At 36.8% G+C, this 72,089-nt stretch overlaps 2 protein-coding genes and 1 long non-coding RNA gene across 14 annotated transcripts; 2 read left to right on the plus strand and 1 right to left on the minus strand.

Moving 5' to 3' along the window:
* The first annotated feature begins 13,607 nt into the window (after positions 1–13,607).
* LOC107817416 (uncharacterized) lies at positions 13,608–14,516 on the plus strand. Its single transcript, XR_001655187.2, has 4 exons — positions 13,608–13,751; positions 13,936–14,021; positions 14,169–14,211; positions 14,296–14,516. It is a non-coding gene; the product is annotated as an uncharacterized LOC107817416 (long non-coding RNA).
* A 14,143-nt stretch (positions 14,517–28,659) lies between these two features.
* On the plus strand, positions 28,660–33,343 carry LOC107817417 (zinc finger BED domain-containing protein RICESLEEPER 2). Of its 9 annotated transcripts, none has more exons than XM_075244235.1 (4): positions 28,660–28,816; positions 31,422–31,623; positions 32,253–33,023; positions 33,097–33,343. In XM_075244235.1, exons 2-4 carry the CDS (start codon positions 31,428–31,430, stop codon positions 33,174–33,176), a joined length of 1,047 nt encoding a protein of 348 aa, XP_075100336.1. In that variant the 5' UTR covers positions 28,660–28,816; positions 31,422–31,427; the 3' UTR covers positions 33,177–33,343. The 9 variants fall into 9 exon arrangements, with proteins under 9 accessions (XP_075100336.1, XP_075100338.1, XP_075100335.1 ...); XM_075244237.1 differs by having other exon boundaries at positions 31,422–31,548; XM_075244234.1 differs by having other exon boundaries at positions 28,665–28,821.
* An 11,451-nt stretch (positions 33,344–44,794) lies between these two features.
* Positions 44,795–50,288, minus strand: LOC107780735 (phosphoserine phosphatase, chloroplastic-like). 4 transcript variants are annotated; one of them, XM_016601314.2, is made up of 9 exons: positions 50,016–50,282; positions 49,859–49,910; positions 49,202–49,331; positions 49,004–49,108; positions 47,323–47,416; positions 46,595–46,744; positions 46,454–46,507; positions 45,808–45,929; positions 44,795–45,193 (listed from the first exon to the last, which is right to left on the minus strand). In XM_016601314.2, exons 1-9 carry the CDS (start codon positions 50,076–50,078, stop codon positions 44,947–44,949), a joined length of 1,017 nt encoding a protein of 338 aa, XP_016456800.1. In that variant the 5' UTR covers positions 50,079–50,282; the 3' UTR covers positions 44,795–44,946. The 4 variants fall into 4 exon arrangements, with proteins under 4 accessions (XP_016456800.1, XP_016456799.1, XP_016456797.1 ...); XM_016601313.2 differs by having other exon boundaries at positions 49,202–49,334; XM_016601311.2 differs by having other exon boundaries at positions 49,202–49,334; positions 49,859–50,288.
* Between the last annotated feature and the right edge of the window lie 21,801 nt (positions 50,289–72,089).

A 72,089-nucleotide genomic window follows, 5' to 3' on the forward strand; every position in this document is an offset into this window, starting at 1 on the left:
ATTAAATTTCAAGTCTTGAAGTATGCGAAAATTAAATGTTGGGAGATGAAGAGCCTTGTGTATTATATTTATATTTCCATTGTATTTATGTGTATTTTATGTTTATACAAATTATACGATTTAGCGTGTATACAAATTATTGTATTTTCTTCCTTTCTTAAAAGCAAATACGGTATACGATTTATTATACTTCCTTCATATCAAACCAAGTCAAGTGGACACTTTACCATATCTAAAAAATGGATTCAAACCAAGAAAATTCGGTGGTGCAAGAAAATATGAATCCATATCTACTTATTATTTATATTTCATAATTAAATTGCTAATTATATCCCAAAATATAACGATTGATGTCAATTGACTAGTGGAACCATAGTAAACGTAATTATATGGTCGTTATCAATATACGCATGACCTTAATGAATGAAATTATATGTTGGCTACTATACACACACACACACACACACCATAGTAAATGTAATTATATGATCGTTATCAATATACGCATGACCTTAATGAATGAAATTATATGTTGGCTACTATACACATATATATAAACGTTCAATGTAACTATATATAAAGCGCAACAATGTAATTAACTAGTGTCAATATCTACTTATTATTTATATTTCATAATTAAATTGCTAATTAAATCCTAAAATATAACGATTGGTGTCAATTGACTAGTGGAACCATAGTAAACGTAATTTATGGTCGCTATCAATATCTACTTATTATATATATAGACGTTAAATGTAACTATATAAAAAGCACAACAATGTAATTAACTAGCAACAATATCTACTTATTATTTATATTTCATAATTAAATTGCTAATTATATCCCAAAATATAACTATTGGTGTCAATTGACTAGTGGAACCATAGTAAACGTAATTACATGGTCGCTATCAATATATGCCTGACCTTAATGAATAAAATTATATGTTGGCTACTATACACATATATATATAAACATTCAATGTAACTATATATAAAGCGCAACAATGTAATTAACTAGTGTCAATATCTACTTATTATTTATATTTCATAATTAAATTGCTAATTAAATCCTAAAATATAACGATTGGTGTCAATTGACTAGTGGAACCATAGTAAACGTAATTTATGGTCGCTATCAATATCTACTTATTATATATATAGACGTTCAAATGTAACTATATAAAAAGCACAACAATGTAATTAACTAGCAACAATATCTACTTATTATTTATATTTCATAATTAAATTGCTAATTATATCCCAAAATATAACTATTGGTGTCAATTGACTAGTGGAACCATAGTAAACGTAATTACATGGTCGCTATCAATATATGCCTGACCTTAATGAATAAAATTATACGTTGGCTACTATACACATATATATAAACATTCAATGTAACTATATATAAAGCGCAACAATGTAATTAACTAGCATCAATATCTACTTATTATTTATATTTCATAATTAAATTGCTAATTATATCCCAAAATATAACCATTGGTGTCAATTGACTAGTGGAACCACTGTAAACGTAATTTATGGTTGCTATCAATATCTACTTATTATATATATAGACGTTCAATGTAAGTATATATAAAGTGCAACAATGTAATTAACTAGTATCAATATCTACTTATTATTTATATTTCATAATTAAATTGCTAATTATATCCCAAAATATAACGATTGGTATCAATTGACTAGTGGAACCATAGTAAACGTAATTTATGATCGCTATCAATATCTATTTATCATAATTAAATTTCTAATTATATCCCAAAATATAACGATTGGTGTCAATTGACTAGTGGAACCATAGTAAATGTGGTCGCTATCAATATCTACTTATTATATATATAAACGTTCAATGTAACTTATATAAAGCGCAATAATATAATTAACTAGCATCAATATCTACTTATTATTTATATTTCATTTTAGGATGTGTTTTGTGTTTTTCTATCTCTTTATTATCTTTAACCTTCTATTGTTGATTTAGTTAAGCTACTTGTGCTTTTGATTTGCTATAACAATTTTCATTTCTTTCGTATGAAATCAATTTCAAAGACTATTTTTTTTAATTTTTTTTTTAAAATTAATTCTTCAAGAATGCTTGGTTTCAGAAATTCATGTACAGTCATTTGAAGGTTGCACCTTAAGTTCTTCTTCTGTATTTTTTATGGACTTGTTCATTCGGCTTATTTATAAGGATGTTGTTATAGAGAGGTCTGACTGTACTACTTGTATAATTTAATTCTCTAATGAAGGATATTCAATTGACCCCTTCAACAAAGTTAGTTCCGACATTGCTTATTGTTAACTTATAAGAGTCAAATATTGTCACGACTCGGAATTCCCACCATCGGGAGTCGTGATGGCGCCTACTCGTAGAAGCTAGGCAAGCCACGAACTTAGAAATCTTTAATCCTTCTGTTTTAATCCTTTTTACAACTTATATTAACAAGTGATAAACATCTAAATGATAGCGGAATATGAAATTTAAGCGGAAGTCTTAAATGAATATAAAACCAAAATGTTTCGAAAGTCAACACATGCCTCTACCCAGAAACTGGTGTCATAATATCCATGGACTACTAGTACTACATACAACAGTTTGAAATAAAAATAATACTGTTTGTCTCGGATACATGAGATAACATAACATAATAAAAGATAGAGGAGACGACGGGCCTGCGGACGCCTACAAGACTACCTCAAAATCTCTATGAACTGAAGGCTGGCTCCCAAGCTACTGACCCAATGCTGCTCCGATATCTGCACAGAGTGCAGAGTGTAGTATCAACACAACCGACCCCATGTGCTGGTAAGTGTCTGGCCTAACCCCGGCGAGGTAGTGACGAGGCTAGGACCAAACTCCAGATAAACCTGTTCAGTTATATAATGTATGGCGGAAAATAAATAGGACTAAGCAGTTTAAAATAGGAGGGGGTACATGCCTCGGGGAAGCATATCAAGACCAACAGAAACTTAATAAAATATGAAAGGACAACTCAATATCTACAACAATACAATAACAATATTGTTGTAGTGCGCAACCCGATCCCTTATCATTTAACATTGTTGCGGCGTGCAACCCGATCCACATATATATAGCTGTTGCGGCGTGCAACCCGATCCAATTTAATATCTGTTGCGGCGTGTAACATGATCCAATATAATATTTGTTGCGGCATGCAACCCGATCCAATATAATATTTGTTGCGGCGTGCAACCCGTTCCAACTATACAGTCAACAATAACCATAATTAATCATCCCGGCAAGGGATCAACAATAGACTACACTATCCCGGCAAGGGAACTCAGCAGTACAAGTATATATGTCCCGGAAAGGGAGAATCAGCTATAACCAATCTTACCTCAACTCCTAATCGTCTCAATTACCACCATTTCTCAATCATAAGTAGATTCCACGATAAACAAAATAAGTCTTTGCTCAATATCAAGGATTTACTCACTATTTCAACCATAGTAACATTCAAGAATACAACAAGTATCAATTTAAGATTCACGGTCATGTTTGACACCAATGTATAGATACTCCTCACCATGCCTATACATCGTACTCAACAAGAAGCAAATAGCAAATAGGACTAAACTCCTAATCCTACAAGCTAGGGTTAGACCGAACACTTACCTCGATGCCTCGAACACAACTCAAGTTTCAATTACAGCTGTACCCCTTGATTACATCGCCAATTCGCTCGTATCTAGTCACAAATTACTTAATTACATCAATAAACGCTAAATGAATCAATTTGGATGCATGAAAATGAGCTTTCTAAAGTTTTACCCAAAAAGTCAAAAATCGCCCCGGGCCCACATGGTCAAAACCCGAGGTTTGAACTAAAACCCGATTACCCATTCCCCCATAAACCCAAATATATGATTTGTTTTGAAATCGGACCCCAAATCGAGGTCCAAATCCCCATTTTTTGAAAAACCTAGGTTCTACCCAAAACACCTAATTTCCCCCATTAAAATCATTGATATGAAGTTAAAATCATGTTAAAAGATGTTAATGATTGAAGAAAACTAGTTAAAAACGACTAACAATTGATTTGAAGAAGAAAGGTTGTTTGAAAAATCGCCTCTTATGTTTTTGGAGTTTTGAAAAATAAAAAATGACTGAAAATCCCATCTATTTATACCCCTCTCAGACCCTTGTGCGGACCGCACAAAATGGACTGCGGCTGCACAGGCTTCCTGAGGTTACTGCGGTCCAGTGCCCTGTGCGGACCGCACAAAGTCGACTGCGGCCGCACAGCCTTCACCGCACACCGCACAAGGTTGACCGCGAACCGCACTGGTGGGTTCAGAGACCAGCAACTTCTGGTTTTAAGCCTAAAACATCCCGAAACTCACTCGTGCCCTCGGAACTCCAAACCAAGTGTGCATACTGCTCAAAAACATCATATGGACCTATTCGTGTGATCACATCATCAAAATAACATGTAAAATCATTAATTAAACCTCAAAACTAAACATTTTCATCAAGAACTCTCAAAGTCCATAACTCCTCAACCGGAAGTCCAATTCACGTCAAATAAACTCCGTTTTTCACCAAATTTCACGAAAACGTCTTAAATCATATATAAGACCTGTACCAAGCATCGGAACCAAAATACGGGCCCGATACCATCATGTTCTAAGCAAATTTCATTTTAATTTACCTTAAATAGTTTCAGAAAATAATTTCTTTTAAAAATTCATTTCTCGGGCTTGGGACCTCGGAATTCGATTCCGGGCATACGCCCAAGTCCTATATTTTCCTACGGACCCTCCGGGACCGTCAAATCACGGGTCCGGGTTCGTTTACCCAAAACATTGACCGAAGTCAAATTAACTCATTTTATAACCAAGTTTTATCATTTTTCACAGAATTTCATATTTAAGCTTTCCGGCTACGCGCCCGGACTGCGCATGCAAATCGAGGTGACTCTAAATGAAGTTTTCAAGGCCTCAGAACACAAAATTTAATTTAAGGGTCATCACATTCTCCACCTTTAAAACAATCGTTCGTTCTCGAACGGATAAAAGAAGGAAGTACTTGAGTCGGGGAAAAGATCGGGATAACGACTTCGCATATCAGACTCGTACTCCCAAGTCGATGCCTCAGGAGGCTGACCTCTCCATTGAACACGAACAGTAGGAAAATTCTTCGAGCTCAACTGACGAACCTGCCGGTCTAGAATGGTTACCGGCTCTTCCTCATAAGACAAGTCCTTGTCCAACTGGATGGTGCTGAAATATAACACGTGGGATGGATCATCGTGATACTTCCAAAGCATGGACACATGAAACACTGGATGCATGGCTGATAAGCTCAGCGGCAATGCAAGTCTATAAGCCACCTCTCCCACTCGATCAAGAATCTCAAACAGACCAATGAACCTAGGGCTAAGATTGCCCTTCTTCCCAAATCTCATCACGCCCTTCATAGGCGACACTTGGAGCAATACCCACTCACCGACCATAAAAGCCACATCTCAAACATTGCGGTCTGCATAACTCTTTTGCCTGGACTGAGCTGTACGAAGCTTATCCTGAATAATCCTGACCTTATCCAAGGCCTCCTGAACCAGATTCGTACCCAACAACCGAGCCTCCCCCGGCTCAAACCATCCAACCGGAGATCGACACTGCCTACCATATAAAGCCTCATAAGGAGCCATCTGGATACTCGACTGGTAGCTGTTGTTGTAGGCAAACTCTGCTAAAGGCAAGAACTGATCCCACGAACCTCCAAAATCGATGACACAGGCTCGAAGCATATCCTCCAAAATTTGAATAGTCCGCTCGGACTGTCCGTCCGTTTGAGGATGAAATGTTGTACTCAACTCAACCTGAGTGCCCAACTCTCGTTGAACTGCTCTCCATAAATGTGAGGTAAACTGCGTACCTCAATCTGAAATGATAGACACAGGCATATCATGAAGACGAACAATCTCCCGGATGTAGATCTCAGCTAACCTCTCGGGTGAATAGGAGACTACCACAGGAATGAAATGCGCTGACTTGGTAAGCCTATCAACAATGACCCATATTGCGTCGAACTTCTTCCGAGTCTGCGGGAGTCCAACAACAAAATCCATAGTAACCCGCTCCCATTTCCACTCGGGAAGCTCAATCCTCTGAAATAAACCACCAGGCTTCTGATGCTCATACTTAACCTGTTGACAATTCAAACACCGAGCCACATATGCAACGATGTCTTTCTTCATTCTACTCCACCAATAATGCTGCCGCAAATCCTGATATAACTTCGCGGCGCCTGGATAAATAGAGTACCGGGAGCTATGGGCCTCCTCTAAAATCAACTCTCGGAGCCCATCTACATGAGGCACACAAACTCGACCCTGCAATCTCAAAACTCCATCATCACCTAAGGTAACCTGCTTGGCACCTCCATGTTGCACCGTGTCTCTAAGGACACACAAATGGGGATCATCATACTGCCAATCACGGATACGCTCCAATAAAGAAGAACGAGCAACCGTGCAAGCTAAACCCGACTAGGCTTAGAAACATCCAACCTCACGAACTGATTGGCCAAAGACTGAACATCCAATGCAAGCGGTCTTTCACCGACCGGAATATAAGAAAGACTTCCCATACTGGTTGATTTCCTACTCAAGGCATCAGCCACCATATTGGCCTTTCCCGGGTGATATAATATAGTGATATCATAATCCTTCAACAACTTCAACCACCTCCTCTGCCTCAAATTCAACTCCTTTTGCTTACAAATACTGAAAACTCTTGTGATCCGTGAACACCTCACATGCCACGCCATACAGATAATGCCTCCAAATCTTCAATGCGTGAACAATGGTTGCCAACTCTAAATCATGAACCGAATAGTTCTTCTCATGAATCTTCAACTGCCGCGAAGCATAGGCAATGACCTTGCCATCTTACATCAACACTTTACCAAGCCCAATACGAGAAGCATCACAATAAACTGTATAAGGCCCTCAACCTGTGGGCAAAACCAACACCGGTGCCGTAGTCAGAGCTGTCTTGTGCTTCTGAAAGCTCGCCTCACACTCGTTCGAACATCTGAACTAGGCACCCTTCTGGGTCAACTTGGTCATCGAGGCTGCGATAGATGAAAACATCTCCACGAACCGGCGATAGTAGCCTGCCAATCCCAAGAAACTCCGAATCTCTGTAGCTGATGCTGGTCTAGGCTAGTTCTTGACTGCCTCAATCTTCTTCGGATACACTTGAATACCCTCTGCTGATACAACATGACCCAGGAATGCAACTGAACTCAGCCAGAACTCACACTTCGAGAACTTAGCATATAGCTGACTATCCCTCAAAGTCTGAAGAACCACTCTGAGATGTTGCTCGTGCTCCTCCCGGTTGCAGGAATATATCAAAATATCATCAATGAAGACTATCACGAACAAATTCAAATAAGGTCTGAACACCCAGTTCATCAAATCCATATAATCTGCTGGGGCATTTGTCAACGCGAACGACATAACCAAGAACTCATAATGCCCGTACCGAGTGCGGAAAGTTGTCTTAGGAACATCGAATGCCCTAATCCTCAACTGATGGTAGCCAGATCTCAAGTCAATCTTTGAAAATACCTTGGCACCCTAAAGCTGATCAAAGAAATCATCAATCTTTGGCAATGGATACTTATTCTTGATCGTAACCTTGTTCAACTGTCGGTAATCAATACATATCTTCATCGATCCGTCCTTTTTCATGACAAACAACACCGGCGCACCCCACGGCGAAACGCTGGGTCTAATTAAACCCTTCTTAAGCAAGTCTTGCAGTTGTTCCTTCAACTCTTTCAACTCAGGCGGGGCCATACGATACGGCGAGATAGAAATGGGCTGAGTGCCCGGAGCCAAATCAATGCAAAAATCAATATCCCTGTCGAGTGGCATACCCGGCAAGTCTGAAGGGAATACCTCAGGAAACTAACGAACAACGGGCACAGAATCAATAGAGGGAACCTCAGCACTAGAATCACGAACATATGCCAAATAGGCCAAACACCCCTTTTTGACCATGCGCCGAGCCTTCACATAAGAGATAACACTACGAGTAGAATGACTAAGAGTCCCTCTCCACTCTAAACGAGGGATGCCCGATAAAGCTAAGGTCACAATCTTGGCATGACAATCCAAGATAGCGTGGTAAGGTGATAACCAGTCCATCCCCAATATAACATCGAAATTGACCATGTCTAAAAGCAACAAATCTACACGAGTCTCAAGACCCCCAATCACCACAATACAAGAACGATGGACTTAATCAACTACAATAGAGTCACCCACCAGTGTAGTCACATAAATGGAAACACTCAATGAATAACTAGGCAAAACCAGATACGGTGCAAAATAAAATGACACATACGAGTAGGTGGACCCTGGATCAAATCACACTGAAGCATATCTATCACAAACCAGAATAGTACCTGTGATAACCGCATCTGAATCCTCAGCCTCGGGCCTGGCTGGAAGAGCATAACATCAGGGCTGGGCCCCACCACCCTAGGCTCCATCTCTGGGACGGCCTGCAGCTGGCTGGCCTCCATTTCTAGCGGCCTGAGCTCCACCTCTAAATCCTCTACCCCCACCTCTAGCACCTCTACCCCCACCTCTAGCTAGCTGGGTAGTCTGTGTAATACCTGGTTCCTGGACCATAGCACGGGGACCCTGCTGTTGCGACTGAGTATCCACCAACCTCAGACAAGTCCTCCTAATATGACCATACTCACCACACTTAAAACATCCACCTGAGTGCTATAGCTGAGGAAACTGTTATTGACCCTGGCTACCCGAATGACCACCCCGAAAACTCTGGAGCGGCGGTGCACTGATAGGAGCTGGTGGTGCACTGTAGGACTGCTAATCGAATACTGCATCTATGGACCACGGCTACCTGAAGCGTCGTGAGAGACCTGAAGAGCTGACTGAAACGGCCTGGGAGGATGGCCTTTATCATATGAATCTCTGCCTCCAGACGAGACACCACTGAATCTACCTGAATGATTGGGCCTTTTATCCGACCCATGACCACCTCCTTGCGACAAGACCATCCCCACTCTACGGGCCACATTGGCCGCCTCTTGAAAAGTGATCTCACTCCCAGCCTCCCTTGCCATCTAAAGGCAAATCGGCTGAATAAGACCATCAATAAACCTCCTCACCCTCTCTCTCTCTCTTGGTAGGAAGTATGACAAGAGCATGGCGACCTAAGTCGATGAACCTGGTCTCATACTGGGTAACCGTCATGGGGCCCTGCTGGAGACGCTCAAACTGTCTCTGGTAGGACTCTCTTTGAGTAATAGGGAGAAACTTCTCCAGAAACAACACTGTAAACTGCTCCCAAGTCAAAGATGGCGATCCGGCTGGCCTAGCCAAGCAATAATCTCTCCACCAAGTCTTGGCGGATCCAGACAAGCGAAATGTAGCAAAATCGACCCCATTGGTCTCAACAATACCCATGTTCCTGAGAACCTCGTAGCAGCTGTCTAGATAATCCTGGGGATCCTCAGTAGATGCACCACTGAAAGTGGAAGTGAAGAGCTTGGTAAACCTATCCAGCCTCCACAAAGCATCGGTAGACATAGCCGCTTCATCACCGGTATGAGCTACCATACCCGGCTGAACTGCTCGAACTAGCTGAACCGCTGGAGTCTGAATCTGAGGAGCTACCTGCTCCAGAGTGCGAGTAGCAGGAGTCTGGGCCCCTCCTCTAGCCTAAGAGATGGCTGGTGCTACAGGAAGCAATCCACTCGGGTGACACTCTCTATGAGGCCCACTAATCGGACAAGAGCATCCTGAAGGACTTGGGTTGCAATAAACCCCTATGGGACCTCATCTGAGCCCACCGGAGCTGCTGGGGCCGGAACCTCATCATCAAAGTCAACTTGAGGCTCCGCTACTGGGGCTGCTGCTCGGGGCTGAGCTCTACCCCTACCTCGGCCTTTGGCACGGCCTCGGCCTCGCCCTCTGCCCCTCGTGGGAGTTGTTGCTGGGGGCTCGGACTGCTGAGCGGTAGATGAGGAAGCATGTGTTCTTGCCATCCGCGAAAGAACATAGTAGAAATTCAATTAGCATTGAGAAACAGAACCGCACAACATGAAAGAACAAATGTGAAGTTTTTCCTAACTCTGTAGCTTCTGGGGGATAAATACAGACGTCTCCGTACTGATCTCTCAGACTCTATTGAGCTTGCTCGTGAATTGTGAGACCTATGTAACCTAGAGCTCTGATACTAACTTGTCACGACCCGGAATTCCCACCCTCGGGAGTCATGATGGCGCCTATTCGTAGAAGCTAGGCAAGCCACGAACTTAGAAATCTTTAGTCCTTCTATTTTAATTCTTTTTACAACTTATATTAACAAGTGATAAACATCTAAATGACAACGGAATATGAGATTTAAGTGGAAGTCTTAAATGAATATAAAACCAAAATGATTCGAAAGTCAACACATGCCTCTACCCAGAAACTGGTGTCACAATATCCACGGACTACTAAGAGTACTACATACAACAGTTTGAAGGAAAAATAACACTGTTTGTCTTAGATACATGAGATAACAGAATATAATAAAAGATAGAAGAGACGTCAGGCCTGCGGACGCCTGCAGGACTACCTCGGAATCTTTATGGACTGAAGGTTGGCTCCCAAGCTACTGACTCAATGCTGTTCCGATATCTGCACAGAGTGCAGAGTGTAGTATCAGTACAACCAACCTCATGTGCTGGTAAGTACCTGGTCTAACCCTGGCGAGGTAGTGACGAGGCTAGGACCAGACTCCAGATAAACCTGTGCAGTTATATAATGTATGGCGGAAAATAAACAGGAAGAAACAGTTTAAAATGGGAGGGGGTACATGCCTCGGGGAAGCATATCAGGACCAACAGAAACTTAATAAAATATGAAAGGACAACTCAATATCTACAACACTACAATCAAAATATTGTTGCGACGCGCAACCCGATCCCTTATCATTTAACATTGATGCGGCGTGCAACCCGATCCATATATATATAGCTGTTGCGGCATGCAACTCAATCCAATATAATATCTGAGCGGCGTGCAACCAAATCCAATATAATATCTGTTGCGGCGTGCAGCCCGATTCAATATAATATCTGTTGCGGCGTGCAACCCGATCCAATATAATATCTGTTGCGGCGTGCAACCCGTTCCAACTATACAGTCAACAATAACCATAATTAACCGTCCCGGCAAGGGATAAACAATATACTACACTATCTCGGCAAGGGAACTCAGCAGTACACGTATATACGTCCCGGAAAGGGAGAATCAGCTATAACCATTCTTAACTCAACTCCTACTCGTCTCAATTACCACCATTTCTCAATCATAAGTAGATTCCACGATAAACAAACTAAGTATTTGCTCAATATCAAGGATTTACTCACTATTTCAACCATAGTAACATGCAAGAATACATCAAGTATCAATTTAAGACTCACAGTCATGCTTGACACCAACGTATAGATACTCGTCACCATGCCTGTACGTCGTACTCAATAAGAAGCAAATAGCAAATTGGACTAAACTCCTAATCCCTAAAGCTAGGATTAGACCGAACACTTACCTCGATGCCTCGAACACAACTCAAGTTTCAATTATAGCTTTACCTCTTGATTCCACCGCCAATTCGTTCGTATCTAGTCACAAATTACTTAATTACATCAATGAACGCTAAATGAATCAATTTGAATGCATGAAAATGAGTTTTCTAAAGTTTTACCTAAAAAGTCAAAAATTGTCCCAGGGCCCACATGGTCAAAACCCGAGGTTCGAACCAAAACCGATTACCCATTCCCCTACGAACCCAAATATATGATTTGTTTTGAAACCGGACCCCAAATCGAGGTCCAAATCCCCATTTTTTGAAAAACCTAGGTTCTACCCAAAACACCCAATTTTCCCCATTAAAATCATTGATTTAAAGTTGAAATCATGTTAAAAGATGTTAATGATTGAAGAAAACTAGTTAAAAACAACTAACAATTGATTTGGAGAAGAAAGGTTGTTTGAAAAATCGCCTCTTATGATTTTGGGGTTTTGAAAAATGAAAAATGATTGAAAATCCCGTCTATTTATACACCTCTCAGACCCCCTGCGCGGACCGCACAAAATGGACTGCTGCCACACAGGCCTTCCTGAGGTTACTGCGGTCTAGTACCCAGTGCGGACCGCACAAAGTCGACTGCGGCCGCACAGCAGCGCCCTATGCGGACCGCACAAAGTCAACCGCAGCCGTATAGCCTTCACCGCGCACAAGGTCGACCGCGGACCGCACTGGTTGGTTCAGAGATTTGCAACTTCTGGTTTTAAGCCTAAAACATCCTGAAGCCTACCCAAAACTCACCCGAGCCCTCGGAACTCCAAACCAAGTGTTCATACTACTCAAAAATATCATATGGACCTATTCGTGCGATCACATCATCGAAATAACATGTAAAATCATGAATTAAACCTCAAAACTTAACATTTTCATCAAGAACTCTCAAAGTCCATAACTCCTCAACTGAAAGTCCAATTCACGTCAAATAAACTCCGTTTTTTCACCAAATTTCACGGAAACGTCTTAAATCATATATAAGACATGTACCGGATGCCGGAACCAAAATACGGGCCCGATACCATCATGTTCCAAGCAACTTTCATTTCAATTTTCCTTAAATAGTCTCAGAAAATAATTTCTTTTAAAAATTCATTTCTCGGGCTTGGGACCTCGAAATTCGATTTCGGGCATACGCCCAAGTCCTATATTTTCCTACGGACCCTCCGGGACCGTCAAATCACGGGTCCGGGTTCGTTTACCCAAAACGTTGACCGAAGTCAAATTAACTCATTTTATAACCAAGTTTTATCATTTTTCACAGAATTTTATATTTACGCTTTCCGGCTACATGCCCGGGCTGCGCACGCAAATCGAGATGACTCTAAATGAGGTTTTCAAGGTCTCAGAATACAGAATTTAATTTAAAGCAAGTGATGACCTTTTGGGTCATCACAAATATTTAAAACTATTTTAAGCACTAAATATAATTTTATTATTAAATTTATGTGTTTGGATAAAATGACGTAACTGATGATGAATAATTGGTGTGCTTTGTTAAAAAATACTGATAAATATTTTTTTGTTAAAATGTTTGAAACGTCGTTAAATTAAATCAGTTTAAATAATTCATATTTACCACTACAAATAACTCTAGAGTTGACGGCAGTATTTTTAACCAACAACCTAGCATAAGCTCATTTAAAAAAATTGAAAAAACAAAACAACAACCTAGTATTGTTTGTCATTTGTAATAAATAACAAAAATTTAATTTAATTATTTATGTATATAATTAACTTTTCATCATGACTTGTTGCTTATTAGCAAATATTTTAATCTTGTGATATTTGGTGGTAATATAATAAATTTTAAGTGTAAACAGATTGAATATATTTTCATGGTTTTTTTATTATTGATAAAATACTAGATTTTCTCAATAACTTTGCTTAGGTTATATTCTTTTTTCAAAGTTGTGCGAAAAGTGTAAGCGGCAAAGTTCCCTCCTTATTATTTTCAATTCCCCAAATCCCTCTTTTAATTTACTTCTGTCGCATCTGTAATCCTAACTCCTATCCCCTTCTTCTAGGTCATTTCTTCTCCTATCTCTCTATGTGATCTTCAACCCCCATCTAGCCCTTGCTCCAGTAAGATCTGCCACATTATCACCATAATATATCATTTCAATTTCTCTCTTTCTCACAAGCACATACACACTATTTACAATGTTTGATTTTCTTCAAAAAAAAAAGTTTTTTATTTAACAATTTTAGAAGACTAAATCTGCAACGCTGTGCATTTACTTCTCATGCTTCTGTTGTTTCATTACAGATCCAGGGCATGTCATATTATTTCTCATGCGGAATTTCCTTTCCTTGCATTTGTTGGGAATTTGCAAATTTGGTTTTCTCCTAAAGGTATGTTGCATTTATGTATTAGGGTTCTTATTTATTGTAATTTTATTGTTAAGGTATGAAGAAATTTTGTTTGGTTTTCTTACTTTTGGAGTGGTTAAATACTTAAAATTTTATATCTTTACTCTTAATTCTTGTGGTTATTTGTAGCCAAAGAAGAATTGATAATAAATACTCCATTGCTTAAACTCGAGTAAGTATCTTTACTTATATCTCATTTGCTTCACTATTAATGTTTGAAAGTTTAATTTATTATTACTTGGTTTTCTTTTCACAGGTATATGAAGGTGGAAATTTCTTCAGGATTGAATTATTAGACAAGTAGTTACATTAGCAATTTGAGGAAGCAACAAATTTTTATTTATTTTTTAATTTATCAATATTCTTGTATTTCTATTAGACTTTCATGTTGGATATATTTTACTTTATTTGTGTTTTAACTTATGAAGTTTGTAACGAAATATTATCTCAATATAATTTTAGTTCTTTTTAATTTTATGTTCATGGATGGAGATTTTTGTTGCAACCTTGCATGTTATATTCTGTTACTTCCAATTTATATAATAATAATTTCTCGAATTAAAGGAAAATCAGGTAACTAGTGACAAAAATAAAGTTTTCCAAGAATTATCTTATTAACGATGGATTTACTTTGTACTTTGTGACTATTGTAATTATGACATTTTATGACAATTTATTTTTGTCGGTAAAAGCAATATATTTAGCGATCAGATGATAGTTTTAACTACAAAATTGTAAACCATTTTTATAAAAGTAAAATTGTCACTAATTTATATATTTAGGGATGAAATATTATTTGTATCTAAAAGGCGATCTTTAGTGACAAAATTACATTTATTCAACTACGAAATATACGTAACTTTAGAGATAATTGATATCGTTACTAATTAAACTAAATAATTAGTGACAAAGGTCGTTTGTCGGCATTAATAACCTTTTTAGTGACGAAAACAAACAACCAGCTACAAATTTTTTATATTTTTTTGACGAACAAGAGGATGAAATAAAAACTTCGTTGTTAATATAACTATATTTAGTGACAAAACACGAAGTTGTCTTTGTATACTTTTAGTGACCCTCTTTTAAGGATGAGCAATTGACGAATTAATTTTTATCACAATTTTTTTTTTGTGACGAAATATAAGCTTTAAGTGACAAAATAATTCGTCACAGATAATCAAATTTGTTGTAGTGTTAAGTAGGGTATCATGTGTTTATTTAGTAGGGCTTTGAAGACCTACTAAAAAATATACGAAATACACACTCAAATACTAAACATATACGAAATGCACAATTAAATACATGTATATAGATGAATTATTTCGAATTATATGGGTGTATACTACAAAAAAAGGATGGAAATATGTAAAAAAAAAAAAAAAAAAAAAACACTTTATGGAAATAGGGTTTGAACCCTTGAGAAGTTGAGATCGTCCATGTATTGGGAAGACAAATATTTAATGGTGGGAGAGAAATATTCAAAAGGTTATTGAAAGGGAATTTTGGGTATAAAAATACGCCTGAAACCCTAATTAGGACGTAAAATTACCTAAATGACCCCATTTGGGTCAATATGGTCAAAAACGGTGTGGCCAAAAGGATTTTTCCTAAAACTTTTTAGAACAGGAAATAAAGCTTTGTAATATTCAGAGACATCACTTGTGGGATTACATTGAGTATGTTGTTGTTATAAATAATAGACGACACGAAGGACTTAAACTACTGCTGTTTTCAACAAGCCTGTCCTTAATGCAAAGTCTCGACATTCGCTTGGAAATTAGCAATTTCCGCTTTCATCTCTTCTCTATCCAAGGTCGTTTCCCTCAACATCTATACGTTATGCCAAGCGAAATAGATCCAGAAGACCAGAATTGAGAGTTTCTAAACTTGCAAAGGCTATATGTTACTCTTTTTGTTTACTTGTCCAATATACTAAAGATAGGTTTTCTTTTTTACTTGTTCACCTTAGCAATTTCAATTTTGCCTTTACCATTAAGTATTCATTTTTCAAAGTAATTGAAGTCCTAGTGGTTAATTTTAGAATTTCAAAGTACCATTAATAAGAATAATTTAGTAAAAGAAATACTTAATTAATATTTTCTTAAGATAAGTGAGAAATGCAAACTAGTTACGGAACGGACGGAGTATTTAATTGTTCTCATATAGGAGCATATGGTTTGAACTATAAATGATCTTTGTATTTTGTAGCTTTATACGTTTGATTGAAGCCTAAATAGTCTAGACTATAAAAAACAACTTACATCGCAAGAGTACAACTAATGTGCTAAAGCTAACGACTACGATTTTAACCACTAGTCATATTGTTGATTTGTCTTCTTGTAATTTCCCTCTTTATCATGGTATTTAGTTGTCACTGACAACTGACAAGGTAAACGGAGCTTTAGGTGGGCAAGTATTTTTTTTTTCCCTCAACATTTTTTGGTCTTCTCTACTTCCTTTCCGTCTTTACACTTAAAAGTGTACAAATGACCACCAATTAGGCCAGGAAAATAACACCTACGAAAAACAAATGTCAAAGATTGGAGACCAAATATGTAACAAGTAGAATAGGGATACAACTGAACCATATCCATCCCAACGGGGATCAACTTGACAATCTATTTATATCCGAAACAATGTGGATTAGTTAACTTATAAGTGTATTGGTCAAAATCTGACAGTTGTGGTCGACCCAGTTGGGACCACGTCCAAACTCCAAATAATGGGATAAAGAAAGACGACACTATTTACACTAAACCATGTATTCACTGAACGACGAAAGCGGACGCGAAGTAAAGGGGGCTATGGCCCAAATACATGTCAATGACTCCATGACTATATATAGGAGTGAGTCCTTCCTAGAAATGGGGGCTTTTTCTTCTCCTTCTCCTTAATAAAAAGGAAGGAAAACAATCTTCCAAATTTTTTTTCACAACAGTTATCTTCACCGATTGGTGAGAGAAGAAATGAAAGGCTTTGATAGTTTATCGCTTCTACTCCATTTTGTGTATTGTTTTCTGGTTTGTTTATAGATCTGGAATTTGCTATATTTGACTAAGATTTACCTCTTCAACTTCTTTTCTAATTGATTTAATAAAAAATATTTCAATATTCTTTGGTCAAACAATTTGGCGCCGTCTGTGGAGATTTCTTAGTGAAAACTTCCTAATCTTCTCCAGATCAAAAATCGGAAACATGGCCACCCACCAAAGAGAACGGTAAGGATACGTTTGCAACTGTTTTAAAAAAAATATAGAGGAGACGGAAAAAGGAGAATTAAGCACCCCATGACCAAATGAGGGGAAAGAGAGCTGAATTTGGTTACCAAATTCAGAAAACATCACCCCCATCAACCATTAAAACGTCAAGCAAAAACGAGCAACGTTATAGATCTACCTTCATTCTCCAACTCATTGAATCGAAATAAGGAGAAGGCGTCCTTGCCCACCTTCTATCGATTGCTCGAACACTAATGCGGGCGCCACGCGGGCGAGCGAGCAAGGAAACAACTTAACTAAAGAAAGAGAAATTACTATAAAACAACCGAAACATCACCCACCAAACAAACTCAACTCCTAGGAAATGATACCCCTTGAGTGCTACTCCCTCACCCTCGCCAAGAAGGCGTCCCAAAAGAGCCCTCCCGGGGACCTAAAAGCTTGGACGACGAGGGGGAGATCCCCTAAGTCGAAGTGTAATTCATCGCCCCGCCCAACAACGACATTTCCAAACCGGAAAATAAAAGGTCAGCCAGGGAAATTCTAATATCCGCGCGAAACGAGTGCAAGCACAACAACGCTCCCTGCTCCCCGACATCGCACGCCCGATGCAAATAAAATCAAGCAAACTGGGACTCCCCCAAAAGATACCCAACTCTCCAAAAAACCGGGACTCACGACGGGTTAATATTTTGACAAAAGTTCGAAATAACACCCTTAAGGCCAAGGGCCTTCGCCAAAGAAAAGAGTTCGACCTCGATCGAATAACGACGGGTTAATATTTCGACGAAAGTTCGAAATAACACCCTTAAGGCCAAGGGCCTTCGCCAAAGAAAAGAGTTCGACCTCGATCGAACAACGACAGGTAAATATTTCGACAAAAGTTTGAAATAACACCCTTAAGGCCAAGGGCCTTCGCCAAAGAAAAGAGTTCGACCTCTATCGAACAACGACGGGTTAATATTTCGACGAAAGTTCGAAATAACGGCCTTCGCCAAAGAAAAGAGTTCAACCTCGATCGAATAATGACGGGTTAATATTTCGACGAAAGTTTGAAATAACACCCTTAAGGCCAAGGGCCTTCACCAAAGAAAAGAGTTCAACCTCGATCGAACAACGATAGGTTAATATTTTGACGAAAGTTTGAAATAACACCCTTAAGGCCAAGGGCCTCCGCCAAAGAAAAGAGTTCGACCTCGATCGAACAACGACGGGTTAATATTTCGGCGAAAGTTCGAGATAATACCCTTAAGGCCAAGGGCCACCGCCAAAGAAAAGAGTTCGACCTCGATCGAACAAAGCAAACTGGGACTCCCCCAAAAGATACCCAACTCTCCAAAAAACCGGGACTCACGACGGGTTAATATTTTGACAAAAGTTCGAAATAACACCCTTAAGGCCAAGGGCCTTCGCCAAAGAAAAGAGTTCGACCTCGATCGAATAACGACGGGTTAATATTTCGACGAAAGTTCGAAATAACACCCTTAAGGCCAAGGGCCTTCGCCAAAGAAAAGAGTTCGACCTCGATCGAACAACGACAGGTTAATATTTTGACGAAAGTTCGAAATAACACCCTTAAGGCCAAGGGCCTTCGCCAAAGAAAACAGTTCGACCTCGATCGAACAGCGACGGATTAATATTTCGACGAAAGTTCGATATAACACCCTTAAGTCCAAAGGCCTTCGCCAAAGAAAAGAGTTCGATCTCGATCGAATAACGACGGGTTAATATTTCGACGAAAGTTCGAAATAACACCCTAGGCCAAGGGCCTTCGCCAAAAAAGAAAAGTTCGACCTCGATCGAATGACGACAGGGCAATACTTTATCAAAAAAAAAAGACTGGGACTCATGACGGTATAATACTTTGATATAAGCCCGAAAGTAATATCCTTACGGCTAAGGTCGCTATTAGAAAAATAGTTCGATACCGTTCGGAGTATGATAAGACAGCATCTCGACACAATTTCAAAAACACCGTCTCGCTAGCCAAAGCCGCCATCAAGGTCCCATTCTACCCGCGTGACACTAAATTCCCAAAGAGTAGGGAACTCGTCATGCGGGAATCTATTTCGCACCAAAGTATGAAGAGCAAAACAAAAAATACAGAGGGCACATAACAATAAAAAATTCCTCTTTATACAACGTCACTGCACAAACAGTCGCAGATTACATACGGCTCGAACCAACAATCTAAAAAAGGGAGGGGGGAAGAAACAACGACAACCTACAATGAATAAAAAAACAACAGAAAACACAGCATTCTTTCACTCGGCATCATTACCGCCACCATCATCACCACCATCTCCAGGAAGTCCTCCCTCATCATCCGCGCCCTTATCGGTCTCCGGCGTCACAGAGTCATATCCACAGTTAACACGAGCCTCTCGTGCCTTTGCCAGTGATCCTTCATATGTGACCTCGATAACATTGTCTGCCTCCCACAAACTCTTGTATATATCACGCTGGGCTTCAGCATGAACCCAAAGCTCGTGTAAGCGGCGGGGAACAACGGCGGAGGAAGACTCAATTTGAGCCAACAGTTTCTCCTTTTCGGCTTCCAGAGCGGCGACCCGATCTCCTAAGGTCGATGTTTCCCGGTCGATCTCACCAATGCATTCCTCAAGACTCGCCTCCATTAGTGTGGCCATCGCCCTCTCCGACTCCTGCTCGGATTGGAGTATGCGGATAGTGTTCTCCAGGGCCTCCGCCCTTGCCGAAGCCAAAGACCAGGCACTCTCGATGCTCTCCAACCCGACGACCTGTCTCTCCAACTCAGCCAATTTTCCCATCCACTTTGCGCTTATCGCCTCGACCCGGATAAGGTTTTGGCCCATCTCAGACTGTATTGACCTCAGTTTCACTTGAAGATAGTCACACTCTGCGGCCACCCCCTTGCCTAACTCAAGCTCTTCATCCTTCACACGAAGTTGCTCCTCGAGTACACTACTTCTATGAATGGACTCTATTAATTGCTGGTCCCTTTTCTCCAATTCCTCGCCAAGGGATTGAGCATCGGGATTCTCCCTCAGCCGCTCATGCATCTCACGGCACCTATCGCGATAGCGCCGATATTTCTCCAATGCCTTCAGGAAAATCTTAGTCCGAGTGTCAGCCCTACGAGCGCTCAACCTCCAACATGTATGTCTGAAAAACGAAAAGAAGGGTCAAGACCGTATCATCCAGAAAAATAAAAGAAACATGAAAGAAAGGCGAAACATACCCTCAGGCCCATAGCGGCCACTTCATGCATCAAGTCGATATTAGGAACGTTTCAAAGAGCCTCGTTCTCGGCAGCGGAACACAAAAGGTCGAACTGCGGCACCAAATCCTCCATGTCCCCTAGGAGATTAATATCCGATGGGATCTTAAGAATACGGGACGGGCCTCCCGCATGAACCACCGAGTGGGTAAGACCCTCTTCAAATATCCTAACATCATCGGGATCGAGGTTCGACTCGAACTTGTAGTCATCGACCACTATGCTATTTCCCCTTTCAGCAGCCGAAGAAGAAGCACGACCAGGTAGTGAGGACGAAGGCCCGTCGGAAACAACAACAGTGGCCTCAGAAATCTGACCCCCCATCGCGGCCGGTTGTTGATCAACGGCAGTGGCAGGAATCTCCATTGACGGGGCAGATATAACGGCTGGCTCCGTCTCCACAGGAAAAACAGTATCAACCCCCGCCCCAGATCCCGTCAAGGGAGAGTCTTCGTCCAGATGTATCATAGCCGGAGATATTGTCCCAGACTCCACTCGCCACCTCTTGAACGTCCCCTCTCCTTCCTCAGCACAGGAAGATTCACCCAACGGAAGAGCGGGATGGGTCGGAGCCTCAATCTGAGGGATGGCCTCCACAGGTATGACCACAGCCTTAGACTCGACCGAAGCATCCCTCGGTGAAGGTCGAGTAGTAGATATTGCAGCAGGGCGAGCAGACATTGCAGGTTGACGAAAAGCCAATGGAGAAGCCCTCGCCCTCCTCACTCTCCCTGACATCGACGAATAACACATAAGAAACCAAGTAAAAAAGAGAAAAGGGAGAAATAGCGAACGAAAACGACATCTCACCTGTAAAGGGCTTACGTCTATATTTTTCATAGAAGGTCGACCAGGTGCGGACCCCTGCCGTATGAGGAAGGATGACACTTACCCACTCGCGGATGACTTCAACAGATGGAGGGGTAGTTTCCTAGCTGCAGAAACATAACAGGGTTTTAGTACAACAGAAAGCGGTCGGACATCTCTCCGACTAAAAGTACAGAAACTTACGCGCAAAGTTTCACTTCTCAGGGAACCCCGTAGGATCCTCCACAAGGTGCTCAGTCCGTACATAGAAATAATTCTCGTAGAATCGACGGTTGTCCCTATCATCCATCTTCACTACCAGACTCTTCGACCCTCGATGGAGCATATGAATCATCGTGCCACGAATGAGCTGAGGGGCAAAGATATTGAGCATATGCCGCAAAGTGATCTCACGACCGGCGAGCTCCGCAAACTTGAGCAACATAAGGTGTTGCTCAAGTACGGTGAAAGTTGAGGGAGGCATACATCGTAAAAAAGGCAGAAATCCACCACCAGGAGAGGGAGCGTGTATCCAACAAGAAAGGGGTAGCGTAAAACACGTAGTACCCTGGGCGGTCAAAATGGACTATGTCGTCCCCTACTGCCGGCAGTATTTCAATGTAGCGAGGAATTCCCCACCTAGCCTTCAATTCTATGATCTCCTCCTCTCTTATAACAGAGTGAACAGGTTCCGGCTCCTCCCCAACGGGACTGTAGAAGTCGGTGCATGCTTTCCCGGGGTGAGGCAAGATCTCGGCTACCGACGAGACCTCCTCATCTTCCACCACTTCTGCTCCTCCGGTGGCCAGAACATCACTTTCCGGTGCCGAAATTGTGACAGGGAGGTCAGCGCGAGAAGAATTACCAGCCATTGTGCCAATTTGGTGAAGCAAAAAGACAAAGAAAATGGAGGATGAAAAGTTTTCGGTTAACTGGGGACAAATAAAAATTCAAAGTATCAGGAAAAAAGTATATTCGCGAAGTTCTTTCAAGTAAAGGACAAGGAAGTGTGTCAATCGAATGATGCGTTCCTTCTATTTATAGGAGACATAAATCCCCCCAGGCACGAAACCCAAGAGTTGCCAATCAAATCTAATAGGGCACAAAACATTTCAATTTCCCAGGAACGTGTGTCATAATGGTGGTAACCACGAACAACGTTTCAATCCAAACGACGGTTCCGAAACAACCGCAACAGTTCAAAGGTATCGAAAGGGTGCCAATATGCTGCTTGATTCCGAAAATCATACCCAAGGGGCAGACAGTCAGATTTCTCCTAGACAAACGAAAATCATCATCCGTCTACTGGACCCGACAAGGGACGACCCTGGCAGACGGAGGGACTAACTGTATTGGTCAAAATTTGACCGTTGTGGTTGACCCAATTGAAACCACGTCCAAACAATGGGATATAGAAAAACGACATTATTTACACCAAACCATGTATTCACCGAACGACGAAAGCGGGCGCGAAGTAAGGGGTTATGGCCCAAATACATGTCAATAACTCCATGACTATATATAGGAGTGAGTCCTTCCTAGAAAGGGGGGCTTTTTCTTCTCCTTCTCCTCTGTAATCTCCTTAATAAAAAGGAAGGAAAACAATCTTCCAATATTTTTTTCACAACATTAATCTTCACCGATTGGTGAGAGAAGAAATGAAAGACTTCGATAATTTACCGTTTCTACTCCATTTTGTGTATCATTTTCTCGTTTGTTTAGATTTGGAATTTGCTATGTTTGACTAAGATTTACCTCTTTAACTTCTTTTCTAATTGATTTAATTAAAAAGGTTTCAATATCTTTTGGTCAAACAATAAGTATTCCCCGGTAAAATTCAGTATGCATTCCTCTAGTGGTAGTCATTTCCACCTAAATAAAGGTAGCAGTTAAAATTAAATTGATAGAGTAAAACAAATTTACCTACTTACCTCAACTCATAAAGCAAAGGCAATATGCAATTGCCAAATATTGTACTAAATTCAACAGAAAAAGGAGTTATTTGGCCTTATCAAGAAAAACAAAAGAAAACAGAGCAAAGGTTATTTGATTTGAAATAGATGATCAAATCTACCAGTTAGACCCAAGCAATGTTTTAAAAGGTAGGGGCGTGAGGCAAGACATTTTACCGAGGCGTAAGTCTTGAGATATGGTGCAGTCCCACGGATCTTTAAATTTTATTAATTTTAAGAATTTTAAGATAATATAAAATAAAAATAATTACAAAAATGACATTAAAATCACAAAATTATAACAAATAATCTATTTAAAATATTCATAAATAATAATTCAACTATGAATAATACAAAAGGTTTGACATATATCATAATATTCAAACTAGCCGCAACATCGTTACAACTCAAACATCAAAAGTACGTATTCGATGCGAAATCTTATATTTATCTCTTAAGGAGTAATGAATCTTGAAAGAATTTCGATATTATAATTCGATATTTTTTTAAAATACTCCTTTTATTTAATATGCTTTCTATTGAAAAGAGAATTTATATCAAAATATTATTTAAAATTTAAATATAATCGCATCATTTATTTTTAAGTTTCAACAAGTTAATAAAGTGACACATAATTCACCATACTATATCATGATAACTAATTATTTGTAAATACTAGCTAATACTGAGCTATTAAATTAATAAGTATTGTATTTCGTAAACATGAAAAATAATATTTAGAAAAATAATTATTAAAAAATTATGGACTAATATAATAAAGACATAACAAAAGTTAATAAATAAATACTTTTAAAAGCTTTATTTAAAATTTACTATCATAGCAATCTTAGTGGATAATGTGCAATAAATTTTATTTTAATTATGACGTAAAATATTCTTAATTTAGGAAAAAGTAATTTTGAATAGTTAACGATTTATTAAGAAAATTTGAGGATTTACAAGGTTAGTTACACACAATTGCATAAAGTTCTATTAGGTGAGCCCAGTACGTAAAGCCCCAACGACCGAGACGTAAGCCCCAACGACCGAGACGTAAGTCTCACGGAACTAAACCTCACATATAAGCCCAGGGGCGTTTTACGAGTGCCCCGCTCCAGGACGACTCCCGCGCGAGTCCCAATTCTGCCTTTTAAAATAGACTTACCCAAGTAGAATTTACAAGTTATATTATCATAGACAAATTGTTGGTGCCAACTATTTCTCTTTTGGCTCCAAACCATTCCCCACTGGTTTATTCCCATCATCGGACTGCGACGATTCAGAAGAAGAGAAATCACAGGCCAGAACTTTTTCACATGCGGATTCAACCACTATTACAACAACTTCTTGCTCTCGTTCTACTTCACTTGAATTTTCCGTTACTTCAATCGCTTGAACTGGGGCTCGGCAATTTGGGCAGTTAGAGTGAGACTGAAACCACATGTCAATACACTCAGTGAAAAGAATGATTACACTTGGGTAAAACCCGACCCGCTTCGCCATTTTCGAATTCGGACAAGCACACGGGGCATTCGAGCGGAGGGTTGTATAGTTCCGCTGCATACATAAAAACAGAGAGTGATTTTAGAAGTAATGGGTCGAGCCGTTGAGAGGAAACGGTGATGGTTGAAGTGGCATTACGGAGAGCGTAATTACGACGGCGGAGGAAAAAGCGGGTGGTGTAAAGGTGGAAGAAGGCTATAAGAAGACAAACGATGAAGAAAACGAGAACAGAGATAAGCACGAGTTTACCGGTGAAAGCATATTGTGGGGTTTCGCAACAAGTTTGTAGAGCTCCTAATGCATTAGTATAGTGGAAGAACAACGAGGTGCAGAAGATTTTTACAGAAAGACAATGGAGGAGGAAGGTTCCTCACTGTTACTTGAGATATTGTATAGTGGAACGAGTTTCAGCGGCCTCGATCTCCTTTAAAAATGTCTGTAACGGGTTTTTTGAGAAAAAACTTATGTTTAATTAGTTCTATTACTCCCTCGGTTCCACATTGTTATGAATTGATTTGAAGCACGAGGGTCAAAAAACATAATTTTCGAAATGAATGATATACATTCTTTTAGTTTTTTGAAAATAAAATTTATATATATAAAAATTACATAAAAGTACTATAAATCAATATATTTATAGAAAAATATGTTTCTTTGAGCCGGGTTCTATCAAAAACATCTCTACCTTCGACATAGGACCAACAAGGTATGTGTACACTCTACCCTTCGCATACCCGCTCGCAAGATATTGGGTTTATTATTATTGTTGTTGTATTTAAGAAAAACATGGTCAGAGAAGGAACTTTTGACTTTTCTAATAGTAAATGCGACAAAGGGAGTATTTAGTAATAATATATAGTAGTAGTAATAAAATGTGGTAAGATTTGAAATTTGAAATCAGCTTCCACACTGGTTCTCTCAGCGTTGGTTGAATTGACGGAAATGGGTTGTTAATGGAGTAATTCCTTTCCAAAGTACTCAATGAAATAGAATATGATAAAATTATTGTTATGAATTATGATTATGACTAAATTCTATTTATAGAAAGTATTTAATCTATTACAGGTCAATAATTAATGTGTCTTAGTTATTTCACACAGGATCAAAGTAGGATCAGACCTTATATTTTATTTACAATTTAAGTTGAGCCAATATATATCCATTCTAATTCTAACATCTAAATCAGCAATCCATAATAGGAGTATTTTGTTTGTTGTACTTTTTGAGAATAAGAACTTTGTATTGTTCTAGTTGAAGATTGAGCCTCGGCGTATACCCCTAGGGAGCTAGTATTTAGGAACCTATGCAAAATATTTAACACTACTCCATTGATAATATTACTTTGTACAATGTTCACACATTTCATTCAAATACATTTAATTGCACGAAATTTTGATGGAACATTTTTGCTACCGCAATAACTTTTTTACAATTATTCTAGTATTTTGTTCCGTTATTTCCTATATAGTACAACTAAATTTAATAGTTGATACTTGCCCAATCAAATAGCGTAAAGGGCAGAAAGAATAATTTTTAAAGGCAAAATACCTTAAACCACCCCTAAATTTGGCTCAGATTATTAGTATCCTCCCCGAACTATGTTTGGTCTTAATTACCCTCCTCAACTTGGCCTTTTGAGAGTCATTACTCCTCTAGACGCTGATGTGGCAAAAAGTGTGGGTACACTCGCCTGTCAAGTGGATTTTTTTGTCTATGTGGCATTTTTTTGAAAAATAAAATATTTTTTTACCTTTTTAAGAATATTATTTTTTTAGATAATTCTTTTCGAATAAAATTTATAATAAAATTTGGATATAACTATATTATTTAGGCTAAATATTTTTATTTGGCCAAAACTAATAAAGTTTTAGTTAAAATTTCACATATGAACAACTTGGATCCCTACTTTTCAGTTTTATAGTCCATATTTCAATTTACAACCAACTAGCCCAAAAATAATAGGCTAAGATTCAACATCCAACTCCAATATATTCTCGAAATTACTATTTAATTTCTAAAAAAGATTGCACAAGATTTTAAGTTAATTTTCGAATCAGCAACTATAACTCAAATATTAGTTTAACAAACCAAATCCATTTGAATAGTGAAAATTAAATTTTTAACAAGCTTAAATATGTGGGTTTAGATTTCGAATTTGATTTTGTGAGAAATTTAGAGTGGGTATTATTTAGAATTGTTAGAAATAGTATAAGGAGGTTGTATATAAAATTTAAAGTCATTTAATGGAGATTTGGACTGGTTTTGAACAAGAATTGCAACTGAAAATTATGGAAGAAGTTCATCTATAGACACTTGTATAAAAAATGTATAAAAGTGTATAATAGTGTATAAGACATGTTTATACACCCATATACACTATTATACAAGATTATACATAATTATACAAAAACTGACTGCGCTTTCTTCCTTGCGTCTTCTCTGAAATTTAACTCAAATCCTGTTCAAATCTACTCAAAATCACTTCAAATTGAAATTTTGAACTCCTTTTGATATTTTCAATCAATTGGAACAACATCCAATCAAAACAACTAACAAACTCAAGAAATCCTATTTTCGAGAGCAAAGCTTTGAATAGCCTTCAATGGTGAACTTCTATTCTTCAATTTTCTTACGTTGCAACTAGATAACACGGGGGGAGAAGCAGTAATAGCGGATGGACCCTTGAAGCATATGTAGAAGATGTGAGAAGAAAAGAGAGTGAATGCAATAGTTGTAAGAACACAAATTTAACTCCATAAATTTTGAATTTGCTAGTGCTTTCAAAATATGTACAATATGGGCTAGGTAGGGTAAAACTTTAAAATATGGGCTATTTTTTATTATGGTGTGATGTCAGGTGTATTTTCTTGTAATTCTTTCAATCTTTTTCGAATTTGACCTGAAAATAAAGATTTATACAATTGAAATAAATAGTCAAGGCATCTAAAAAGTTATAAAAAATACATAGTTGAAATAAATAGTCATTGCATCAAAAGAAGAAATAAAAAGAGTGTACAATTGCACTTGTAATTTCTTGCAATTGTACACTCTTTTTATTTCTTCTTTTGATGCAATGACTATTTATTTCAATTGTGTATTTTTACTTTTTTAGGTAAAATCTGTAAAAAAAAAAATTAGAGCACCGTAACTTAGAGCTATATAAAAATTATAGTCAAAATAGTTAATTTCAAACTATGTATTTTTTATAACTTTTTAGATGCCTTGACTATTTATTTCAATTGTATAAATTTTTATTTTCAGGTCACATTTAAAAAGAGATTAACTAAAACTTTATTATTTTTGGTCAAATAAAAATATCTAGCCTAAATAATGTAGTTCTATCCAAGTTTTATTATAAATTGTATTCGAAAAAAATTATCTAAAAAGTAATATTCTTAAAAAGGTAAAAAAATATTTTATTTTTCAAAATAATGCCACATAGACAGAAAAATCCACGTGGCAGACGAGTGCACCCACACTTTTTACCACATCAGCGTCTAGGGGGGTAATGCTTCTCAAGAGGCCAAGTTGAGGGGGGTAATTAAGATCAGGCATAATTCGGGGAGGATATTTATAATCTAAGCCAAATTTAAGGGTGATTTAAGGTATTTTGCCATTTTTAAAAGATCACTTATAGGCCTGACAAAACAGATACGTTGAGACTGAAACTATTCACAGTTGATATGGATCAGTATTATCTAAATTATCAGGCAAATGCAGTAGGAATGGACAAGTGCACTCATGTTGCTCATATTCGCCTTAATCTTTTGGATTTCCTTGTTATTACTACTATTATAGAAGCCGCTAAGGAGAGGAGCTTGGGGTCGTTCATGGGTATTTTGGTAAATTTGATGGTAAATTTTGTTTGGGCACGTGCTACTTCTTTTGACACGTTTAGGAACAAAAAGTAAAATTGCTGGGTTCTTTTAAATATTCATATCCACGAACGCCTTCGTCTAAAGTGTTCTTTGTCCAGATTTTGGTACTTTCTTCAGTTTTACTCTTCTCTCTCGGTGATGTTGCCTCTACAGTTATTAGGTGAGGTCTGTCTTCTTTTTTCCCCTCTGTTTATCCAACCTTTTCTGACTATAAATTTTATTTAGAGTTAAGAATTAAGATAGTATTCTTATGATGTTTTAAATCTTTCATGGAAGATTAAGCTTGCTTTCGCCTAAAATTCTAACCTAATTGATGATATATTGTTGCGCCTCTGTTTTTGTGCACTTCATTTCGCGCTTTTCTGGATTTAATCCTACTTTTCATCTCTTTCAACTCTTTCAACTCTTTTAAAGTGCAGTAAGAATCGATTTGACGTTTGTGGACTGCGTTAATTTGATTTTGACGGAGCAAAATAAGGTTCAACTATGATGTTTCACAATTTGGGGTAGCTGTGTAATCCAACAGATGTACCTTTTAATTTCAGTGACCTTATTTGTTTTTCTTCTTCCTCTCATGGGTTATAAAAAGCATGAATTTGTTTAGAAAATTCATGTCTAATTTCATATTTCTGTGCCTTAGATGTGAGGATGGATGAGATGCCCACAGATTGATATCATATCCTTCAATCAGTTCTATTTAGTGTTCAATCTGATAAGAAATAGATAAACGATGTTGAAATGGCATAATATAAGCAACTTATAGAATGGGGCGAAAATTGAATGTGCATATCAATTCTGAAGCAGAGGAAGATGTGAATTAATGTTAACTTCACAAACACATATATATTTACAGATTATTGAAAAGACTGCAACTTAAAGCAGAGTCATTCATAACTTGCTCAAATAATGATGAAGTTGGTTAAAAGGGGACATAAAGGAACACAAATAGTGTCTACAGTTACTGAAATTAGAAAGATCTGAAATTTGGATATAGAATAGCAATTTAAAAAATCTTATACAATTTATTACATCTGCGAACTGACTGTATAATTTGAACTTCATCGGCCTTCCTACATCTTCTTAGTGAATTTGTTATTTACCTTTGTGTCCATAAGCTTTATTCTTAAAGTATGGAGATGCTCCATATTTTATGAATAATGGCAAAATAGTATTATATCAGGCGTATGTGCATATGAACAGTGAGAATACCTGCTTTAATCGTACTATGTTAGTTTTTATAGTAAAATGACACTAGAACAATGAGATCAAAGGAAGAGATGGACCAAATATCCCAGTTCTTTTAACATGAAGAGAGACAATAGACATGTATAATATATACCGAAACTTCCTTCTCTTCTTTCACCAAGTTGAGAGCTGATTTTTTTTCTTGTGATTAGTGTTCAAGTGGTTGAACAAAATCCAAGAATTATAGAAATGTGTTACCAAAAAATAAAGCTCCTTCAATATGATCGTCTTAGTCCATTGTCTCTCTTTTTATTTGAATGACATACCATACCAAGAAACATTTTCTTCCTTATCTAGCTTTACACTTTCGTGTGTTTTCATTCAGTGTACTTAGATTTTTGGATCAAAAAGGTATTCTTGCACGAAGATAAATTTCAATTTCTGTTTGTTGCAACTGATGCTACACTTTCTGTGTGTGATTTTGATATAACTTCCATTGATGTAGTCAGAATCTGTTATTTTTTATGTTGTGGTTTATGCAGGAACTTTATGAAGCAGAGAGCTTCTGATGCTGAGAAGGCCACTTTTTGAAAATTATCTCTTTCCCTTTGTTTCTTTAATTTTACATAATTGAAAATTGTCTCTTGTTTGTGTATTGACTATGAACTCTCCGTGGGATGGCAAATGGGGCGGGGCGGGGCGGTTTTCAGCATTCGCGGAGCGGGGCAGGTTACAATGTTTGCGGGGCGGGGCGGGGCCTAATTTTTAAAAAAAAAATTAACGCGGGGCAGTGCGGGTCGCGGGTCGCGGATTTTTTAAAACCAAAATCTTGAACTAAAGTCTAAAACGGTACCAGCCTACCAGATCCTAAATCTCGAACTAAAACCTAAATACAGTCACGACTCACGTTGTCACACCCAGGCCACAGCGCACTCAGCCCGTCGGCCGTCGCCGGAGTGCCTCCCATCAGCCTTCCATCAGCCCTCACCGACTCTCTTACAGACTGTAAGTTACAGTAAGCCATCTGCCTTTTGTAGCCATGGCAGACTTGCCCATTTTTTGATGGTTTTTGGACAAATCCGAGCCTTATTTCTGTTAAACTTTGAATTCCTTTTACAAACTTTGAATTTCTGTTACATGGGACTTCCAAGCCCAATAGTTTCTGTTACTAGAAGTACTTAGGTTGTGGATTCATAAGAAAGGTGAATAATTTATTCACTGATTTTGTTGACCCTATCAAGTTCTTTTAGTGTTAAGGTAGTTAAATTCTTTGGTTCCTTAATTTGGTGTTGTACGATATATGATCAGGGTTTTTTAGGACTTTTAACTGTTAGTTATAGCTGCAGTCTTTGGTTCCTGAACTCTTTGGTGTACAGAATAAGATAAAGTTCTTTATAAGAATCATAAGATAATGTTAAAGATTTTTTATCACTGTTTCTCTAGCTTGCTTTTAGTTTAAAGACAATATCACAATACTGAACTAGAATTGGCAAGGTGTGCCAGGTCAAGTTGAGTCTCAACGCAAATACTTTGTTAGCCAATACCAACTTCATCTCTTGCTTTTATCTTTATTTTTGTAGAAAAGTATGGAGTCTCAAGGCGAACAAAATCCAATGTGTTCATCTTCAAGTACAATTCCTATTGAGATTGAGAGTCGAGGGCTTATGCAATCTGATGAAGTTAATATGGAAGTTGTTGATGAAACAGGTAAAAGAAAACTTAGTTCTGATGCATGGAAATATTACAAAGTGGTGAAGCTTGATGGTGCTCGCTTTGGTGTTTGTAAGTATTGTAACACTCGTATCAATTCAACAAGAAAATGTGGGACATCATCTTTATGGGATCATATTCGTAGATGTCGTAAAAATCCAAGTAACTTAGAAGACGGGGGTGGTTTGGGGGGTGATGATGGTAGCCAACAACATTATTTTGATCAAGATATTTCACGTAGGGAACTTGCTCATGCCATCATTTTGCATGAATACCCTTTGTCGATTGTCGATCATGTTGGATTTAGGAAGTTTGTTGCTAGTCTTCAGCCATTGTTTAAAATAGTGTCTAGGAACACAATCAAGAATGATATTTTGAAGATTTTTGACAATTTAAAATCAAAAACTTCTAAGTTGTAGGAAAAACTCACAAGTAAAATTGCAATAACAACTGATATGTGGACTTCAAACAATACAAAAAAAGGGTTCATGGCTATTACGACACATTTTATTGATGATTCATGGGGCTTCAAAGCCATATTCTTAGATTTATTTATGTTCCTGCTCCACATGATAAGGATACTTTGTGTAGTGTATTGCTTAATTGCCTGTTAGAGTGGAATCTTGAAAGAAGAATATCAACAATTACAGTTGATAATATGAGTTTAACTGACACCAATTATCATTGTTTTCCAACCGAAGGGCAATGGAGTGCATCACATGAAGTTTGTGAAAAGTTGCAGCTGTTTCACCGTATCACTGAACAATTCTCGGGGAGTCAATATCCAACTTCAACTCAATACTTTTCAAAAGTTTGTGATATTAATCTAGAATTGGAAGCTTGGGTGAAAAGTTTAAATCCTTTGATTAGCTCTATGGCATCATCAATGTGGTTGAAATTTAAAAAATATTGGGATGATATGCATATTTTGATGGGGGTAGCTACTATCTTTGATCCGAGATTTAAGATGAAGTTGGTTGAGTTCTATCTTGCACAAATTTATGGTGAAGAAACTTTACATAAAATTCAAGAAGTTCGAAACCATTGTTTTAATCTCTTTCAAGAGTATACGAGCAGAGTGGTTGCTTCACATGAGTCATTTCAAGCATCTAGTTCTAATGAAGTTGCTGGTGTTGTTGAGGGTGATCGACTGTCTAGTTTCGATAGATTTGTCGCTTCGAGTAGCGCGAATGTGGACCCAAGATCGGAGTTGGAGTCATATTTAGAAGAAGGTGTGCTACCTCGTACGCCATCATTTGACAGTTTAAGCTGGTGGAAGACAAACAGATTAAAATTTCCTACTTTGCAAAAGATAGCTCGTGACCTCTTAGCCATTCCTATCTCTACCGTTGCTTCAGAATCGACCTTTAGCACTAGTGGGAGATTGATTAGCCCGCATCGTAGTAGACTTCATCCTACTACTTTGGAGGCGTTGATGTGTGCTCGCACTTGGTTATGGAACGAGATAAATGGTAAGTAACTTTTTTACGATTTACTATGTTAATAATAGTATTCACTTTCTTATACTATTATACTTTTTTTTAGGTTCGTGTTCAAGCATTGATAGAGTTTCATGTCCGACGATGCTTGATGAAGAAGAAGATCCAGATGTTTCGGTTGCTTGATAACTGAAGGAAGTCGGAGATGCATTATTTCTGATGAAGAAGAAGATCCCAATGTTTTAATTTTTGCTTTGTTGTAACAGACTAATCAGAGTTCTCATTTAGTATTATTTCTGCTGCGACTGGTTTGTGTATCTACTTTATTAAGATGTTCGTTTTCCATTTGCTAAGTTGGTGTCTGCATTTGTGTTTCTTTTAACTTGGTCACAAAAATAGTTTGTTGATCTAGTTATCTACTTTTTCATTAAACTTAAAAAATAGTGTGATTTTATCTTAGAATTCACTAAGCAGATATGTGGCTTATTTTTATCAATACTAATCCTTCTGAAAAGACTTGAACTGATGAACTCCATTGACCTTCTTGATAAAGATGTATTATGTGTACATGGACTGAAAACTTCTACAACATCTCTTCAAGCTGTTGGTTGTGCCAGAAATTCTTTTTTCTTTGTCTGTTCCTCCTGGTTGCTGCATTATAAAGATAGACAAAATATTCAAAGAACAGCACAACTGAAATATGTATGGCGTTCAACAAAGACATATTTCCATGGTTCAGAAATCCACATAACTAGTCATCACTGTCCATGTTACTTTATTTAAGTTTTTCTCAACTAAATATTTATAAAACATACATTAAAAATGACAACAAAAAAAAAGAATTACAGAAGCTGAGTGCAGGGAAGGGGAGCTATTCAATTATTCATGACATACGTTGGGAGCAATAGAAACTGAAATTTTACCTGGTTTATTGCAGAGTTAAAAGAAAATTACCTGGTTTACTAGATCAGATTAAAAAAATTAAAAAAAATATATGCGGGGCGGGGCGGTTTTGCGCGGGGCCGGGCGGGGCAGTTAAAAACAGAAATTTTTGTTTTGCGGGGCGGGGCGGGTTGGAGTCTTCGCGGGCGTGCGCTGGTGTGCCCCGCAACCGCACCGCCCCGCACCGTTTGCCATCCCTAAACTCTCGTTTTCATCCTTTCTGTTCTTTGCTAGCAGTTGGACTACTTTTATTTGTTAAAACATGGGGAATTAATCTTTTCATCAATTCTTTGGAATTATTTTAGCTCACAAAAAGTTAAATTTAAAATCTTCATTTTATTTATTCAGTGTGGTCTAAACTTTTTGCCGCAGAAACAACTGTTACCTATTGAGCAAACAATACCTGTTGGACAAACTGTTCAAAATTCATTTACAACCTCAAACGCAAACAGTAAGCTTACATATGATAAAAGTTTTGTTGGGTGAAAAATAAAAAACAATGTCTAAGATGTTGAAAACGATTAAACTTCTCTAAGCAATTTAAATATTTTCACAGTAAGGAAAGAAGCACTAATAGTACCTCTTCATTTGGAACAATTGAAAACAAAATGTATGTTCCACCTCTTTACCGCTCTTAGTGCAAATTGCATATTTTCAACTGCTCTATTATACTTACTCCCAATTTGTTGTTCATACAGATACTTTATTAGATTTTAAGTGCAACAAAGATGGCCTGAATGCTTTTTCATAGCCTACAGCAGTTGTAATCTTTCACATTTTGTGTAAATTACTACGAAAACTCTCTTTGTATATTCTTGTAAATACATATAGACCCTTTTGTGCATACATCCATATTTTCATTGAAATTCAAAAACGTCTGGTCATAGCTCTGCTCCAAAAAGCAAAACGCTATTTACTAAATGTCAACATAATGTATAACAAAAAAGCAAAACACTATTTACGTTGGGCCCGGGGCAAAGCCCGGGCTACCCCTACTAGTATTATTAGATCAAGGTTCACAACTAACGAAAAAGAAATGGAAAGTCTTTGTCACTCCCACATGCAAGAAAGATGCCAGACTTGGTCATTTCCGAGATACTTCGTAAAACATTAAAAAAATAGTAAGCTGGGAACTCAAAAGAGACCAAAAAAAAAAATACCCATTTTACCCATCTACCTTGTCCCAAATCTCTCTTACACGCCTGTTAAAGATGAGAATAATATTACACATCAAAACTTTTAAAGGTGTGTCAATATACACCACTTCGGTGTTTGACTACATCTGCTTAAAGATTGCTATTACACGCACCAATCAACATCTGACATGTGTCATAAATCGTTTAAAAAAATTGGAAAAAAACCTCTGCCCCCCACCCCCACTCCTCATCTTCCCAAAGAAAAAAATACAGGAAAAAAAACCTCACCCCGTCCTCATCTCCCCAACTCCATCATCTTCTCCACCACCACCATACTACCACCAACCCTTCGACTACAAGCACCTTCTTCCCCAACTATAGATTCAACTCTTTGCCCGATTTTTAACAAGCTTTAACAACATCCATCACAAAGCCTTATAGAAATTTCAAAATCAAGCTCAAACCCAAAGCTTCAAACTTGTTAATGGTGTTTTTTGAATTTTATCAAAATTAATCACCTAAGTAAATTTTTATTCAACAATAATCACGAATTCAAACTAATTTTCTAGGTCATGGAACACCAAAATCAACAAGACCCGATTAAATTTTTAAGCTTTTTCAACAAGGTCAATAATGGTGATTTTTACAAGACCCAATAACTCATCTTTTCTTCTTCCTTTTCTTTTTCTTCTTAGTCATGGGGGTTGAAGAGACGAAATATAAGGGGGTATACAAAATTAGGATGGAGGTTGGGGAAGAAAACAAAACGGGGGGAGGAATCGTTGGGGTGTGGGTTGTGAAAGAAGACATGAGTTATATTTTTTTTCTTTAATTTGTAAAGAAAATAGTTTAAAAGGGGAAAAATAAAATAAAAAACTTAATTTCAGATGAATTTTGTAGTTTTCACACGCCGCTTTTATGTGTAATACACGCGTGTGATACATGGCAAAAAAAGGTGTGTAATTGATACACTTTTAAAAGTTTTGGTGTGTAATACTATTCCCGTGTTTAACAGGTGTGTAAGAGGGATTTGAATACAAGGTCGATGGGTAAATTATGTATTTTGCCAAAAAAAGAAAAAAGAGATATACCTCCAACCTGCAGACTCTGGATAATAATGATTGTGCAAATTGCCCCCTTGTGCAAATATGTTCTGCAGCATCAGGACAAGAATCATAAACTTCACTTTTTTGGAGAAAGGGGGACTGAAAGAGCAACAACACATCAGTTTTGACCATGACTTCCCTAGGTTTTGTTTAAGAAATTATTCATGTTGTGAGTGGACACACATTCAAGTGGTTGCAATACAATAGTAATTGCTAAATTATCATAGATTCTGGGTACTTTCCAAGTGATGGAAGAGAAATAGCAAAGTACGCCAAACTAACAAGTAGGGATCAGCTATATAAATTCTCACCGTCTATGTATGCTTCATTAAGCCCATGTCAATTCAAATATTATTAAAACAATAATGATAATAGTTTCACCAGAACAAAAGATTTTCTACTTTTTCTATTGGCATTTGCATGTTAAAGAAAACCTAGTACCTCCAACCAAAACAGGTCCAAGATAACTCTTCTTACAAGGGATTAGGTAGTGGAAGAAATCACCTAGGGGTTCGTCTCTGCTGGGATTTGAGCCATGATCTCTAAGGCTTATACTGACTTTTATTGATTACTAGGTCACACCCTTGAAGGCTTTTCTGAGTTGATGATAGATCAACTCCTCCCATTAAACAACCTCCTAAAGTTTATGTCCCTCTTCTTGAAACCACCAAGGCATATACTCCATGCGCCGTAAGCTCCCACTTTCTACATCTTTAGGATTTGATGACAAGGTTTGACTACCATTTTATCTTATCATCCAATGTTCTGAACTGATTCATCAATCAATGGCTAAAACCAAAAAAGTTCAATAAAAACAAGCACAAGTGCAACTTATTAGCAATTCCTGAATATTCTAACTGATGCCCACAATATATGGAAGTTAACAAGCATAAATATATAGTGGTATAGATTGCAAATCACGATAGTGCTTCAGTTCTCCAGCGAACCTCTGCTAGAATTCCTCAGCATCACTAGTATCTGAACCAAAGACTGAAACCTCACGGGGAAATGGATCACCATTTTATAAGAAAATCCTTTTAAAATTCTGGCTCTCTACATGCCATGTAATCCCATCTCTACTTCCCAGTTCCCAGATATCATAGTGGAAAAGAGTTTCTGCCACATACACAGGTACAACACAAAAAATGTTTTACCTTCACAAAGCAAGACATATTACTAGGTCGACATTCCACGTTATATAATTTTCACATTATATATTGAGTGCCATGTAGTGTGGCTGTAGCTACCAGAGAAGCAGGGGAAGATCCTTACAATTCAAAGGATTTACAGGCTGCGAGGGAAAAACATGGATTTGTTTATGTACACACATGTCTGATAAATGTGAATCAGTTACACTATTGAATTTGTGACCACTTTATCTAAAAGCTTAAACTTTTAGAAAATGTACATTTTTATTTACCTAGTTATACCTTCAATGCACCCCTCACAGGCAAATTGAATCTTTTTCATAGGTCAAGCATGTGAATGACGTTGAGATTTTGAACTCAGAACTTGTGCTTGCTCTCATACTGTGTTAAATTGTGCGAACATCTCATCTAAAAAATACTAATGAGGGTGCCTAGAGCCATGTTAATGACTCAACACACTAAATTGGGAGATAGACCAAAAGCAGCTCAATAAACTAAGCTGAGAGAGAAACCCGACTTTCCTACGAGCATGAGAAAGGTTGTGCCAAGAGTTGCCTTGATATACCATGTTGAACTCTGTGTACCATCTAAAAGTTTAAGTTTTAAAGCACACTTTTATTTATTTTCTTGTATCTTCAACATAGACTTCTTTTATATATATATAATTTTCAAGGGGCAGCAAAGGGAGAAGCAAGGTACAATGCCTTAAAGAACTGAAAAAATCCCAATAGTTTCTAACGACAGGAATTAGGTTCATTTTTCATATTTGAAATAACTGATAGAGTTTCTGGTCAAATATCCATAAACGGGTGAGTTTATTTTTTTCCGAGGGCTAAATAAGTTGATCTCTCATTTGATAAAATTTCTGCCTTCTTATCAAATTTTCGAACTATTTCAAGGCAAAGAATAAAAACAGAAGAGCAAAACAACAAATTTTGAAAGAAAAAAAAAAGAAGAGAAAGTGAATAAATTCGGTCAATCCCAGCATTGGGCAGGGAACTGGAAATAGAGCTAGCCGTGATTTTTCATTAATAGGTGGATTGTGATACAAGCAGCAAGAGAAATACAATTACCATATTTGCAAGCCGTCAAGATTTTACTGCATTTTCACGAAAGAAAAAAGTAAAAGGAACAAAAAGCAGCTCAAAGAAAATGAACCCACCTCTTATGAGGATTTTGAAAATGAGGAGCAGGTATTCTATCATGGGTTGAAAATTATTAGGGCAGTAGAGGGAAGGGAATATACCTGATTTGCACACATAATACCTGTTGCCAAATAATATCTCTGACATAATGTCCAGAGATAGATATGCTCTTCCAGGAACTACCACTCCAGGCCCGGCATGTCTATATTATACGGCTGCCAGGTCCTTGTTATGTGGAAGATTGTGTAACCGATGACTGCCCAGTGAGTCCATGGTTTTCGGAGGTCCTGGGTAATGGCTCAGAACCCTTTATTGGAATAATATAACACTAAGCAGTGCCAGAAACTAAGGGAACCAATGTCGAAATAGAGCCACAGAGCCTTCAACAATTTCTACTACTTTCTTATCAATGAATTAGTATTTTGGGGCTACCAACATCATTGTAGACAGAGGAAAAGAAAGTAATAATATGGCAAGTAATAAGCCAAACATACAAAAGAGGAGTTAATCTACCTTCACACATATGTAGCTCCATTCCTCGTCAGAAACTAAAAACTTTAGTATAAAAAGTGGTCTTCCCACACATGAAAGCAGGACATTCCTGGAAATGTATTTTACTGAGCAACAGGTTTCCTGCTATCCTTAATTTCATTTGTGTAACACTAAAGAGAACAGTGACCTCCAAGCAAGAGGATAGTCATAAAAGATTCTCTGTTTTCACTTTCATCAACATATAAGTCCTGAACTGCAATCTGTGCACCTCTATTCAATTTCTCACCCTTGCCATTTTAACGTTTTGCTAAATTCAAATATCTCTCTCCTTGCCAGAAACATCTCATTGTTAAATAAAATACTCATCAATATACTTGAATTCTTACATGATATCTTTATCATTCCTTCTGATCTATTTATGTATATCAAAACTCAAAACAGTAGGCAACAACTTCCTGGGTTCTCCATTCTGGTTCCAAGCTGGTCCTGGATCTCATATCAAAATCAATGTTTACATGCTTACATCTAGGTAAAATTTGAGTATTCTCCTCAGTCATTACTTTCCTACTCAGACAAGTATACAGCACATTCTAGGTAAGGTCTAAACGTTTCAAGCCTTAGATAAAGGCTGGCAGTGTTTGTAGACTGTGTGCATTACCATTGAGAGGAAACAGTTATCAATATCATACTCTGCCAGGACTGCAGGTAGAAATCATGGCCACCTCGGCCAAGATGGCATACATAATAGAGAGACACCAGCAGTCTAACATAATATTGAAGAAGGCAATGATAACTCACGAGGAAAAAGCATGAGAACAGAGACAGCTTACACTGAGTAGATGTCAAGGGGGAGACTAAGAAAAATTCCACTGCTCCAAGTCCTATACCAAATGAGTTTTCGTCCATGTGATGACATTTTCAAAAGAAACCAAAGGATTTAATGGTATTGGAGGGAATGGATGTGAGTAATGGATAAAAATGTATGTTTTAACCAGTGAAGACCAATGCTGCCATGTACCAATGCCATTATCACTTCTTCGCCGTAATCTGTTGGAGCTAGTTTATATATTCAGGGATTCTTAGCTAGTTTATATATGCAGGGATTCTTTCTCCCCAAATTGGAAAAGAAACCAAGGAAATAAAGATTTTCTTTGGATTTATCATGGTTTTGCTTGCCACTTGTACTAATCTGTTAGGTATCATGTGACAAAGTTCAGGCAATCATTTTTCTTCTTCTTTTAGTGTGTATTTCTTCTGCTGGTATGTGGGTGATTGAGAAAGGACAGCAATCATCCCAAACAAAGAAAGAATTGTGAGAAGAGAAACCCCTCTTCTTTCCATTATATACTTTATATAGTGAAAAAAAATGCATGTCAAAGCAGGACTTATAAACAAAGTGGCGAACAGACCTTTCTATCCATCGAGTTTCCAATTTCGGGCACACAAATCTGATTGGGTATCTTATTATGTCACAAACTTCAACAAGTATGTGAAAATGCACGGGAGAAAATATTATTGATTAATTAATGACAATGATACAATGAGCCCTATATATATAATATATATCATACTCCTAATACATATGAGATTAGGGTTATTTACTACTATTTAACTATCAAACTAACACTCCCCTCAAGCTGGTGCATATAAATCATATGTACCGAGCTTGTTACATATATAACTAATACGAGGAGCGGTGAGGGAGTTGGTGAAAATATCAGCAAGCCGATCATTCAACTTCACAAATTTTGTAACAATATCTCCCGAGAGTATCTTTTCTCTAACAAAGTGACAGTCAATCTCGATGTGTTTAGTTCTCTCATGGAACACTGGATTTGACGCAATATGAATAGCAACTTGATTATCACACACAAGTCTCATCTGACTAATCTCACCAAATTTCAACTCTTTGAGCAACTGTTTGATCCAAATTAGCTCACATGTGGCCATAGCCATTGCTCGATATTCTGCTTCTACTAGACCAAGCAACCACATTCTGTTTCTTGCTATTCCAAGACACCAAATTTCCTCCTACTAAGACACAATATCCAGACGTAGAACGTTTATCAGAAGGTGATCCTACCTAATCAGCATCTGAGTATCCAACGATCTGCTCATGGCCTCGATCCTCAAATAATAAGCCTTTGCCTGGAGCTGATTTTATATACCGAAGAATGTAGACAATTGCATCCCAATGACTATCCCAGGGAGAATCCATAAACTGACTCACAACACTCAAAGGAAAGGAAATGTCAGGTCTAGTCACTGTGAGGTAATTTAATTTACCAATCAACCGCCTATATCTTGCAGGATCGCTAAGAGGCTCCCCCTGTCCTGGCAGAAGTTTAGAATTCGGATCCATCGGAGTGTCAACAGGTCTACAACCTGTCATTCTTGTCTCCTCAAGAATATCTAAGGCATACTTCCGTTGTGAGATCACAATACCTGAGCTAGACTGAGCGACCTTCAATACCCAGAAAATACTTTTATCTGCCCAGATCTTTAGTCTGAAAGTGCTGAAAGAGATGTTGCTTCAACTTACTAATACTGTCCTGATCATTGCCGGTAATAACAATATCATCAACATAAACGACCAGATAAATACAGAGATTTGAAGTAGAATGTCGATAAAATACAGAGTGATCAGCTTCACTACGAGTCATGCCAAACTCCTCAATAACTATGCTGAACTTACCAAACCAGGCTCGAGGAGACTGCTTTAGACCATAGAGGGACCGGCGCAACCGACATACAAGGCCACTAGACTCCCCCAAGCAACAAAACCAGGTGGTTGCTCCATATAAACCTCATCCTCAAGGTCACCGTGAAGAAAAATATTCTTAATGTCCAACTGATAGAGAGGCCAATGGCGAACAACAGACATGGATAGAAAAAGGCAGACTGATGCAATTTTAGCCACGGGAGAGAAAGTATCACTGTAATCGAGTCCAAATATCTGAGTATACCCTTTGGCAATAAGACGAGCCTTAAGTCGATCAACCTGGCCATCTGGACCAACTTTGACTGCATACACCTAACGACAACCAACGGTCGATTTACCCGAAGGAAGAGGAACAAGCTCCCAAGTACCACTCGTATGTAAAGCATACATCTCGTCAATCATAGCTTGTCGCCATTCGGGATGAGACAGTGCTTCACCTGTAGACTTAGGGATGGAAATAGAGGACAAAAATGACACAAATGCACAATGGGATGATGACAGACGATGGTAACTTAAGCCGACATAATGAGGATTAGGATTAAGTGTGGACCGTATTCCTTTTCGTAGTGCAATCGGTTGATTAAGAGGAGACAAGTCCGCAGTATTAGCAAGGTCAGGTGCAGGACGTGAATCAGCTGGGCCTGATGCTGGGTGCGGACGACGATGATAAGTCAGGAGTGGTGGAGCTGTAGAAGGTTGAACTGGACTAGGTGGTGGCACTGTAGCTATAGTTGGTGGAACTGGACTAGGTGGTGGCACTGTAGCTATAGTTGGTGGAACTGGACTAGGTGGTGGCACTATGGAGGAAGATGAATGGGAGATAGGGACTGAATCTCCAAAAGAAGGAACTAGTAGCACCTCAGAAACATCTAAGTGATTAACTGGACCTGTGAAGTATGATTGGGTTTCAAAGAAGGTAACATCAGCAGATATAAGAAGTGGTGGCACTATGGAGGAAGATGAATGGGAGATAGGGACTGAATCTCCAAAAGAAGGAACTAGTAGCACCTCAGAAACATCTAAGTGATTAACTGGACCTGTGAAGTATGATTGGGTTTCAAAGAAGGTAACATCAGCAGATATAAGAAATCGCTGAAGGTCAGGAGAATAACATCGATATCCCTTTTGCGTTCTCGAGTAACCCAGAAATATGCACTTAAGAGCACGAGGAGCTAACTTATCTTTTCCTGGAGTAAGGTCATGAACAAAGCACGTACTCCCAAAGACACAGGGTGGAAGAGAGAACAAAGGTAAGTGGGGAAACAAGACAGAGAATGGAACTTGATTTTGGATAGCTGAAGATGGCATACGATTAATAAGATAACAAGATGTAACAATTGCATCCCCCCAAAAACGCAGCGGAACATGAGATTGTATGAGTAGGGTACGAGCAGTTTCAATAAGATGTCTATTCTTTCTTTCAGCTACCCCATTTTGTTGGGATGTGTACAGACAAGATGTTTGATGAATAATCCCATGGGAGTTCATAAACTGCTGAAATAGAGAAGACAAACACTCTAGGGCATTATCACTACGAAATGTGCGGATAAGAACCCCAAATTGATTTTGAATTTCAGCGTGGAAGATCTGGAAAATAGAAAACAACTCAAATCGATTTTTCATCAAAAATATCCAAGTGCACCTGGAATAATCATCAATGAAACTGACAAAGTAGCGGAATACCAAGGTAGAACTGACCCGACTAGGACCCCAAACATCTGAATGGACTAAAGTAAAAGGTGACTCTGCTCGATTATCAAGACGCCACGGGAAATGGGAGCGGGTATGCTTACCGAGCTGACATGACTCACACTCTAGAGTGGACAAGTGAGATAAGCCAGGTACCATTTTCTGAAGTTTTGACAAACTAGAATGTCCTAACCGTTTATGTAATAAATCTGGTGGATCAGTAACGGGACAAGTTATTGGAGGAAGACAAGATGCGAGTCCATGTAATTTTGCAAGGATAAGGTAATAAAGTCTATCTGATTCACGTCCGGTACCAATGATCCACCATGTACTGCGTTCCTGTATAAAAACAAGGTCATCAAGAAATAAAACAGCAGATTTAAGTTATTTGGCTAAGCGACTAACGGCTATGAAATTAAAAGGACTACCAGGAACATAAAGAATTGAGTATAAAGGTAAGGAAGGAAGTGAACTTGCTTGACCTATTGCAGCTGCCATGGCTTGAGACCCATTGGCCATTGTGATTGTTGGAAGAGATTGGGAATATGAAATACTAGTGAAAAGAGATTTGTTACCAGAAATATGATCAGATGCACCTGAATCAATGACCCAAGACTCAGAAGTTAAAAATTGGAGACACAAGTCATGCTACTATTTGTTGGAACAACGGAGGCTAATCCTGAAGATGTCTGTTTACGTGCTTTGTACTGAAGGAACTCAATATAATCCGGTAAAGAAACCATCTGGATTGGATTCAATGCATTGGATCCAACGGATTGTGAGTTAAAGGCTTCTGATACGAATGTCATTATATATTGTGCCGAAAAAAGCAGAATTTTTCAAAGAATTACTGTTCTCGCCGGAAAACTTATTGTTCACGCCGGAAAAACCTCAAAGTGCTCGGAATAAAAAGAAAAAGGTATTAGGCTCGGAATTGCTTTGCGACCAGGCTGTCCTGAAGAAGCTCGGCCAAAAAATGGCCAGAAGAAGCCTCACGCGCCGGCGCATGACGACGGAGACTCGCCGGAAAATATTTTCCGGCGGCGCGTGAGGGCGCGTGGGCGGTGGTCTGCCGGAGAAGTTTTTATGGGTTGGTCACCGGAAGCTGATCTACCTCGTGGTGGTGTTGGTTTTTGCACAACACCGATGGAAAATGGTTTTTTTTCGAGAAAACAACCCTAAAAGGTCGCCGGAATTGAAGCACGACGACTGTTTTGGGTGGGTTTTCTTTCCCGGATGCTTTCTCACTGCCGCTCTGACACCATGTGAGAATGCACGGGAGAAAATATTATTAATTAATTAATGACAATGATACAATAGCCCTATATATATATATATAATACATGTCCTACTCCTACAACATATGGGATTAGGATTATTTACTACTATTTAACTATCAAACTAACAAATTACACCTCAAATTCTGCCAAAAGCTCCAGTGATTTATAGAAAAGGAAAATGCGGTATCAATCATAGATATACATTCAAGTGGTAGCATTACAGTGTATACCGTATCATTGCTTATTTCAAGTGATGAAGTTGTAGTAACCTGGACGACTAAGAGGGCATCTGTTGATTAAAACCTCTGAATAAAATCATAAATGTGGGCATTTATTTCATCAGGCTTTTCTTGGTTGATGAAGTGAGCTACTTCCTCCATTACAACACCCTCCTGCCAATTAGGCACTTCTTTCTTGAAACCACCATTGTGTATATACTCCTTGGTTCCTGGAACATTATACGTCGCGTCCAGATCACCCACCACAAACTTAGTAGGAACTTGAATTTTGCATCCCCTAAATGGTGCTGTAAGCTCCCAGTTTCTGCATTTAAAGAATAGACTTAAAAAATTTGGACGTATTTCAGCAAAATTATGCTGAAACTTTCCGTATTTCAGCAAAATAGACTATTTTTCAATTAACCATCCGAAAACTGACTAGCCCGTGCTATTTTTCACGATTTTTTCGCGAGAAGCAGACCCAATTCCATAGCGCAGTTGTGTGTTTTTGTACGGGCCTAACGGGTTTGGTCCAGAAAGTTCTCTACATCTGCTTATATACGTTCCAGAATATCTACTTGGAGCAGAAATATCGGAACGGATAGAATTTTCGAGAAAATACTAAACTCTCCTCTACGACAGTTGTTATATTAAAGATAGCTTCTTCTCTAGTGAACACCATTCATCTGGCTGGTGACAATGCAATAAGTTCTCTAGAAATGCAGTAACAAGACGACGGTTTAGCTCCCAATCATAATGAAGTCAGTTTCCAAGATTTCAATTTTTTTTCACAATACCTCATAGCAAAATTTAAGAGCAAAATAAATGACATCAAGAACAGAACTACAAAGCTGCATAAAGCCCCAAGGAAGAAATATTTAATGGAAGAGTGAAGACGCGAAATATTGATGGAAGAGTGAAGATTTGATAGCACATTACTCCAATGAGTTAATCAAGTCCTTAAAATTAAACACCAGCCAATCAGCTTTAGCTGCAACTGATTCTCTTAGTTGAACTCCTCCATAGCAAATAAACAAGTCCGCACCACCTGGCATACGAGCCTGCAACAAAAATTGCAGAAATGCAAAGCTGTCAACAGATATATCATTCAGAATCCTCAAATAATTCACAAAATAGCAGACAAGTTTGATGGTGTTGCTTTCAACATTTTCAAAAACAAAGTTTGCCCAAATAATTTGAGTTTTTGCAAACTCTGTTTGTTTAAGTTGTTCTGCAATAGATAAATAACAACAATTTTTCCAGAAGATCTAAATCTCAGTTTTTAAAATCTTTTAACAATTCAAAAACTACTTTCCAGAGTTTCTGAGTTCTTGAAAGTATTGAAATACTGAGTTTGGAAATCTTTTAAAAAAAACCACTAACTCTTTTTTTTTCTTTTTTTTGGCGAAAAGAACTCAAACAAATGAAGTTTGCAGGAAAAACTCAAAAATTGAGTTTGCAGAGTTTGTTTTCGTAAATTTTCAAACAAAAGCTAGATATATCACTCAATCCATCACCCCATTTTTTACCCTTTGGGTGATTGGAGTTGGTGGTCAAACAGGAGATGCGCGTATTGATTACTTACCTCAAGATCAGTGGCACCATCACCAATCATCACTACTGATTTGTATCCATGAGCCTGAAAGATTACTTAGCTTCATGAGCAATCTTTAAAAAAAGTTGTCTTAAAATAAGCAACTACATCACCAGTTGTTCCAGCACCAACCTTTTTTATTTGTTGAACGGCAGTAGGTTTTCCACCACTCCTTGAAGTTGGCTCATTTTTATCAAACCCGGCAGATTCTCCATTACTCCCAAAGAGCATTTGATTGGCAAAAATATTTTCAAGTGGTATACCAAGGATTGATGCGACAGGCTTCAGGAAATAGCTACGGTTAGAAAAAATAGAGACACATCTGATATGGAGATAGAATGACAACTGATCAAACTACAGTCATCAGAACACATTTTTCACTCAAATAACTGCACCAAATAATTGGGTAACTAGCAGAATTTTTTGAAAGTCTAATTGGACACTATGGTAAACAGAACCAAGTGATGACCCAAATCTTTCATCATATTAAAGGTAGCAAACCAGAAAATTCTTGTTTTCAGGTTTGCCCTGACACCCCTTGTTCCAACTACTGGAAAAGTTTATTAGCGTAACCTATTCATAGTTCATACGTATGATAACATTTATACAAGAAGATGACCAGCCAATTTTAAATGTTCCCAGTAAAGCACTTCGCAAAATAAAACTTGGAAATCAGTAACAGCAGCGAAGAATAGAATAATATCCAGAATGATGTTCCAAACTCACGAGGAAAGTTTGGAACTTCCTAATATTATAAGAAGTGCAAAAACACAACAGCATATCTTTTAATATGTTTATATCAGGTGCAAGATGAACAAATAAAACTAACCATAAACTAAACATTTCAACAAGGGAAGTACATTGATCATTTGACGAAACCCGCCTGAGACCAGATAAACATCTTTCTTTTTATCCTTCAGTTTCTTGACCAATAGATCAATGCCAGGAGAAAGTCTGCACCAATCACAACCAGAAAAGATTCAGTGGCCTAAGCTTTATAAAGTAATCAATCAACTAGCTTCAAAGGGACACCAGACAATAGTTGATTTATTTAGAATTTTTAAGGCATCGATATATTAGGCAAGATTATCTTTGAAAAGATTTCAACAACCCCAGCTGATTAAAAAAACAACCAACTAGCTTCAAAGAGACACCATTAAAACTGAATTGTTTGGCAATTTTTTGGGGTTGAACTAGCCAGATTATCTTATACCATTTTGCTTAATACACAAAGAAATTGTTTTTCACTTGCAAAATTAATAAATTGTACGGGATTTCCTTTAGAATTGCTATTGATGAATTTATAGCTATGCCAAGTAGGGAGACACAGTTTGCTGAGTGCACAGATACAAATGGTCCAATGGGAGCAAGAATTTCCAGGAACATTTGGAACACTGTGCCTGTCAATCCTCCAGAGCAAGGTAGCAATATTCCTTGTCGGGAAGGTTGACCCCCCTCTAATTTTTTTGTTTTCTTTATTTGAATTGCGTTTTCACTGGGGACTTAGATATACTGAAAGTCAATTACACAAAGCTGTATATCATTGTTATTCACAAACTAACAGATGGCTGAAGGAATACAGGTATGAAATTTGGAGGAACCAATTAACTGTAACCATGGCAAAACTTTTATATAACAAAGGCTGAGCCCAGACCCAAGCTTATGTTATGGTCTATCTCTATCACAGGCTTACAGTAAAAGCTGGTTATAACACTTTTCAACAATTTTATAATTGATGAAAACTTAAGTGGCTCTTCTAGTCAAGCCATCTCTTTTCCTTTGTAATGCCATACTGAAGAAAGAGCTGCCAGGGGCCACGACCTCTCTTAAAATTTGCTAATCCTTGAAAGATCCTGAAGGGTGGTTGAGTAGTTAATACTACTATCACTGTTGTCTGAACTGTAAGACTTAACTCTTAGGATAATTAATAAAGAGGGCTACAGCGCCCGGAGGTTAGGAAAGAACAGCTAGCTCCTGGTTTGTACTGGAGCTATTCCTTCTCCTTCTGTAATTCTGCATCTTCTTGATGCATTAACTAATGCAATTTGAGTACTTCATGAAAAAAAAATAGCATTTTAAATTATGCCTAACTACTTCCTAATGTATTGATTGCTTTGGAGAATCTATTAACTGATAGTTTTTGTGTTAATTACAATATTTCTGTAATTAGTCAAGTTGCAGGAATAATGAATCCAGACAGCTATAGCATCTGAAGTCTGAACATCAACACAAGAAAGGTTTTAAGAACTCACTGGAACAAAATTGACAACCACGACCATATAGCATGCTCAGTCAAAAAAAAATCCAAATAACTAAATGGGCAGTTATGACCGAGGCCCCTAATTAAAAGGAATAGCAGATAGTAATACTCTGTACCTATAAAGCAAATCCACTCCTTACATGTAACTGTTCAATTTTTCTATAAAAGGTGAAAATTTGAAGACTCAATATGTCATTGTCTTTCCTTTTAGTAAACTCGTAATAATAGTTCGTAGAAATTGAAACCTTATGTACCATAGGTGATAAAAGGCACATCATTACCTTGGAGGTCTCTTAAGAAAATCCTGGAGTTGGGACAATGAAGGGTTGATAAGAGACAGACGAGCTGCCAATGCATCTTCGAAAGGAACAGAGCCATTCATTGCCCTGTCAAAGTCAAGACAAATGCGACATGAAATCCTATAGCATTTAATATTCGATTATAACCATTATCTGCTACATTTTAAAAAGGCAGCTAACCTAGCAGTCCATTCTGCTACAGCCTTTCCAGCTCCACAAAACTCTGCAAATTCATCTATGCCCTCGTCTATGCACACAGTGCTATCCACATCAAAGCATACAGCACTCGCATTTTGCCAAACATCAAGAACTTCTAACATAATTCAGAAAACCATCAGTTTGCTACATAGTCATAATCAATTACCTACATAATAAAACTCAATCCGTATATCATTTTACTGATCATCAATCAATCAACTTCGTCTCGATTCCGAACTAGTTGAAGTCAGCTACATGAATTCTCTATATTTCTTTTTGATAACCTGAATTCGCTATATTTCTATTCAGGCCAGTTTCATTTACAAGCGTGATTAGCAAAATTATAGGAAATGGCTCCATAACAAAGACGACAAACTTTATAGTTTTGAAGACAGGATTCAGCCTTTTCACTTACACACACACACACATGCACAGATACAGGCCAAATTCATTTTACATGCATACAACAACACCCCAGTAAAATCCCACATGTGGGTTCTGGGGATCATTTTACATGCATGAATAGAGAAATTTAGAAACAAGCAATCCATAACTAAACAAGATTCAGACTTTTCACTTACAGACACACAACACAATACATATTAGCCCCACCAAGAATGATATCAGATCCATCTTTACCTTTAGATGGTAATGTATTGTCAAAAGGGGTAACAGCAGAGGCTTCAACGGGCTGAACTGAAGCAACAAATGAATTAAACAACTTGGAATTTCTCACCATTCCAATTGGCTGAACAGAAACTCTAGTAATTTTTGAAGAAAATGTAGGAAGTGGTACCGAGCTTTGCTCTCTAGAGACAGCACGAACAGATTGCGCTTGAAAACTCATCAGTCCCTCCATTAAAGCCTTAATAATCTTGAATTTCACAAACCTCGGATATGGTTTCGTTAAAAATTACTAAATTTTTATGTGTAATTTAAGGATGTCTTGCTCGAATCCTATTTGAAGCTTGAGAGCTGACCGAGAACCGGCAGGTGAAGTGGGTGCGCACTCGAGGGAATACAGTGTAGTGCTTCGCACCTTTAGGGTTGTGGACCTGATCGGCCTTTCAAAAAAGCAAAGCTTCATGACTAAACAATATTAAATACTTAATACGGAAAAGGTAAGGGTGTCTAACTGCCGGGCTGGGCCGTGCTTGGTAGGCAAAATTTGGAACCATACGGGTTGGGTTCTGGCCAGTTAAGGGTTGGGGCTTATCGAATTTAACGGATTCGGATTTATTCGGGCAAAAAATGAACCGTAAGGGTTACGGGTACAAGGGGTCGGGCCGGGTTCGCGTAATTTTTAATTTTTTTTAATTTTGTTTTTGTATAACTATTGTAAGTTATATTAATCTATATCTATACTATATGAAAAGCACGAAGACTCTTAACGAAATGTCATTTGTCTTTTCTGTCCTTTAAAAATAGTTAAATTACTATCTTGTCCAATGTGAACCCTATTTTTAAATGGCAGAAAAGGCAAACGATATTTCGCTAAGGGCTTCGTACTTTTAATATAGTATAAATTTAACTATTTTTTTAATATTTGGGTAATCAAATAATTTTTTTCTTATTAAATTTTTTCTTAGTTAATCTACGCAGAACTCCTAATTATTAGGAATTAGAGATTGAGTAAGATTTTACCTCGCAATTTTCTATAAATTAGGCCAAGTAATAACATCTTACTTTTAAGTTTCTTTCACGTATAGGTTATGGGTAAATAAAAATTTTGATTCTCATAATATTCACGAATTCTCAAAAAATATGATTTTTAGGTGGTTCATATAAAAGAAAAGAGGCCAACAGGCCAACGAAAACTAACAAAACAGTTTTTTTTTTTTTTGAGCAAACAAGAATATCTATATCTATGTATCTATCTATACTATATTAAAAGCACGAAGGCCCTTAGAGAAATGTCGATCGTCTTTTTTACCCTCTAAAGATAAAGTTCATACTAGACAAAATAGTCATTTAATTATTTCCCTAATATTTTGGACTTTGAAGTCAATTAAAAATTTGTTTATCAAATATTTCCTTATTTTAAATATATACAAAATCCTAAATATGAGGACTCTTCTCAAATCCGTCTAGGTTTCCAAGTTTGTTTTTTAACGATGCTAGGAACCGTAGGCAATTTTTTTTCCAAGGCTTTGCCCTTTCTATTTTGATAGAAATAATTTAATTATTCTTGGTCTCAAACTTAGATAGTTAATTATAATAAAATTCTATATATTTCCAAATTCCCATCACGCATATTTATTTTTCAAATCTCTAATCTTTTTGTTTTGTTATAAATAATTTAAATTTTGCTTGAGCTTGAATAGTTAAATATAATAAAATTAAATCTTTGGTCAAATCCAAATTATACATAATTTTTACATCTTTTTAGTCTATTTCCATTAGAGTTATCGGCTAATTTGGTAACCAAAAGCGAAAAACAGGCAAAATAATTTTTTTAACAAATTGTTATTTTGAATTTTGGTTTCTTTCTTCGTTTATTGAAATGGTACGTTAACTTTTTGATAGATTTAACTAGAACCGTCCCAAAATATTGGGGCAACTGTACATCTCATCATTAGAGCAATAAAATCTATATTTATCTATCTATACTATATTAAAAGCATAAAGGCACTTAGCGAAATGTTATTCCCTTATTAAACCCTTAATTTTTTTTTTATATTAGACAAAATAGTTATTTAATTATTTCCTAATTAAAGAATTTTAAGATCACCTAAAATTTTATTATTATATTTTTCGGTAATTAAACTAGGTGGGAATGGACTTTAAAATCGAATAACACTTTTACCTTATATAGATTTCTTATTTAAAGACCATTAATATTAAAGTTGTATTGAACTATTCCTATGAGATTCTTTACTATACAAAACGTGAGTTAGCAATTACAAATTCTCAAATAAAGATTCAAAACATATGATTTTTCTTACTATTTGAAAATCGAATTCTTATTGGAAAAAAATATAATTATTGTCAAATATTTAAAAATTAGAATAATCTAATATTTAGAATTTAAATTATAGAAACTAAGTTATTTCTTTTAATGTTTAGAACAAATAATTAATTATTGAATTAACTAATTAGCAAATCCAATTCAATTTATTTTACAAATTTATCGTATAAGAAAATTTATTTGTTAAATTGACAAAACGCTTAATTTATTTTTTAAGAAGAGTATCGATGGTGAAAGAAATGATAAATATAGCAAAATCAATTATAGTATAAAATTAAGATTCAAATAGGTAAAAGTATAAATTAGCAATAAGATAAAATTGTAGAAGACAACCAGTTATAAATGAGTTGTTATTTGTTTCTTTCTTGCATTCAGTCCAACAAATGAAAACGTCTCGCTAAATATTTATACTAAGTTTTTTCTTGTAAAATATTAGTTCAATATTAGTCATTCTTTAAACGTTAAAATTGTCACTATCAAACTTTTAGAAGATATAACACCAACTTTTTTTAATTTATTTTTAATTGTATTATTTGTCAAATCTTTAAAGAATTGTGATAAAAATATTTTTATATTTTATTTTCAGTATTAAGTCACATAAAAACAACAATTTTTATTTCGACATAAATTCGGATAAATCACAATAACGCTCTAAATAAAATTTCTTCATTTGTTAAGCTAACTAATGGGAATAATATTTATTATTTAAAAAAAAAATTCTTAAGTTTTATTTTATAAAATAAATTATCTAATAATATGTATGTAATTTTTAAAATTTGTATATTCATTGATATAAGTACACGCGCAAAGCGCATACTCGAATACTAGTATTGTATTAAAAGCACGAAGGCCCTTAGCGAAATGTCGTCCGCCCTTTTTACCCTTTTTAAAATAGAGTTCACATTAGACAAAATAGTCATTTGATTACTTCCCTAATATTTAAAAATAGTCATTTAATCAATTCCCTATTATTTAGGAATAGTTATTTAATTACTATTCCTATAATACTTATAATTGACACACATACTAGGAAACATTTTCGTTCTCTACATAATAGGAAGTTTTCGTCCAACTCTTTATTTAGGAGTATTATTAAATTTTTCTTTCTAATTTAGGAGGATCTTTTTTAGTTAATAAAAATTTGTCCAATTTACACACAATAGGAAGGTTTCAGTTTTTCTTTAGTTAATAAAATTTTAACTAATTCACATACTAGGAAACTTTTGATACTTTCAACTATATTTAAATTTAGGAGTATTAAAATTTCACACTTGAAAAGTTCTTAAATTTTGACTAATTCATGCACACACTAGGAAAGTTTTGATATAAATTTTTGACACTGAATTTTTTATAACTATATTAGATGAAAACGAGCTCTTTGAAAACTTATAAGAGTCTTTTTTTTAATAAAATTTTCACCCAATTTTATATACGCCTGTAATTCTATAAAAAGAAGTTATAATTTCACCTTTTTATTATCGTAATTTTGCCTTGTTGGAGCAACAATTACAAAATTAAAGGTTTTAGGTTTTCTTTCTTTGAGCAATTTTTTTACTAGCAGTTGAATTTTGCATTCATGTATTTGTATTAGTAGTTGAATTTTGCATGCACGTATTTAACCAATACATCTTATTTTGCTGATCTGGATTGTAAAGCTTGGTTGAATAGAATCCTTTTTGTATTAGACTGTATGCTTTAACCTTTATTTAAGTTATTTCTTTTACTATTTTTTCGTGCTCTTATTGGACCTTTTTTCTCCGTTTTTAGTTGCTTTTAATAGTTCTTATATTGGACAATACTGTATTAAATTATTTTTCTTAAAATTTTAAGATGTTGCAATTAACTAAAATTTTAGTTATAATTATTTTATTTGAACTACGTAGGAAGTCCTAATATTTAATACTCTAAAATCAATTAAGATTTTACCTTATGAAATTTTTAAAAATAATTTATTTATTGGAACTAAAAAGCACGAAGGCCCTAAACGAAATGTTATTTGTCTTTTTTACCCTCTAAATATAAAGTTCACACTAGATAAAACAGTCATTTAATTATTTCTCTAATAATTAAAAATATTTTGTGTAATAGATTTCCTAATATTTAGGAATACTCATTTAAATATTCTCCTGCTATTTAGGACTTTAATTTTTCTATTCCTTTTAGATCTACAAGTCGTGCCTTTTCAAATCCATGTAGATTTAGTAGTATTAAATTTTATGAACTTTCAATTACCACTAGGAAAATTTCTGAAACTTTGTACCACTTATATGTTTAAGATGATCTTTTAATAAAATTGTCGTCACTTTCAAATTCCATTCAATTTTAGACTTATGATGGTTTTTCACTTTCTACCTCCACTTAAATTTAGCAGTATTAAATTTTAAACACGATTTATCTTAGGAAAGTGACCACTTTGTAACTCCTTTTAGTTTTAGGAAGCTTTTTAAATAAAATTTTGACTCAATTAAATTTTAAGCACTTTTATTTTATACTAGGAAAGTTTCGATCACTTTGTACTCACTCATTTTAGATTAATTTTTTATAAGTTATTAGGTAAAAAATAAGCACTTTGAACTGCTTTTTGTTTTTGGAGTCTCTATTTTAAAAAAAAAAATCTTTATTTATTTTAACTATATATAATTTTACCTTACATAAATCTTTTCCTGTTTCAATTATCTATGTAATGCTTCTATAAAAGAAGCTTTACTATTCTATTGTTTTTATCATCGAAACTTATACAATTTTACGTTAGAAAGTGTCAAAATATTTGTACTAAACAAAATAGTTATTTAATTATTTTGAATATTTAGGACTTTAATTGTTTCTTAAATATTTAGGACATAAAAATTAATTAAATTTATGTATTAAATTTTTTTTCTATTCTGATTATGTACTATACCTTATTTGTAAAAGAAAATCACGTTTTTAAATTTAGAAGCTTAAAATTCATATATTACAAATTCAAATTAGGACTTCCAAGTTTCAAGGCACGTAGGCCATATGCCTTGAAATCACACCTTTAGCTTCGAACATCAATTTTAGGTTCAAGGGTCTTAATTAATATAGTTTTAAAACTTTCAAAGCGGGTAGACACAAAATATAGTTTCACCTTTCAATCAAATGTTATTCCTCTGATATTTTTATATAATAAAGCAAGTATTAGAACAAACTAAAGGAAAAACTACTAAAATAGATCAAATTCCTAAACATGATTAACACAATTATCATTTAAAACTTATAATTTTTTGTTAATTCTTATATTATAACGTAAACACATCTTTTGAATAATATTTATGTTATTTTTAAAAAATTATTCTCATTAATACGAGGTAACACCCAGCAAAGGTACAATAAGATGCAACACGTACTTTCCATCTATTGATACTATATTAAAAGCAAGAAGCTCCTTAGCAAAATTTTATTTGCATTTTTTATCCTTTAAAATAGCTTTCATATTAGTCAAAGCTATAATTTAATTAATTCTATTATCTAAAATTTTGAAATCAAATAAAATTTTAATTATTAAATTTTTTTTCTTCTTATTTTAACTATATAGAAACTCCTAATATTTAGAACTACATTGTCAATAAATTTTCTTTCACATATTTGACATAAAACTTTACTCTCCAAAATATTGTTACTACAGTTTTTTTATCTAACATTAAATGTACGTACAATATTTTACTCCTATGATTAATATTTTTTTAGTAATTTACATGTATTTTTTCCCACAATAATATACATGCATATTTACTTTTAATATTCTTTGCTAAAATATTTGGCATTTTAGTAAATGCATCATAACAAACGTAATCAAATTATTTATCGTTGTAGGTCCAATTATTGTAACTCTAACTATCGCATTAACTTAATAAACAAATATTTGCATCTACTTTAATGTCCATTACAATTTTACATAACTTGTTCTTTTACATAAATTTTAATTGATTGATGCGATAAACACGTGCAACGCACGTACCCTAAAGCTAGTTATATTTAAAAATACTTTGTGGTTATGTCAGCAAGTTATCTAAGCATTTTGTTAAATAGCTTTTGTTGCTTTTTCTTTCTCTTTCTCCGCCCTTAATGTTAAAATATATTTTAACACGGATCCTCTGTAATTCTCCTTTTAAAATATATTTTACACTAGAAAAATTAGTAATTTAATTACTGTTCTAGTATTTATCACTTGAAAATACGTTGAAATTTGGTTATCAAATCTTTTTTAATTTGAATTATATACTTAAAAATAAAATTTTATCTTAAATAAATAGTTAAAAGGTCAACTATTTGGACCGCTAATTTTTACTATCCCATCCTTCTTCGAAATGTAAATTGATAGGTTAGTTACCTCATTTGTTGTCTCTGTTTTGCAAATATCTACTAGTATCTGCTACTTTTTTTTTTTTTGGAGAAACGTATATTTACATTAATATTAGGTACTTAAAGTATATCACAAAAAATATCTAACTAAATTTAAATTTAGATAAACTAATATTAATTAAAACCTCAAAGGGTAAAGGAATTTTCCATGTTATAAATGTTTGGATAAAACTATTGTTAAATTTAAATATTTAAAGCTTAGATGAGCTAATATGAATTTAAATCAACAAAAAAAATTATTCCCTTTACGGTTGAGAACAAATAATTAATGTCTAACTTAATTAACTAATTATCAATTAAAAGTTCCAATTTAATTTCTTTCCAAATTAATTATATAAGCAAAAATTATTTTTCAAGTTGAAAAAAGGCTACATCAATTTGCTTTAATAAAAAGAGCATTGGTAATCGATATAAAAATAAAGCAAAATAGTCATTCTATAGTATTAAGAGTCAAAATGGTAAAAATGTGAACTTAAATCAATAATGATAAAACACTAGTAGATAAAATGCATTCTGAAATGAATCAATTGGTATTAATATTTTTGTTACTTGTCACATTTATTTCAACACATGATAGCTCCTTCTATATTAAATAATTTTGATAAAATATTAACTCAACATTAGTCATTTTAGACTTTGCATTATTACCTATCGATTTTTTCTACGAGCTATAGGGCAACCTCTTTATTTCCATATCTCTAGAATACCAAAAGATTTAACTTTTTAATATAATTTATTTGAAAAGTATTTTTGTGACTTATTTATTTTCGGTATTAGGTAAAAGAAAATAATTTTGAAATCACAATAAGGCATCTAAGGATTTTGTGGAGCAAACTTTTTTTCATTGTAATAGCTAAATGAGATTAACATTCATTATTTTCAAAAACTTACTCTTTTTAAAATTTTATTTTATAACTCAAACACATTGTGTGATATTTTAAAATTGTGTACCCCTTGATACAAGTACACGCGCAAAGCGCGTATACTAAAACTAGTAAAAAGTAAAAATATACAGAATACAATAAAAATGAGAAAAAATTGCACTTATAAATTGTACGTGCTATATTTATTTCAAAATTCAAACTTACAAATTGAAAGGTTTACATTTAACAACAAGTAAATTAACGAAAAAGAGTAAATTCAAAGGCCCCATTATTAAAAATAATAATTTAAGTAGCCGTTATACCGGTCTAGGCCCGGCCGGACCGGTTAACCAATTGTACAGTAAAAATTGTTGACCTGGTTTGACCGGTCCGGTTAACCGGTAGCCCCAAGGTGAACGTACCAAACCCCCCACCCCTTTAACCCAGCCCTATCCGACCCCCTTCTACCGGTTCGGGCCGGTTCCGGTTTTAACGGGCCGGCCCATAGGAAAAGGGCTAGATGTGTCCCTATACTATTCAAAATTAGTTATTAGTACCTTCTGTTATACTATCCTTTACTATCTACCGCTACCATTATCCATTTTAATATTTTTACCTCCACATCTAACAGACTCTTTTTTTAGACACGTGGCACGATCTTAAACAATCTAACCATCTGTCCTTTTACCTTAATCGTTCAGCCCCGACTCGATATCCAAACCCACCCCAAGAAAATGATTTGACCCATAGATATGGTTCTTTTCCTTCATTTACATGGAGGAACTGTTTCAGCCCATATGAGGCTGCTGGATTCAAAAACAAAATTAGAAAATTCTTTAATTTCGCTATTTGGGTTTGAAATCTGTAGTAGAAATTTCAAGTTTGAGTTTTAAGAGTTTTTGTGTTTTAAATCAGGAGCTGAAAATTTAAACTCAAATTGTAGCTCATTGTTTGGACGATTTGGTATTCGAACACTTGAATAGCTTTCAAGTACTTTGTGATGCTGGTAGTTTGAATTTGTGCGAAATTTTTTGAGATCCACTATTGAGGAACAACCTTTAAACTTTAGAAGTGAGTTCGAAGTTTGAACTAGAAGAAGACGAACTGGATATCTTAATTTCGTTGATGTTTGCTCGAATTTGGTGCTTCCTATTGTAATTAGTATTGTTTATCAAGCTTTAACTGTTAGTACACTATTGAAGCATTGATTGAAGAAGAAGAAGAATCTCATTGCTAATATTTCGAGCTCTTGGTTCACAAAAATTAAGAAAACACAATGTCATTGTTGAACCTTGTAGGTCTTGGGATTGAACTAGATTGGGAGGTTATTTGGGACAACTTTGGTCTAGATTTGGTCAAAAATTTTGAGCTCAAAATGCAGCAATTGTTATCTTTGTTTATTCTTGGTTAGAATAGCTGTCACGACCCAAAATCCATTAGGGATCGTGATGGCGCATGACATCAATGTCAGGCTAGCCAACACTAATTAGTTAATTAAATTCTCTTTTTATATATTTTTAAATGATAAAGTTTTCTTCAATTCCACTAGTAACAGATGAACTTTATCAAATAAATAATAATATTTTTCGATTTCAACACTGAATAACCCATAATCACCCCAGAACCCGGTGTCACAAGTGCATGAGCAATCACTAGAAAATAAAATGAAGTACAATAACTGTCTGAAATACAAATTTGGACAAAAAAGGAAAATACAATACTCTAAAGGAGACTCTGTTGGTTGCGGGTCGTCTCGAGAGATGCAACTCACCTAAGTCTCCGTATCAACTATGTCACTGCGTCCACTAGGTCACTAGACATACATGTGCCTGTGCAATAAAAATGCACAGCAAGTATAGTATGAGTACGAAAACAACGCGTACTCAGTAAGTATCCAGTCTAAGCTCGAAAAAGTAGTGACAAGAGGTCGACTTCGACACTTACTAGTGGTCCACTAATATCAAATATAGTAAAGAAGTGAATAAATATGAAACAAAGTAAATATATGAAGTAAGCATGCATAAAATATGTGGTACAATTCTCCTATTTACAATTTTAATCAAGCTCTCAACTAGCAAGTTCCCTCCGTAATCAGAGCATATATATACATACATATATATATATACATACATATATACATATATATATATACATACATATATATATATATATATATATATATATATATATATATATATATATATATATCATGGGAACCGGAGTTTCTTCTGTTTATTTCCGATATTTCATTTTTATCTGTTACTTCTAGCCAAATGTCACGCACGATTCCATGGGAATAGTGTGTGTGTGTATATATATATATATATATAGGAAATGCCGAGGCGTACGACCCGATCCAACATAAAAGTAAACTATGCACTGCCGAGGGTCGAATGACGCGAACCATAGATGCATTTATTAACTTGCCGAGGCGAATGACCCGCTCCCATGAGAGTGTGGCACATAAATCCTGCCGAGGCGAATGACCCGATCCCATAAGAGTAGTAGAAGGAAATACCCCGCTAGCAAATCATACGTATGATGCGGTCAAATATAAATTTAAGAAATCGCCCCGCTCGTGGATCATACTTGCGACGCGGTCAAATATAAATTTAACATTTAAAATCATATCTCTTTCTTGATTCTTTTCAAAATAAGGGAAATTCAGTTTGTAGCTTTTTAAGGAAATTACCCCGCTCGCGAAATATACATGCGACGCGGTTACACGTAGATTTCTTAAACTATTATAATATTTCTCAATTCCTATCGAAATTACGAAATTCAAATGAAACCTTTTAAATCTTATATCTTTCAATTTCACTCCTTCAAAACATTTAATAATCAAACTCAATTTCGCTCCCTCTCAAGGCAAGCAATAAACATAAATCAATAACAACATCAACCAGACATGATATGAGCCTAAAACTACCAGAACATAGGCATAACTAGTAGCTATATACGGACTCTCGTCACCTCGTGCGTAGTAGCCCCCACAAATAGAAACACATAATAATTTAGTTCACATATGGGGTAATTTCCTCTTACAAGGTTAGAAAGGAGACTTACCTCGCTCCGAAGCTCCATAACTGGCTCCAACGCCACTCTAACACATCAAACCAATTCCCAACGCTCCAAAGCTAACCAAAATATGTGCAAACCAATGAAAATATACTCTAATACTCATAACAATTCAATTTACAACAATTTCCAACTCCGCTTGAAAAGTCGATAAAAATCACCCTCGGGCCCATGTGGCCGGATTTCGAAATTTTTTGAAGATAAACTTTACCCATAATCTCACGAGCTCAATTATTCCCAATTCAGTGCCCAAATTCGTGGCCAAAATCCAAAAATATCAATTTCTAGGTTTTCTTCCAAATCCCATAATTTCTACAAATTTTCACGTCTAAATCCATATATAGACTACGTAATTAACTCACAATGAGAAGAAATCACTTACCCCATAGAAGATGCTGGAAATGACACTCCAAAATTACTCAAAAATCACCTCCCATGGAAGAAATGAAGTGAAAATGAGCCAAATCCCCGATTTTAAAAGAACACTGCCCAGGCGACCCTCCTTCGCGAACGCAGAAAACCCTCGCATTTGCGAAGGCCAAACTTGCACTACCTTCAATTTTCCTCTTCGCGTTTGCGAAGGCTACAGGATCTACTGCTTCGCATTTGCGGCCGGAGCTCCGTGTTCACGAAGGCTAAATGACTCCAGGCCCAGCTCCTCCTTTCCTTCTACGCGTTCGCGATTGGCCCTTTGCGTTCGCATAGGTCCCTCAGGCAACCTATTCGCGTTTGCGACCTCCACATCTCGTTCGCAAAGACCAGAACTCAGCAGCCTCAAACTTTCCTCTTCGCAAACGCGGGACACCCTTCGCGTTCGCGATAAAGGAAACTAGATACCAGTAACAGCAATCCAAAACAGCCCGAAATGATCTGGCACCATCCCGAAACACACCCGAGACCCTCGGGACCCCGTCCAATCACACAAACCAGTCCTACAACATAACATGGACATGCTCGAGGCCTCAAATTGCATCAAACAACATCAAAAACATGAATCACACCCCGATTCGAACTTAATGAACTTTAGAACTTCAAACTTCTACATTCGATGCCGAAACTTATCAAATCACGTCCGATTGACCTCAAATTTTGCACACAAGTCACATTCGACATTACAGATCTACTCCAATTTTTGAAATCGAAATCCGACCCCGATATCATAAAGTCCACTCCCAGACAAACTTCTCAAAAACCTTCAAATTTCTAACTTTTGACAAACGGTTCCGAAATGACCTATGAACCTCCAAACCCACATCCGGACATGCTTCCAACACCAAAATCACCATACGGAGCTATTCTCAGACTCAGAATCTTAAACGAACATCGATAACATTGAAATGCACTTCAACCTAAATTTATGAATTTCTTCCCAAATGCCAACTTCCACAATAGACATCGAAATGCTCTCGGTTCATCCAAAACCCGATCCAAATATACGCCCAAGTCCAAAATCATCATACGAACCTACTGGAACCTTCAAATCTCGATTTCGAGGTTATTTACTCAAAAATCCAACCTTAGTCAATTCTTCCAACTTAAAGCTTTCGAAATGAGAATTCTCTTCCAAATCAACTCTGAACTTCCGAAATTCCAACTCCGATCACGCGCATAAGTCACGATGCCTGAAGTGAAGTTACTCAAGGCCTCAAACCACCGAACGACACGCTAAAGCTTAAAATGACCGGTCGAATCATTATATTCTCTCCCACTTAAATATACATTCGTCCTCGAACGTGCTAAGAACTGCTCTAGAGTTGTCTGAAATCATTGTTTAACACCTTGCACCTACTCGTGCTACCACAACTTAGCTGAGCGCATTTGCTCGAGTAAATCTAAAGATTCCACTTTTTTAGTCTATTTAGCCTTAGAGAAATATTCTAACATCCAAAATTCTCTACCAGACCTGTTTCCAACATACGAACACCGCATCAATCACTACATGGTGCACCAATACATGACTGCATACCTTTGCTGAATCCGCACTATGTGCTGCATAACCCACATGATCATAATAACATCATCTGATAATAATAGCCAAAATTCCACGAATCTGATGCTCACAACACATCTCATGAAACATATAAGTCCCGTTCCCACTCTTGCAATACTGTCGCGACGTAAAAGGTGTGTAGAAACTCATAACCAACTGCCGAGTCAACAAATCATGGAGTCATTTCTCCTGACAAGAACCATTACTTCATTCTGAACCACACAACGATAATTGTTCTTTAATATTCTTCATATAAACCCGATTGCACTAATCCCATGTCTGATAATCTCGTTTTCACCCAGTATAAGCTACCCAATCTCATATAATGCTGCAATGTGCCAACAAGCTACAAACTCGAATGTGATCCATAATGAAATGAACTCTGGAAAGGACTACTCAATCCGCGTAACTAATTAGACAACAGAAAATATATTATGGACCTTCCTTAGAATATGGGAAACAAAACACATAAGAATAGATATGGGAAATTGTTAACTAACATCACACTGTTGTAGCGTGCAACCTGATCCAACCATGATACTCATGGCGGCGTGCCACCCGATCCACACATAATAATCTATAAAGGAATTACTTATCGAGCTAAAATGCTCATACCTATGAAATACTCGAATCTCAACCACAAGCACGCAAAATGCATAATGAAATTCCTTGGGAGACAGATAGCATTGTACGCTACAAAACTCAAGCACGACTAAGGTGCAATAAACGACCTGCATCTCGAGAGTCATCATGCTCACATAACATCATCGCTTCGCAGAACCTCAATACATATGAAATTTATTAAGTTGTTTCACAACTCACACGTCACCATATAGTATTACATGAAATAGCCGACGATAAAGTATCGTCTAACGTCCGAATACTTCTCCATAAGGAGCGCTATGCTGAGTTACACACCCGGCTTGATATAGAGCCCACATTCACATTTAGATCCATCCACGAACCTCAAGTTGATTCTAAACATACCACACTGGGCTAACCACCTTTCAAGGATTCACAATAACCCTTTTTCCCCATAACACACAAGAACAACCATCATAATCGGAACAAACTTCCACAATCCACAACCAAATGAACTGAGCACCCTCCAGGCACAAATTCCCAACTTAGCGATATTACCACAATCTTCATACTTTGTTTCAATTCTTCAATCAATCAAGCAACTACATATCACACTTATACAATCTTCCCGTGGGATACACTCCCATGACCTTCCGTACCAGGTAACAAGTCTGTACATTCATACCATAGGTCGCACTAATGTTGTAAAGCGAATCAAGAATCCACAAATCAATACACAAAGCCTCTTATACAAGACACCAATCTTGGTAACGCTGAAGATAACACCAGCTTACTCTAAATATCTAAATCCTTTTCCTGCTCATCCGAGCTCGTGACATACTTGCCAATATCGAACCACAACCTTGATCCTCAACTTCTAATTCCCATGCTACTCACTGCACCTAATCATGCCAATACACAAGAGTACAAAAATTTCATCTTAACTCTTGAGCCACTAATAAGGAAAACACTTCATCTTATAGAAACCTTTCGCTTAACTCCTTTCAAAAGAATCATTGCAATACATGACAGGATTCCCACAACTACAGAAAAATAGAATCCTCTAGTAGTGACCTAAGCCACCATAACTCTCCCAGAATCCATCTACACTTAACCATCCATAATACTCAAGTGTCTCTAATAACTACAGATTCTAGCCTATCTTATACTCTCTTTTGCTTAGGTTTTAGATAAAAAATGTGTAAAAGTATTTCCAAAACTAACTTATTGTGCTTGTTGCAGGGTTTGGTCAAAATGAGGCAAGAAAGCCATAACCAACTCATAAAGGAGTTAAAATTGCACAAGTTCAAAGTTGAGACAAAAGCGCTGACAGTGAAGGAAAAGGGCGGCCGCAGAAGGTCCACCACTGAAGCGATCACAATTACGCGGTCCGCAGAATCAAGATTCAGAGAAGGTGTTTTGGGATGCAACAGAGACCGCTGACCGCGATGAAATAGCGCGGCAGGGAATACTTCACGCGGCCGCGATGCAAATTCCGCTGAGGGCGAAATAGAGAATCAGAGGCCTGGAAATTTGAGCTCAAATGAAGAGCACGGTCCGCGAACATTTTATGCGGCCGCGGTTGAAGACAACACTAAGGCGGTCTCATTTACGCTCCCAGCGAAATCAAGCCCAGTCCCAGTACAAAATGGAAGAAACGTGGTCCGCGCTTGCTTTTGCGCGGTCTTGAAAGTCCAAGCGTTGAGGCGCTCAATATTGCGCTGACAACGGAACCTTCATAGGGGTATTTTTGTCCAGTAATTTCAGCTGTGTATAAATAGATCTTTTTCAGATTTTTAGGTCATCTTTTGTATCAAGGAGCTCGTGAACAGTCGTATTTTACTACTTTGAGTAATCTTAGAGTAGCTTTAGCTTAATTTCTTAGATTTTATTCTTGTAATCAACTTTTATGGCTTATATTTCATCTCCATCTTTGATTTCTACCTTTATTATGAGTAGCTAACTCCATTAGCTAGGGTTGTGACCCAACCCTAGTGTGGGTATTTAATGGCTCTTCTATTTTAGGGCTTAATTGTTTATGGGTTAGTGATATTTAGCTTGATTCATGTTTTAATTTTAGAATTGGTGGTTGAAAATACTGATTCACGCCTTTATAACTTAAACTCTTCTTGAGAAAGATGAACTAAGTCTAGGAAAATTAGGCTAACAAGAAATTGGGGTGCACTCAAGAGATTGATAGCCCCAATTAAAGAGTTAAACCTAGAGATAGTAATATCCGACTTGAGCCAATTTTACTTATCTTGTTTGAACACTCAATTGGGCTTGAGAAAGCCAATTAGGGCAAAGTCGCTCAAACTACCGAGAGGTATAGAGTGAGTAATTATGTGTAATGGTTATATCACGACCCCAAATATAACAAGCTTGTCCTAAATTTTAGATCTCATTAGATACTCGCCTAGGTGTAAATCACTTCCCTAATGCTTTTTATTACTTGAGAAAACTTTACAAAAATATTGTACTTAGTTATTTTCAGCAATCAATAGCATTAAAAGTAGTATAGAACAAATTCAAATATGGTTAGAAGTGCAATTAAAAGCAACACGCATAGCTAGATTAGATAGAAACCCAACTTCTAACCAATATTAACTCCTTGTGGAAATCAATCCCGACCTTAAGGGTAAAAGCTGCATCGACCACTCCTTGCCATTATATAGTGGTGTAGGGTTGGAGCCAATCAGCCTCCAAATATAAATCAATTTCGGCGGCCGTCAAGCCTCGCACGTACCGCCACAAATCATATGCATAACTCAACGCGCTGAAGGAACTAATCATTGTCACCATCATGCCTATTCAACCATTTCTTGCCGATTCGACTTCTTCTAATTTACTCTGGACTTGCATCAGGAATAATAATAGCTCCATTCAAAACATAACGAACCCAAATCCGCACTCATTTTGAGTGACCTTATTCCACGAGACCACGTTGTCTCAAAACCCACGAACCATCTCATACCCTCCTTGTGCGCATATTCGCGCCTTTAACTAATACACCTATTCTGATAATTTCTTCATGCATCTGAAATCATTTTCCCTCATTCCTCCAAATGCCACACTACAAACCGAAGATAACGTAGGACACTCCAAGCCCCTTCTTCATAATCCACTGCAAAATCTCAATACTCAACCATATTATGGACTCGAATTCCCCAGGCACCACACTTCAACTTTTGAATCCACTAGGACCGTTGTTGAGAGTCACCCACTCTGACTTGGTCCTGAATAGAATCAAACTCCAAGGCTCTTCTAGCACATAAACACCCTCTCAAAGAGGCACTTGGCTGAATCACTTCCCTTGTAAATCACCTCTACACGAAGCATAAATCCTAAATCTTCCCAAAGCCTGAACATGAATTGATTAAGGATTCCTCAAATCCTTTGCTCAAATCACCATTGATATTCTCTTTTCTTAGTCGTAATAACCCATCAATGTGCCGATCACCAGAAACCTCACAAGTAGATAACCATAAAATCCAATCGTAGGCAGTGTGACGCTCCCACTTAGCTTGAAACTACCATTGCATAAACCTGGAACCCACCAAGATTCTTCCTTAGTCGTTGCACTAGGTACAATTACTGCAAAATTAGTAACCATCCTGAGCCCGCACTTATTCGCCAGTCATATGAGTCCATTCACTTCTAATGGACATCAACTAAAAGGTGTGACAGTACACTTCAATCCAAAGTCATGTTGTACCCTCCTTCATATCAAGCAGCTTTTTTATGTAGTATCCAACATCTCCTGTATAATAGTCACTATTCTAAATCAAGTCCGTATACCTAGTCACTGTCCACCATGAATTCCAAATTGCTCTAACCTCTTCTCAAGGCGTATAGTCATCCTACCACAAAATCCATATGCTACTCTGCCAGAAAGGCGAATTGAAGAAAACCATAATATCAGCGAACTTAACGTATTCAACAAGGACAATGACATCACATCACGAATGAAAATTCCACCACGCTCAAAAATACCAATCTCGTTACTCCATTAACCCAAACCTGAACATTTATAGCCCGACTACCTTTCTTCCAGAAGTTGAATACTGAATCTTTGAATCATGCACTGAGTATACCTCCTTTGAAGTCATTCACTACCTCGACACATAGACAAACATCCTACCATCACCAATACTATGCGATAGCAATGCACGAATCGTCATAACAATCAATACCAAATCTCAAAGCCTTAAGTAATTCTGATACTAAGCTGAAATGACAGAACGACCTTCCGCAAGGCGACAACAGTAGCCTAATCAAGTACGCCGGGAGAAACATCATGCACCACATCTATAGTACCATTACAATTCCTCAATTCGATCGATATCAAGTGTTTCACGTCGCATAAGATTGAGTAGGAAGGAAACACAGGCATAAGCCTCAAAGGAATCAAACCGCACGACGAGGAATCAAGAAGGGAAGTGCTCCTAACACCCATGTAGCCTCTCGAAGGTAAGTACAGACATCTCCGTACCGATATGCATGACTCTACTAGACTCGCTCATGACTCGTGAGACGTAAGTGAACCTGGCTCTGATACCATGTTGTCACTACCCAAAATTCATTAAGGGTCGTGATGGCACTGGACACCACTGTCACGCTAGCCAACACTAATTAGTTAATTAAATTCTTTTTTTATATTTTTGAAATCATAACGTTTTATTCAAATCCACCAGTAACAGATGAACTTTATAAAATAAATAATAATATTTTCTGATTTCAATACTGAATATCCCATAATCACCCCAAAACCCGGTGTCACAAGTGCATGAGAAATCACTAGGAAATAAAATGAAGTACAATAACTGTTCGGAATATAAATTTGGATAAAAAAGAAAAATACAATACTCTGAAGGAGACTCTGTTGGCTGCGGGTTGTCTCGAGAGATGTAGCTCACCTAAGTCTCCGTATCAACGATGCAACTGCATCCACTAGGCCATTAGACATACATGTGCAACAAATATACACAACAAGTGTAGTATGAGTACAAAAATAATGCGTACCCAGTAAGTATCCAGTCTAACCTCGAAGAAGTAATGACGAGAGCTCGACTTCGAACTTACAAGTGGCTCAATAGTATCAGATACAGTAAAGAAGTGAATAAATATGAAACAAAGTAAATATATGAAACAAACAAGGATAAAATGCGTGGTACAACATCCCGTTTAACAATTTGCTCAAGCTCTCAACTAACGAGTTCCCTCCGTAACCGGAGCATATATATATATATATATATATAGATGTAGTGGATCTCATCAAAGTGGTGGTTGTCATAATTCAAATTAGGGAAAAACCCTCGGCTTCTTTCCAAACGTTACGCACGATTCCATGAGGATAATATATATATATATATATATAGGAAATGCCGAGGCGTACGGCCCGATCCAACATAAAAGTAAATTGTGCATTGCCGAGGGTCGAACGACGCGAACCAAAGATGCATCTATTAACTTGCTGAGGCGAACGACCCGCTCCCATGAGAGTGTGGTACATAAATCCTACCGAGGAGAACGGCCCGATCCCATAAGAGTAGTAGAAGAAAATACCCCGCTCGCGAATCATACGTGCGATGCAGTCAAATATAAATTTAAGGAATTGCCCCCCTTGCGGATCATACTTGTGACGTGGTCAAATATAAATTTAACATTTAAAATCATATCTCTTTCTTGATTCTTTTCAAAATAAGGAAAATTCAGCTTGTAGCTTTTTAAGAAAATTACCCCGCTCGCGAAACATACATGCGATGCGGTTACACGTAGATTTCTTAAACTATTATAATATTCCTCAATTCCTATCGAAATTACGAAGTTCAAATGAAACCTTTTAAATCTTATATCCTTCAATTTCTCTCCTTTCAAAACATTTAATAAGCAAACTCAATCTCTCTCCCTCTCAAGGCAAACAATAAATATAAATCAATAACAACATCAACCAGACATGATGCGAGCCTAAAACTACCCGGACATAGGCATAACTAGTAGCTACATACGGACTCTTGTCACCTCGTGCGTACGTATCCCCCACAAATAGAAGCACATAATAATTTTGTTCACCTATGAGGTAATTCCCTCTTACAAGGTTAGAAAGAAGACTTACCTCGCTCCGAAGTTCCATAACCGGCTCCAACGCTACTCTAACACCTCAAACCGATGCCCAACGCTCCAAAGCTAACCAAACAATGCACAAACCAATGAAAATATACTCTAATACTCATAACAATTCAATTTGCAACAATTCCCAACTCCGCTTGAAAAGTCGATAAAATCACCCTCGGGCCCACGTGCCCGGATTCGAATGTTTTTGAAGATAAAATTTACCCATAACCCCATGAGCTCAAATATATAATTTATTCCCAATTCCATGCCCAAATTCGTGGCCAAAATCAAAAATATCAATTTCTAGGTTTTCTTCTAAATCTCACAATTTCTACAAATTTTCACGTCTAAATTCATATATAGACCATGTATTTAACTCACAATGAGAAGAAATCACTTATCCCGTAAAAGATGCTGGAAATGACACACCAAAATTGCTCTAAAATCGCCTCTCATGGAAGAAATAAAGAGAAAATGAGTCAAATCCTCGATTTTAAAAGAACACTGCCCAGACGACCCTCCTTCGCGAACGAGGAAAACCCCTCGCGTTCGCGGAGGCCAAACTTGCATTGCCTTCAATTTTCCTCTTCGCGTTCGCGATCAAAGCCTCACGTTCGCGAAGACTCCACTTCTTCGCGTTCGCGAAGGCTAAATGACTCCAGGCCCAACTCCCCCTTTCCTTCTACGCGTTTGCGATTGGCCCTTCGCGTTCGCATAGGTCCTCAGGCAACCCCTTCGCGTTCACGACCTCCACGTCAGAATTCTGCAGCCTCAAACTTTGCTCTTCGTGTACGCGGGACACCATTCGCGTTCGCGATAAAGGAAACCAGATACCAGGAACAGTAGTCCAAAATAGCCCGAAATGATCTGGCACCATCCCAAAACACACTCGAGGCCCTCGGGACCCCGTCCAATTACACAAACCGGTTTCACAACATAACACGGACCTGCTCGAGGCCTCAAATCGCATCAAATAACATCAAAATCATGAATCACACCCCGTTTCAAACTTAATGAACTTTAGAACTTCAAACTTCTACATTCCATGCCTAAACCTATCAAACCACGTCCGATACCTCAAATTTTGCACACAAGTCACATTCAACATTACGGACCTACTTCAATTTCCGGTATCAGAATCAGACCCCGCTATCAAAAAGTCTACTCTCGGTCAAACTTCTCAAAAACTTTTAAATTTCTAACTTTTGACAAACGACTCCAAAATGACCTACGAACCTCCAAATCCACATCCGGACGCGTTCCCAATGCCAGAATCACCATACGGAGCTATTCCCAGACTCAAAATCCCAAACGGACTTCGATAACATTGAAATGCACTTCAACCCAAATTTATGAATTTCTTTCAAAATGCCAACTTCTACAATAGACGCCGAAACACTCTATGTCATCCAAAATCCGAACATACGCCCAAGTTCGAAATCATCATACGAACCTGCTGGAATCTTCAAATCCCGATTCTGAGGTTATTTACTAAAAAATCCAACCTTAGTCAATTCTTCCAACTTAAAGCTTCCGAAATGAGAATTCTCTTTCCAAATCAACTCTGAACTTCCGAAATTCCGGTTCCGACCACGCGCATAAGTCATAATGTCTGAAGTGAAGCTGCTCAAGGCCTTAAATCACCGAACGACGTGCTAGAGCTCAAAACGATGCGCTAATTTTATTCACACTAGGTTAGCTTAGACCAGTGAAAAATATTGGTTTTTAAGGAGAGAGAATTTTGTAAAAAGAAAGAACTAATCCAAATAAAGAAAGAGATGGATTTAACGAAAAGTTATAAATTGCACTAATATAATGAAGTTAAGGAGAGTGAAAAAGGTAACGGAAATGGGTCTGGAGTTACGGGTATGTATACTAGGTTAAAAAAGAAAAATGGGCCTGGACACTTAAAAGCTACCACGTGTAAGCAGGGCACGACGCCATTAGATGTGGGGGCAGAAATATCAAAATGGGAACAGCAGGGGTAGATCATGAAAGGATAATATAACAGGGGATACTGATAACTAATTTTCAATAGTACATGGACATATCTAGCCCTTTTCCATAAATAATATATGATACTTATATTTATAATAGTAAACCAAATATTTCATTTTCGGCCAAAGGAAATTTACGTTCAATAATTAACTATCCAAGAATTACGTCCAATTATTGTTCCAAGAATCTCTCTGAAGAATCATGAATTGAGTAAAAATACACTCCCAAGAATTCCTTTCCTTCTAGGGAGTCTCTATTTTTTTAAGGCAAGAAAATAAAGATTTCTCTCAAAAACTCTACAAAACTCTAAAAATATTAGTAGTATGTATGTATGTATGTATGTATGTATGTATGTATTTTATGTGCATTACATGTATATTTATATATTATTCCAAAAATATATGTAGTATATAATGTGTATCTTAAGCACATTACATGTATTTTTATATACTATACTTAAAATATTTAGTAATATATAATGTGTATAAAGAACTAAAGTATTTAGTATCCAGAGATTTAAAATATTCGAAAAAGAATAATAAGAAGATGAATCCTCAAAGAGTTTTTTTTTGGTTTTCTACTCAGTATCCCCTACCCGCATTCGAGCCCGATTATATCCGGATTAATACCGCGTAGGACCCCATTCGGGGGGAAGTGTTCCTTACCAAGGATTTTTCCATACCCAGGGCTCGAACTCGAGACCTTTGGTTAAGGGAGGATAGGGGCAGAGCCACAATACTGTTTGTGGGTTCGGCCGAACCCAATAGCTTTTGTTCAAACCCTGTATTTGTATTAAGAAATCTAATGAATATGTACAAATTATTAATTAAGAACCCAATAACTTAAAAGGATTATTATATCGAACCCATAAGGTTCAAATTCTAGCTCCGCCTC

The sequence above is a fragment of the Nicotiana tabacum genome, chromosome 22 (assembly GCF_000715075.1).
Source record: "Nicotiana tabacum cultivar K326 chromosome 22, ASM71507v2, whole genome shotgun sequence".
NCBI lineage: Eukaryota > Viridiplantae > Streptophyta > Magnoliopsida > Solanales > Solanaceae > Nicotiana > Nicotiana tabacum.

Coding starts and splice junctions, on each gene's coding strand:
- LOC107817417 (XM_075244234.1), top strand. CDS start 28,795: ATGTTGCCTCTACAGTTATTAGGTGAG. Junction 28,822..31,421: donor CTCTACAGTTATTAGGTGAG/GTCTGTCTTCTT, acceptor TTATTTTTGTAG/AAAAGTATGGAGTCTCAAGG. Junction 31,624..32,252: donor TGGTGCTCGCTTTGGTGTTT/GTAAGTATTGTA, acceptor TTCCAACCGAAG/GGCAATGGAGTGCATCACAT.
- LOC107780735 (XM_016601311.2), bottom strand. CDS start 50,078: ATGGAGGGACTGATGAGTTTTCAAGCGCAATCTGTTCGTGCTGTCTCT. Junction 49,335..49,858: donor CAATACATTACCATCTAAAG/GTAAAGATGGAT, acceptor GAATTATGTTAG/AAGTTCTTGATGTTTGGCAA. Junction 45,194..45,807: donor GACTTGATTAACTCATTGGA/GTAATGTGCTAT, acceptor CTTTAAATGCAG/AAACTGGGAGCTTACAGCAC.